At 38.4% G+C, this 72,089-nt stretch overlaps 2 protein-coding genes across 4 annotated transcripts in view; both read left to right on the top strand.

Moving 5' to 3' along the window:
• Positions 1 to 17,407, top strand: part of dync1li1 (dynein, cytoplasmic 1, light intermediate chain 1) — a 41,998-nt gene extending 24,591 nt beyond the window's left edge. The window contains exons 9-13 of the mRNA XM_061882763.1: positions 29 to 88; positions 6,750 to 6,794; positions 6,865 to 6,952; positions 7,022 to 7,144; positions 16,273 to 17,407. Of these exons, the coding sequence (XP_061738747.1) occupies positions 29 to 88; positions 6,750 to 6,794; positions 6,865 to 6,952; positions 7,022 to 7,144; positions 16,273 to 16,391 (435 nt within the window). The 3' untranslated portion in view covers positions 16,392 to 17,407. The remainder of the gene's footprint in view (positions 1 to 28; positions 89 to 6,749; positions 6,795 to 6,864; positions 6,953 to 7,021; positions 7,145 to 16,272) is intronic.
• Positions 17,408 to 21,197: 3,790 nt separating this feature from the next.
• On the top strand, positions 21,198 to 49,448 carry LOC133540189 (catenin beta-1-like). 3 transcript variants are annotated; one of them, XM_061882760.1, is made up of 17 exons: positions 21,198 to 21,383; positions 29,169 to 29,218; positions 36,102 to 36,311; positions 36,374 to 36,624; positions 36,695 to 36,933; positions 39,078 to 39,279; positions 39,390 to 39,534; positions 39,667 to 39,770; positions 39,875 to 40,009; positions 40,094 to 40,297; positions 43,028 to 43,186; positions 43,262 to 43,381; positions 43,493 to 43,643; positions 44,933 to 45,054; positions 45,125 to 45,185; positions 48,470 to 48,665; positions 48,777 to 49,448. In XM_061882760.1, exons 2-16 carry the CDS (start codon positions 29,206 to 29,208, stop codon positions 48,658 to 48,660), a joined length of 2,307 nt encoding a protein of 768 aa, XP_061738744.1. In that variant the 5' UTR covers positions 21,198 to 21,383; positions 29,169 to 29,205; the 3' UTR covers positions 48,661 to 48,665; positions 48,777 to 49,448. The 3 variants fall into 3 exon arrangements, with proteins under 3 accessions (XP_061738744.1, XP_061738743.1, XP_061738745.1); XM_061882759.1 differs by having other exon boundaries at positions 21,202 to 21,383; positions 48,470 to 49,448; XM_061882761.1 differs by lacking the exon at positions 21,198 to 21,383 and adding an exon at positions 21,483 to 21,565 and having other exon boundaries at positions 48,470 to 49,448.
• Positions 49,449 to 72,089: the final 22,641 nt, after the last annotated feature.

The following is a 72,089-nucleotide window of genomic DNA, read 5'->3' as shown; positions in this document are numbered from 1 at the left end:
TGTAAACTGTTTTCTTTATTTCCACCAGATTGTACATGAAAAGGAAATTCAAGCTGAAGATGACCAAGTGTTTCTGGTAAAATTGCAGGTAAGCAGATGTTTTAATTAATCATTAAAGGGGACCAATGATGAATGTTGTCTTTTCTGGTTTATAAACGTTGTTACAACGTTGGATACTCCTGTTAAATTATGCCAACGTTTCAAATCATAAGGTTCATGCATTTTGGCTTTCCTTTCGCGGGTTTTTGCATTCTGGCTATATTGTGATGTGACTGTGATGTAAAATAACTTATTTAGACATTAGAGGGGAATTGCACTTTTTTTTTTTTTGCAATTTTGCCTATCGTTCACAATCATTTTGAAAAAAAAAGATGCATGATTTTTTTTTTTTGCATTATAAGAATGTCATAAATGCGTTCATAAGTCTGCTTACAATGGAGCTTATGGTGGCTGCGCAATTCCGCCTACAAAGTCCTTAAAAAAAACATACACACACCTCTATTGAGGTTTTATACACATGATGTAAATATAGATGAATTTTTCAGACTATAAGTCACAGTTTTTTTTTATAGTTTGGCCAGGGGTGCGACTTATACTCAGGAGCGACTTATGTGTGAAATTAACACTTTATTGTAAAATATCTAATATTATTTAGCTCATTCACAAAAAAGACTAGACATATAAGATTTCATGGGATTTATGGATTACAAGTGACAGTTTGGTAAAGGTATAGCATGTTCTATATGTTATAGTTATTTGAATGACTCTTACCATAATATGTTAGCTTAACATAGCAGTTGCTTATTTATGCCTCATATAACCTACACTTATTCAGCCTGTTGTTCACTATTCTTTATTTAGTTTAAATTGCCTTTCAAATGTCTATTCTTGCTGTTGGCTTTTATCAAATAAATTTCCCCCCAAAAAATGTAACTTATGCTCCAGTGTGACTTATGTTTTTTTCCTTCTTTATTATGCATTTTTGGCAAGTGCGACTTATACACCAGAGTGACTTATACTCCGAAAAATACGGTACTGTATGTAAGGTAGTAACAGGCACATTTATAATAACATTTAATATTTACGTAATTTGATCATTTTAAGCATATGCTGTGCTTTAATTTCAAAAACGCATTACATAACTAACACAACTATGAAGCAAGTTATACGATCCCTTGTATTGTCACATATTGACTACTCCCCAGCAATCTGGTCTAATGCATCTAAACAAGATCTAAATAAAATCCATCTTAACCAAAACAGAGCTGCCAGACTAGCTCTCCATTGCTCGTTTAGGACCGGCATTGAGATCATGCATCATGAATTGTCATGGATGAAAGTTGCTGAAAGACTAGCGTGTAGTTTGATTTTAAAAAACATCTATACATACCATAAACCTTTATAATCTGTATTCTCAGATGTTGCTTGCCAGTGACAGTCACAACTACGGTACCATGCTAGCCCTAAGAGGTGCTCTCACCCGTCTTAAACCCAAAAGTGATGTTTTGAAAAAGACTTTAATGTATCGGGCAATCACTTACTGGAATCGACTTCCACAATGTCTGCTATCAATCACCACATAGTGGGCTTTACGAATAGACTAAAAGGAGAGTTATTGCGTAAAGAGATTATTCTAGAATGTACCTAATGTCATGACTGTTTTTATTGACTATTGAGTATTTTATTGATTATGGGATAAGCAGCAGAAAATGGATGGATAATACTTTTTCGTCACTTATTGTTTGTCTTTGGTACACTAATGTGTATATTTTAGGCCATTGGTTCTTTGTTTTATTTTTGCAAAAATGTATACAGTATATCTATTTTTATATTGCTATTTTTATCTTTGGTATGAAAATTATTATGTAACAAAAGTTATTAGTATTTTTTGTTTTTTTGTTGCTATTTTTGTATTAGGACAATTTATTATTGGATCATGTTGTACTGCATTTTAATCGTTTGTTTTGTGGTTGTGTGATGTTTTTTACCTGGACCCCAGTAAGAATAGTCTCCACTGCGGTGTATACTAATGGGGATCCTTAATAAACTAATTATGACATTTACTTTCTTTTTTTTTTCTTCATCACTGAATATTACTACAGACTTTATGAGAGCCAACAAACATAATAAATCATCACTTACTGTACTATGTCTGCTGTCATTACGATACCGACTGGTAGGATTTTCAGATATTCCCGTGAAGAATGTTTCGTAATCCTCACAAAAACGGAGACCAAGGGTTTTTTTTTTTAAATCTTCCTTGCTAGTTTGGGGTCCTAAATGACTATCAAAGTAAATACCTACTCACACTTCTTCTGTCCAGGTAAGATGGATGATTTATGATATAGAATTAACTTGCGAGGAAGCAGCAGACCACTGGATGTAAACATAGGGACACACGGGTGTGGTCAGGGCGCCGCTTTACATAGATTGTCTGTGTTGGCGCTTATAATATTAATATCACTATTACTTGGTCATTATTCAAATCACAAAATATGAATGAAATATTGTTGGAGCTTTTTGAATGGTTATTTATCTGATTGTACGGGCGAAATACATCCATCTTGTATGTCATGATTGTGAACGGTAGGAAAAAAAAAAGTGCAGTTCCCCTTTAAGTCAAGCTCTCAGCCAGAGGGGGGGGTGTCTCCTCCCCCTCTGTGCTATGAGGAAAACACCAACAAAGGTCGAAGTATTATTTTCATATAATGGCATGTGTACAACACTGATGTGCTCCATGCGAAAACATTCAAAGTCTGAATCGATCAGCAAGTGTGCATGTGTACCTGCTGTTGTGACCGGGTGAATAATCTACCGTGGCTTGTAAAAACAATAGCGGAGATGACTTTAAGATATACTGTATATTTAAACAGTACACCAGGGGTTCCCATTACGTGGATCGGGAGCTACTGGTTGATGGTGGAGGGTGTGTCAGTCCATCGCCAGCCAGGCATGAAAAAAAATAGACCTAAAAATTAGCGATCATCGATCTTCACCAAGACGTCACTTTCGTCACTTGATTGACATTCACGGCATTCGAGGGTCTTGTGAGATGACGCTAGCTGCTGCCAGATCATTATTAAGAAAAAATGACCGACAGGAAGGCGAGAAACACTTTTTATTTCAACAAACTCTCGCGCTGCACCTGAAGTCAAAACTGTAAAGACCGACTGCAAAGTTCCTATCGTCACAATAAAAGCGCCGCGTCATCCTGCCTGCGCTAACAAAATAAGGGTCTCAGAAAGCTAGCGTGCATGAGCCAGCAAGCTACAGCGTTTGTTGCCAATGCATGTATTGTTAAGTGTATAAAAAGGAATATGGAAGCTGGACAAATAACATAGACTTGGACTTACACTTAGACAAAATTTAATGATCCACAAGGGAAATTGTTCCACACAGTAGCTCAGTTGCAATGATGGAAAATATGGAAAGGACAAACAGGTATAAAATAGACTAAAAGCAATATAACATATACATAATATTTACATAATATATGTACGGTATAAGATATATACTGATATATGTTTATATCAAACATACATTATATAACAACTACCATGTACAATATTACAGTATATGTAACAGCTGCAGCATAAAATAGAGAGTAAATCCAGCAGAAAATAGACATTATAAACATAGAGACATCAATTGCTGTATGGCGAGTGATTATACAGCTGGATGGAGTGGAATGAAGGAGTTCTTGCATCGAACACTGTGGGAACAAAGCTGAAGGAGCCTGTTTGAGTGTGAACTCTGCTGTCCCTCAATTATCTGGGCAGGATTGTCCATGATGGCCGGCAGTTTGTCCAGTGTCGTCCTGGCAAGATGCCAAAAACCAACCACTTTCATGTGGTATTGGACAGAAAGGAGGACTTTTTTCTCCTCCATTTGAAAATGTGGATGTTATCATCACTACTGTCTTATTCCAATCAATGCAAGTCATCAGAATCAGGTAACACACCAACTTATATTCTTGTCTTCATGAAAGAAAATAATCTATATGTATTAAACATGCTTGTATTATCATTAAACACATTTAACTTGCTAACTAAAATGTCTCTTTCATAAATAAATAAACACAAAATATATATACCATATTTTCCACACTATAAGGCGCACCGGATTATAAGGCGCACCTTCAATGAATGGCATATTTTAAAACTTTGTTGATATATAAGGTGCACCACATAAGGCGCATAGAATAGATGCTACAGTAGAGGCTGGGGTTACGTTATGCATCTTTTGAATCAGGGGTAGGGAACCTACGGCTCTAGAGCCAGATGTGGCTCTTTTGATGACTGCAACTGGCTCTCGGATAGATCTGAGCTGACTTTGCTTAACATGATAAGTAATGAATAATTCCACTTGTAATGACAGTGTTGAAAATAATGTTCAAAATATAAAACATTCTAATGCATTTTTAATCCATCCATCTGTTTTCTACCGCACCTGTTCAAGAAGTTGCGTTAATGGTAAGAAGTTATTTATTTATTATTGGTTAGTGTGGGACTTGCCCTCCTGGGGATTCTTCAGACCACCAAGCACCGACCTGAGAGCCTGTTTCAGGGTTACAATATTGTTTTATTTTTCAATAAGTCTCTCAGTTGCTTTCCAGCAATTGTCTTTTTCTCTGTCGTCCTTGCTCGTGCTCTGGCTCCAGCTCCAACCCCATCTCTCTTCCTGGCTGCTGCTTATAACAGAGCAACAGGTGATTAGATAACAAGGCCCAGGTGGGCCATCTACGCACCTATAGCTGATTTCGAGGCTGATCGTGGCAACACCCCGCTTCGCTGCAGGCCCGCCGACCACGCCCCCTCCACAGTTGGCTTCCAAATAACGCTGTTATTACAAAGAACAAGAGACCTATTATACTCTAGAAATGTTGGTCTTACTTAAAAATGCACGCGTTTATTTGTGTTCAGTGTTAAAAAAAAATATCATATGGCTCTTACGGAAATACATTTTGAAATATTTGGCTTCTCGGCTCTCTCAGCCAAAAAGGTTCCCGACCCATCCTTTAGATGGAGCTGCGCTAAAGGGAATGTCAACAAAACAGTCAGATAGGTCAGTCAAACTTTATTAATGGATTACAAACCAGCGTTCTGACAACTCTGTTCACTCCCAAAATGAATAAACAGCTGTTTTATTTTTTTTCCCGATTCAATAAACACATAAAAAACAGTCTGATACTGTTACGGTAAAATCAAATGTTAGTGCAATCACAATATAGTAACATAGTAACACTCAAAAGAGTAAATTATCGATTGAGCCGAAAATTTAATTTTCATTTCTTATGTGTTGTGTGCATGTTTTAAGAATTGACGATAAATAATCTTGAAATAGTGCAAAGCAATAATATATCAATAACTCAACATTGCTCAAAGGATAATGTCACACAACACAACACACAAAATAAACATGTAAAGATCACTTTATTTAAAGTTATTCCTCATCAACCAATCCCTCAAATTCTTCTTCTTGAGTGTTGGAATCAAACAGTTGGGCGAATACGGCATCCAACATGCCCGGCTCCGTCTCGTCCAATTCCTCATTAAAGGAGTCAGTGTCGCTGCTGTTAATGTTCAATTCTCTCACTGCTGCTCTATTCCCGTCTTCTACTGTGTGACTGATCGCCTTGACTTTAAACTCTGCGTCCTAAGTATGTCTCTTAATGGGAGCCATTTTGGCCTCTTTACATAAACACACAGAAAAGGCACGCCTCTAGCAGTCATATATGTGAAGTGAAGTGAATTATATTTATATAGCGCTTTTCTCTAGTGACTCAAAGCGCTTTACATAGTGAAACCCAATATCTAAGTTACATTTAAAGCAGTGTGGGTGGCACTGGGAGCAAGTGGGTAAAGTGTCTTGCCCAAGGACACAACGGCAGTGACTAGGATGGCGGAAGCGGGAATCGAACCTGCAACCCTCAAGTTGCTGGCACGGCCACTCTACCAACCGAGCTATACCGCCCCACGATATCCCAGCATGCACCGCGCGCTTCTTCTACGGGGGAAAATGAAGTCGGGGGCTGCTTACCGTAGTTACGAGACTGGTTGTGGCTCAATATTGGTCCATTTATAAGGCGCCGGATGATAAGACGCACTGTCAGCATTTGAGAAAAATTGAGGTTTTTAGGTGCGCCTTATAGTGTGGAAAATACTGTATATGAATGAAGTGAATTGTGAAGTGAATTATATTTATATAGCGCTTTTCTCAAGTGACTCAAAGGGCTTTACATAGTGACACCCAATATCTAAGTTACATTTAAAGCAGTGTGGGTGGCACTGGGAGCAGGTGGGTCAAGTGTCTTGCCCAAGGACACGACGACAGTAACTAGGATGGCACAAGCGGGAATCGCACCTGCAACCCTCAAGTTGCTGGCACGGCCACTCTACCAACCGAGCTACCTGGTCAATTGAAAAGCAGCTCGACTGCAGAAAGTGTGGGGACGCCTGGTCTACACTTTCAAAAGATAATTGATGATACTTTTAGAGAGGGTGGAGGTGGTTCTGTTCACAATCTGGGAACATTTCCAGAATTGAACATCTTGTTGACAGACTCAAGTGGGTTATAAAAGTCACTGGAGCAAAATCTACCCCAAATTGACACCAAAACATATCTAATATATTTTATCTGGAACACAAGTGTTTAAAATTTACATTTCAAATCATCATAGGTCCCTTTTTAAGTTGAATGTTTAATATTGTACGGTTCTTCAAATTGTTTATTGGTCCCCTTTTTTGCAGTCGCTGCTCTCCAAACAGCCTGCTGTCACCGTAGGCCGACCAGTGGTAAGTGTCTGTCTCCCCCTCCACCTTGTGACTCACCACACATGTGACACTCTGTCCCTTGTCAATCAAGGACACAACCACCAGAGCCCCCAGCGGTTCCCCCAGGACCAGCAATCGTTCGGCAGCGGCCAACGTGGCCAACGCCATGCCTCAGTCGGGTACGCCGGGTCACAGCAGCAGGAGAGCATGTATGTGTGGTAATGTTTGAATCTGTCGGTGTGCCGCAGGTCAGACCAGTGAGGGTGTCTTGGCCAACTTCTTCAACAGCCTACTGACGAAGAAAGCGGGGACAGGAGGACCTGGGACGCCGGCTGGTGGGAACAACACGCCAGGGACTGTACGCAAGTCAGGTGAAGACTGTTCTAAATGATTCACACCTGCGTCTTTTTGATGTCACCCATCACATCCTTAATGCAACATTGCTCCACTTCTGTCCTCCTCATATCTTCAATGTGTCAACACAACAAATCCTGACATTGTCCCCTCATTTTCAACCACAATGTGTGTGTGTGTGTACCAGTCAGAGGATGCTGGCCACGATAAGGTGTGTGTTTATAGCCAGGCATTCTGCGTGTGTTGTCGCCCGTCTTTTTTGTTCTTGTGACTCCATCTCATCATCATCATCCAAGCATGAGTACTAGGATCAAACCTGCTATGCACCCATTTTACCAGCAACATTGCAGCTTTATGCCGGAATGTTCATAAAATATCAAAAAATCAATAGCTCTTACGCAGCTACTTTTCAATTGAGCAGGGCTTCTACCTCATTGATATATATCATTTATCAATCAATCTTTACTTATATAGCCCTAAATCACAAGTGTCTCAAAGGGCTGCTCGAGCCACAACGTCATCCTCGGCGCAGATCCCACATCTGGGCAAGGAAAAACTCAACCAAATGGGACAATGAGAAACCTTGGAGGGGACTGCAGATGTAGGCACCCCCCTGGGCGACCGGGGCAATGGACGTCGAGTGGATCTAGCACAATATTGTGAGAGTCCAGTCCATGGTGGATCTAACATAATAGTGAGAGTCCAGTCCATAGTGGATCTAACATAATAGTGAGAGTCCAGTCCATAGTGGATCTAACATAATAGTGAGAGTCCAGTCCATAGTGGATCTAACATAATAGTGAGAGTCCAGTCCATAGTGGATCTAACATAATAGTGAGAGTCCAGTCCATAGTGGATCTAACATAATAGTGAGAGTCCAGTCCATAGTGGATCTAACATAATAGTGAGAGTCCAGTCCATGGTGGATCTAACATAATAGTGAGAGTCCAGTCCATAGTGGATCTAACATAATAGTGTGAGAGTCCAGTCCATAGTGGATCTAACATAATAGTGTGAGAGTCCAGTCCATAGTGGATCTAACATAATAGTGAGACTCCAGTCCATAGTGGATCTAACATAATATTGTGAGAGTCCAGTCCATGGTGGATCTAACATAATAGTGTGAGAGTTCAGTCCATAGTGGATCTAGCATAATAGTGTGAGTCCAGTCCATAGTGGATCTAACATAATAGTGAAAGTCCAGTCCATAGTGGATCTAACATAATAGTGTGAGAGTCCAGTCCATAGTGGATCTAACATAATAGTGTGAGTCCAGTCCATAGTGGATCTAACATAATAGTGTGAGAGTCCAGTCCATTGTGGATCTAACATGATAGTGAGAGTCCAGTCCATAGTGGATCTATCATAATAGTGTGAGAGTCCAGTCCATAGTGGATCTAACATAATAGTGTGAGAGTCCAGTCCATAGTGGATCTAACATAATAGTGAGAGTCCAGTCCATAGTGGATCTAACATAATAGTGAGAGTCCAGTCCATAGTGGATCTAACATAATAGTGAGAGTCCAGTCCATAGTGGATCTAACATAATAGTGTGAGAGTCCAGTCCATAGTGGATCTAACATAATAGTGAAAGTCCAGTCCATAGTGGATCTAACATAATAGTGTGAGAGTCCAGTCCATAGTGGATCTAACATAATAGTGAAAGTCCAGTCCATAGTGGATCTAACATAATAGTGTGAGAGTCCAGTCCATAGTGGATCTAACATAATAGTGAGAGTCCAGTCCATAGTGGATCTAACATAATAGTGTGAGAGTCCAGTCCATAGTAGATCTAACATAATAGTGTGAGAGTCCAGTCCATAGTGGATCTAACATAATAGTGTGAGAGTCCAGTCCATAGTGGATCTAACATAATAGTGTGAGAGTCCAGTCCATAGTGGATCTAACATAATAGTGAGAGTCCAGTCCATAATGGATCTAACATAATAGTGTGAGAGTCCAGTCCATAGTGGATCTAACATAATAGTGTGAGAGTCCAGTCCATAGTGGATCTAACATAATAGTGTGAGAGTCCAGTCCATAGTGGATCTAACATAATAGTGAGAGTCCAGTCCATAGTGGATCTAACATAATAGTGTGAGTCCAGTCCATAGTGGATCTAACATAATAGTGAGAGTCCAGTCCATAGTGGATCTAACATAATAGTGTGAGAGTCCAGTCCATAGTGGATCTAACATAATAGTGAGAGTCCAGTCCATAGTGGATCTAACATAATAGTGAGAGTCCAGTCCATAGTGGATTTAACATAATAGTGAGAGTCCAGTCCATGGTGGATCTAACATAATAGTGTGAGTCCAGTCCATAGTGGATCTAACATAATAGTGAGAGTCCAGTCCATAGTGGATCTAACATAATAGTGAGAGTCCAGTCCATAGTGGATCTAACGTAATAGTGAGAGAGTCCAGTCCATAGTGGATCTAACATAATAGTGAGAGTCCAGTCCATAGTGGATCTAACATAATAGTGTGAGAGTCCAGTCCATAGTGGATCTAACATAATAGTGTGAGAGTCCAGTCCATAGTGGATCTAACATAATAGGGTGAGAGTCCAGTCCATAGTGGATCTAACATAATAGTGTGAGAGTCCAGTCCATAGTGGATCTAACATAATAGTGAGAGTCCAGTCCATAGTGGATCTAACATAATAGTGTGAGAGTCCAGTCCATAGTGGATCTAACATAATAGTGTGAGAGTCCAGTCCATAGTGGATCTAACATAATAGTGAGAGTCCAGTCCTCAGTGGATCTAACATAATAGTGAGAGTCCAGTCCATAGTGGATCTAACATAATAGTGAGAGTCCAGTCCTCAGTGGATCTAACATGATCAAGTTAAAGTAGCAATGATTGTCACACACACACCAGGTGTGGTGAAATGTGTCCTCTACATTTGACCCATCTCCCTGTTTTCTTTTTAAGAATGACATTTGTTCCCCACATCTTTATTATTTCTCACCAGGAATCCATCGAGCTCCTTCCCTGTTTTTCAGGCATGCTGCATTGCACCTGTTTTAACTTCCATTTGCCACACATGTTGCACATGGTTCCAATCATGGCTGGCTACAAACACTTAGTGCTGCTTATGATTTTCTGCAGTACTTCTGAACAGGCTGGAAAGATAATCCCAGATTCTAGGATTCACAATATTTATTTTAAACCTGCTTCTCAAGACCCATACCTATAAAATATTTATATTCAATTGTTCTATTTGATTGAACTAGTGTGTGCACACCTGAAGGTAAGAAAGACTCAAAGGTGGATTCGACAACGTTTACATTAGATTCGTCCTGACAAAATCTAGTACCTTTATCGATGGTAAAGAGCACCTCATTCATTTTTGCGATTTGATTGATTGATACTTTTATTAGTAGATTGCACAGTACAGTACATATTCCCTACAATCGACCACTAAATGGTAACACCCCAATATGTTTTTCAACTTGTTTAAGTCGGGGTTCACGTTCATCAATTCATGGTAATGATGTTATCAAAGATTTATTTGTAACTTTATGCACTTTTCAAAAGCCGCAGCCATATGAACAAGTTCACTGGTTTGAAGTGTAATTTCTCTCCTTGCATAATGTTTGCTCAACATTTGGAGTAAATTGCACGCAAAAAGTCTTCCTCTGAAACAGCGATCGACGCCATGTTTAATTACAATAAGATCGGGGGAGAAAAGGAGCGCTTGATTTAGTCACCCTAACCCACCCACAACATAGTATTATAAAGCAGGGGTCAGCAACCTTTTTGAAAGCAAGAGCTACTTCTTGGGTACTGATTAATGCCAAGGGCTACCAGTTTGATACACACTTAAATAAATTGACAAAAATAGCCGATTTGCTCAATTTACCTTTAACTCTATTATTATTAATAATTAATGATATTTATCTTTGTGGAAACACTGATCATGTTAAGGATTTCTCACAATAAATATATATTTTTGATGACATGTTTTAAATAGGTTCAAATCCAATCTGCACTTTGTTAGAATATATAACAAATTGGACCAAGCTATATTTCTAACAAAGACAAATCATTATTTCTTCTACATTTTCCAGAACAACATTTTTTAAAGAAATTCAAAAGACTTTGAAATAAGATTTAAATTTGATTCTACAGATTTTCTAGATTTTCCAGAATAATTTTTTTGAATTTTAATCATAAGTTTTAAGAAATATTTCTCAAATATTCTTCGTCGAAAAAACAGAAGCTAAAATTAAGAATTAAATTAAAATATATTTATTCTTTACAATAAAAAAAAAATACTTGAACATTGATTTAAATTGTCAGGAAAGAAGAGGAAGGAATTTAAAAATCCTAAAATAATTTTTAAGGTTGTATTTTTTCTCTAAAATTGTCTTTCTGAAAGTTATAGGAAGCAAAGTAAAAAAATAAATGAATTGAATTAAACAAGCCCGAAAAGGGAATAAGCGGTAGAAAGTGGATGGATGGAAGAGAAGACCAAGTCTTTAAAATATTTTCTTGTATTTTCAAATTCTATTTGAGTTTTGTCTCTCTTAGAATTAAAAATGTCCAGCAAAGCGAGACCAGCTTGCTAGTAAATTAATACAATTTTTAAAATAGAGGCAGCTCACTGGTAAGTGCTGCTTTTTGAGCTATTTTTAGAACAGGCCAGCGGGCGACTCATCTGGTCCTTACAGGCAGTGCGTTGGTGACCCCTGGTATGAGTGATACTGCCTCATTGGAGCGAGTTTTTAAAGTTAAAGTACCAATGATTGTCACACACACACACTAGGTGTGGCCAAATTATTCTCTGCATTTGACCCATCAGCCTTGATCACCCCCTGGGAGGTGAGGGGAGCAGTGAGCAGCAGTGGGGGCCACGCCCGGGAATCATTTTTGGTGATTTAACCCCCAATTCCAACCCTTAATGCTGAGTGCCAAGCAGGGAGGTAATGGCTCCCATTTTTATAGTTGAATTATGTAACTGGATTCATGGGTTTCTCTTAATTCCTCATATTTATACTTAATGACCAAAAACATTGTTTTTATTTGCACATCTTGCTGTCTGTGGCTTTAGCTGCTGTCAATGGCCTCACCTGTTCATTCCTCTTGTATTACTGTCCAAATTGATCTTGTTAGCTACACATTCACTATTGATTAAATCTTGCAATGGTGTATAAAGTAGAACATGCAAATGATAGAATCGCATTCAACACAACACAAGCTTACATGGTCATAAAGTACAGTACAGGACACACCTTCTCATTCAATGTTTTCTTTATTTTCATGACTATTTACATTGTAAATTGTCACATCAAAACTATGAATGAACATATGTGGAGTTGTGTACTTAACAAAAAAAAGTGAAATAACTGAAAACATATTTTATATTCTAGTTACTTCAAAATAGCCACCTTTTGCCCTGATTACTGCTTTGCACACTCGTGGCATTCTCTTGATGAGCTTAAAGCACACCTGTGAAGTGAAAACCATTTCAGGTGACTACCTCTTGAAGCTCATGGAGAGAATCTGAAAAATTAATCAGAGCAACGAGAAGAAACTATTTTGAAGAAACTAGAATATAAAACATGTTTTCAATTATTTCCCCTTTTTTTGTGAAGTACATAACTCCACACGTGTTCATTCATAGTTTTGATGTGACTATCTTTAGATTAGATTAGATTAGATAGTACTTTATTTATTTCGTCAGGAGAGTTCCTTCAGGAAAATTACAATTTTCAGCACAATCCCATTCAAGATCAGACAAACATTACAGGGAGACAGAACAGGATCGCTGACGGGTCTGCCGGCTTCCAGCGCCCCTTACAAAAAAGATGAGATACAGGTAAACAAGGGGGGGGGGGGGGATGGGAGAAAATAATAGAAAATTAAAATAAAATTAAAAAAATCGGTCTACAATGTAAATAGTCATGAAAATGAAGAAAAACACATTGATTGAAACTTTTATTAGTAGATTGCACAGTACAGTACATATTCCCTACAATTGACCACTAAATGGTAACACCCCAATAAGTTTTTCTACTTGGGGTCCACGTTAATCAGTTCATGGTAAATTGAATGAGGAGAAAGGGTGTCCAAACTTTTGGCCTGTACTGTGAAGTGAATTATATTTATATAGCGCTTTTCTCAAGTGACTCAAAGCGCTTTACATAGTGAAAGCCAATATCTTAAATTACATTTAAAGCAGTGTGGGTGGCACTGGGAGCAGGTGGGTAAAGTGTCTTGCCCAAGGACACAACGGCAGTGACTAGGATGGCGGAAGTGGGAATCGAACCTGCAACCCTCAAGTTGCTGTCACATCCACTCTACCAAGCGAGCTATACCGCCTACTGTGTGTTATTAAAGATTACTGCCGTCAGGACTACAATCTACATGTGGTTATTCTAATGATGTAATCTTGGAACTTGCGTAATAGGCCAGATGCATACACAACAATTGAGTGCGTGAAAAGCAAAACAAATTTATAAAGTATTTTCTTGTCGCTTCTTTTGTCCCTAGCTTTGAGACAAGCTCTAAATGCTTGTAGGTGGAAGCAACAGGTGCTCATTGAGAAGAGTGATTTGTGCTTTCATTTTAAGTCCACTCCATTTGTGGCTGTAGAAAAAGTATCTAGCACAGAAGTGGGTAGTAACGCGCTACATTTACTCCGTTACATCTACTTGAGTAACTTTTGGGATAAATTGTACTTCTAAGAGTAGTTTTTATGCAACATACTTTTACTTTTACTTGAGTATATTTATAGAGAAGAAACTCTACTTTTACTCCGCTCCATTTATCTGCAATCAGGTCGCTACTCGCTACTTTTTATTTATCGAACTGTTAATGCACACTTTGTTTTGATTTTGTCAGACACGCATTCAAAGTAGGAACTACACATGCCTGTTTCACCAATCACATGCAGTCACTGGTGACGTTGGACCAATCAAACAGAGCCAGGTGGTCACGTGACCGTCACACGTAGAACCCGACATGTTGAAAAACTTATTGGGGTGTTACCATTTAGTGGTCAATTGTACGGAATATGTACTGTACTGTGCAATCTACTAATACAAGTTTCAATCAATCAACCAATCAAAAGTGTAAAGGAAAAAAGACACTTTTTTATTTCAACCGTACTTCCTGTCAAAAGCCTAAAGACTGATTGCGCAGTTCCTGTCTTCACAATAAAAGCGCTGCTCCAACTTATATTCTTGTCTTCATGAAAGATAGGAATCTATGTGTTAAACATGCATGTATATTCATTAAAACACCTTTAACATGTCAACAAAAACGGCAAAATAAATATAAATGATATACTGTATATATAAAGGTATGTATATATATATATGTGTATGTATATATATATATATATATATATATAATACATATATAAATGATATGTGTATGTATGTATATATGAGGTAGATCAGCTCGACTTGGTCATTTATTAAGTAATTGATTAACGTTGAAAAACCTATTGGGGTGTTACCATTTAGTGGTCAATTGTACAGAATATGTACTGTACTGTGCAATCTACTAATACAAGTTTCAATCAATCGATCAATGAATGCCTACTGAGCCTATGGTGCTGATAAGTTATTGTGGCTCAATTTGCCTTAATTTTTTATTTTTATTTCAATGTATTATTATTTAGGGCTTCACGGTGGCAGAGGGGTTAGTGCGTTTGCCTCACAATACGAAGTTCCTGCAGTCCTGGGTTCAAATCCAGGCTCGGGATCTTTCTGTGTGGAGTTTGCATGTTCTCCCCGTGAATGCGTGGGTTCCCTCCGGGTACTCCGGCTTCCTCCCACCTCCAAAGACATGCACCTGGGGATAGGCCCCTTCCACCTCCAAAGACATGCACCTGGGGATAGGCCCCTTCCACCTCCAAAGACATGCACCTGGGGATAGGACCCTCCCACCTCCAAAGACATGCACCTGGGGATAGGACCCTCCCACCTCCAAAGACATGCACCTGGGGATAGGCCCCTTCCACCTCCAAAGACATGCACCTGGGGATAGGCCCCTTCCACCTCCAAAGACATGCACCTGGGGATAGGCCCCTTCCACCTCCAAAGACATGCACCTGGGGATAGGCCCCTTCCACCTCCAAAGACATGCACCTGGGGATAGGCCCCTTCCACCTCCAAAGACATGCACCTGGTGATAGGCCCCTCCCACCTCCAAAGACATGCACCTGGGGATAGGCCCCTCCCACCTCCAAAGACATGCACCTGGTGATAGGCCCCTCCCACCTCCAAAGACATGCACCTGGGGATAGGCCCCTCCCACCTCCAAAGACATGCACCTGGGGATAGGCCCCTCCCACCTCCAAAGACATGCACCTGGTGATAGGCCCCTCCCACCTCCAAAGACATGCACCTGGGGATAGGTTGATTGGCAACACTAAATGGTCCCTAGTGTGTGAATGTTGTCTATCTGTGTGGCGACGTGTCCAGGGTGTACCCTGCCTTCTGCCCGATTGTAGCTGAGATAGGCGCCAGCGCCCCCCGCGACTCCGAAAGGGAATAAGCGGTAGAAAATGGATGGATGGGATGGATGTATTATTATTTAATATATAATATTGTTTTAGTTGCTCAAGAGATATTTCTGGCCCTGAATTTGTTCATTGCTATTTTTATGTTTTTGTTCATTATTTGTTGCCGTAATCATTAAACAAACAGGTTACTCATCAGTTACTCAGTACTTGAGTAGTTTATTCACAACATACTTTTACTCAAGTAAATATTTGGGTGACTACTCCTTACTTTTACTCGAGTAATAAATCTCTAAAGTAACAGTACTCTTACTTGAGTACAATTTCTGGCTACTCTGCCCACCTCTGATCTTAAGGAATCAGATTTCTCACCAAGTTGGCAACACTGATCCTTGTTGCTCTGTCTCCTTATTCTCTGGCAGACCAGCTGTCCTGCCATATGGATGTCCGTCACAAATAAAGAAATGAATGTATGTGAAACTTGAGAAATAGGCCTACTTTAATGAATTCTACAAGTAAAAGTATTGTTCCCTTTCACACCCAGCCCTGATTTCAAACATGTGTAAATGTGCTCATTGCAATCTTAAGGACTGGGAAATGTGAGTGAGCCTGCACCCCAGTAGGAAGAGGTTACTGATTAGTGTGTGTGTCCCTGTGATGGCTGCAGGCTCCAAGCTGGGCCTGAGTGATGTACAAGCAGAGCTGGACCGCATAGCCAACCGGGAGACGGACTTGGACTTGCCCAACGCCAACGAGACCCCTGCCACCGAGGGCCAAGACACATGAAGACCAACCCGCTTCAATCCCCCCCGCTCTTCCTTCCTTCCCTCCTCCACCTCTTTTGCCCTCCCTCTCTCTGCTTTGTCTCACAGATATATGCAAGGGAACCAGGGGAGTAGGGGAAAAGGACCAAAATGGACACCTAGTTTTCTCTCCCTGATATCTTTCATCTTCCACAAGGAGAGTTCTCCTCCATCCAAACAGTACCCTCACCCTTCCCATCCCACCCACCGTTTTCTTTCCTGGTTCTTACACTGAGGATGTGTCACAAGATGGGGAGGAGGGACCAGTGCGGGAGATGTAGGCTCCATTGATGTTTGGGAATGTCCGCATTTGCTCGCCTGGAAGTGAAGGTGTTTTATCCATCCATTAATTGTGATGGTTCATGTTTTTTTTTGTTGTTTTTTATGCTAGAACCTGCTGAAGGACACGAGTTGAAGAAACTGCACTTAGATACTAGGGATGTTCGGCCAGTGGTTATGTGGAGGAGGAGATTCAGAACAAAAAATGGATGTCTGGAACATTTTTTTTTAAGAAGGGACAAACGTGTGTGTGTTTGTGTATGTATGTATGTATGTATGTATGTGTGTGTGTGTGTGTGTGTGTGTGTGTGAAAATGAAGGACATGAGTGCAACATATGTGGGAAGGATTTCTGCCTATTTACAAACCAAAAAGCAAAACAAAAAACAAAACTATGCTTTTGACACTACACTCTCTGAAAGACACTATTCCCACAATGTAAACATGACAAATATCACTGCATGGTGCACACATTTGACTTTGGACCCAAGTCCCCTGGTGATAGACAGGCGGTGCACCGCATCAGGCGGCGTGAGCTTTATTCCCGCCGCTGGTTCCATACTCGCCGCAGGCAGGGAGGAGGGGGTTAGATGACGATGGGGTCATGTCAAGAATGTACAGCCATGGTCTCGCTGATTGGTCTCCTTATTTCAGAGCTCTGTGTTGGCGTTTGTATTATCAGATCTGTCAATCAGTCAAATAAAAGGTGTATTTATTCGGATTCATTGGTCGGGCCTCTAATTAACACGACCTCCTCACACCGTCAACATGTTGCAGTTGTCATGATTGGGTGGGAAATTTAAAATTAAATGATGTACCGTATTTCCTTGAATTGCCGCAGGATATACAGTATGCACCTGCCTTGAATTACTGCCGGGTCAAACTCGCTTCCCAAAATAATTAGCGCATGCTTAGTATTACCGCCTGGTCAAACTCGATCGAGTGACACTTCCCCTGTCATCATTTTCAAAATGGGGGTGGCTGATTTCAACACCTGTAATTGGAAATCGCATAAAGGGAAGAAGATAAAAGCTATTCAGTAGGATTTAAGGTCCAAGCTTACATCACACTCAAATTTTTACTGCATACCTTTGGTAAGTGCCGGAGTGAGAAGAGGTTTTAAAATAATTAGCGCATGCTTACTTTTACCGCATGCCTTTGGTAAGCACAGGAGTGAGGAGAGGTTTTAAATTAATTAGCGCCCCGGTGGCAATTCAAGGAAATACGGTATATTACAAAGTATTGAGTTGAATTTTTGTTATTGACCAAATACTTATTTTCCACCATAATTTACAAATAGATTCTTAAAAATTCTACAATGTTTTTCACATTCTGTCTCTCACAGTTGAAGTGTACTTATGATAAAAATTACAGACCTCTGTCATCATTTAAGTGGGAGAACTTGCACAATCGCTGGCTGACTAAATACTTTTTTGCCCCACTATATATATATACATATATATATATAGCTAGAATTCACTGAAAGTCAAGTATATATATATATATATATATATATATATATATAGCTAGAATTCGCTGAAAGTCAAGTATTTCTTATATATATATATATATATATATATATATCAATCAAGGTTTATTTATCCATCCATCCATCCATCATCTTCCGCTTATCCGAGGTCGGGTCGCGGGGGCAGCAGCCTAAGCAGGGAAGCCCAGACTTCCCTATCTCCAGCCACTTCGTCTAGCTCTTCCCGGGGGATCCCGAGGCGTTCCCAGGCCAGCCGGGAGACATAGTCTTTCCAACGTGTCCTGGGTCTTCCCCGTGGCCTCCTACCAGCTGGACGTGCCCTAAACACATCCCTAGGGAGGCGTTCGGGTGGCATCCTGACCAGATGCCCGAACCACCTCATCTGGCTCCTCTCGATGTGGAGGAGCAGCGGCTTTACGTTGAGCTCCTCCCGGATGGCAGAGCTTCTCACCCTATCTCTAAGGGAGAGCCCCGCCACCCGGCGGAGGAAACTCATTTCGGCCGCTTGTACCCGAGATCTTATCCTTTCGGTCATGACCCAAAGCTCATGACCATAGGTGAGGATGGGAACGTAGATCGACCAAGGTTTATTTATATATCCCTAAATCACAAATGTCTCAAACCACAACACAAACCACTACAACATCCTACGGAAGAACCCACATAAGGGCAAGGAAAAACTCACACCCGGTGGGACGTCGGTGACAATGCTGACTATGAGAACCTTGGAGAGGACCACATATGTGGGCAACCCCCCCTCCCTAAGGGACGGAAAGCAATGGATGTGGAGCGGGTCTAACATGATACTGTGAAAGTTCAATCCATAGTGGATCCAACACAGCCGCGAGAGTTCAGTTCAAAGCGGATCCAAGACAGCAGCGAGAATCTCGTCCACAGGAAACCATCCCAAGCGGAGGCGGATCAGCAGCGTAGAGATGTCCCCAACCAATACACAGGCGAGCGGTCCAGACTCTGGACAGCTAGTACTTCATCCATGGCCATCGGACCAGATCCCCTCCACAAGGGAGGGGGGGACAGAGGAGAAAAAGAAAAGGAGAGGCAGATCAACTGGTCTAAAAATGAGGTCTATTTAAAGGCTAGAGTATACAAATGAGTTTTAAGGTGAGACTTAAATGCTTCTACTGAGGTAGCAGCTCCAACTGTTACCGGAAGGGCATTCCAGAGTACTGGAGCCCGAACAGAAAACGCTCTATAGCCCGCAGACTTTTTGGGGCTTTAGGAATCACTAATAAGCCGGAGTCCTTTGAAAGCAGATTTCTTGCCGGGACATATGGTACAATACAATCGTGGAGCTAGACCGTGTAGTATTTTATACGTAAGTAGTAAAACCTTAAAGTCACATCTTAAGTGCACAGGAAGCCAGTGCAGGTGAGCCAGTATAGGTATATATGTATGTATATATGTATATAAAGGTATATACAGTATAGGTATATATGTATGTATATAAAGGTATATACAGTATAGGTATATATATATGTATATATGTATATAAAGGTATATACAGTATAGGTATATATGTATGTATATATGTATATAAAGGTATATACAGTATATATGTATGTATATATGTATATAAAGGTATATACAGTATATATGTATGTATATATGTATATAAAGGTATATACAGTACAGGCGTAATATGATCAAACTTTCTTGTTCTTGTCAAAAGTCTAGCAGCCGCATTTTGTACCAACTGTAATCTTTTAATGCTAGACATGGGGGGACCCCAAAATAATACGTTACATTAATCAAGACGAGACGTAACAAACGCATGGATAATGATCTCAGCGTCTTTAGTGGACAAAATGGAGCGAATTCTAGCGATATTACGGAGATGAAAGAAGGCCGTTTTAGTAACGCTTTTAATGTGTGCCTCAAAGGAGAGAGTTGGGTCGAAGATAATACCCAGATTCTTTACCGTGTCGCCTTGTTTAATTGTTTGGTTGTCAAATGTTAAAGTTGTATTATTAAATAGAGGTCGGTGTCTAGCAGGACCGATAATCAGCATTTCCGTTTTTTGGGCGTTGAGTTGCAAAAAGGTAGCGGACATCCATTGTTTAATTTCATTAAGACACGCCTCCAGCTGACTACAATCCGGCATGTTGGTCAGCTTTAGGGGCATGTAGAGTTGGGTGTCATCAGCATAACAGTGAAAGCTAACACCGTATTTGCGTATGATGTCACCTAGCGGCAGCATGTAGATGCTGAAGAGTGCAGGGCCAAGGACCGAACCCTGGGGAACTCCACACGTGTACCTTAACGTAGTCCGAGGTCATACTGTTATGGGAGACACACTGCATCCTATCAGTAAGATAAGAGGTAAACCAAGACAGGGCTAAGTCTGACATACCAATTCGTGTTTTGATACGTTCTAATAAAATATTATGATCGACGGTATCGAAAGCAGCGCTAAGATCGAGGAGCAGCAACATAGATGACGCATCGGAATATATATAGGTTGATTGGCAACACTAAATGGTCCCTAGTGTTTGAATGTGAGTGTTGTCTATCTGTGTTGGCCCTGTGATGAGGTAGCGACTTGTCCAGGGTGTACCCCGCCTTCCGCCCCATTGTAGCTGAGATAGGCACCAGCGACCCCAAAGGGAATAAGCGGTAGGAAATGTGTGTGTGTGTGTGTGTATATATATATATATATATATATATATATATATATATATATATATATATATATATATATATATGTATGAAATACTTGACCCTTAACCACGCCCCCAACCACGCCCCCCACCCTAAATCGGAGGTCTGAAGGTCAGCAGGTAAGATTCTGTTAGTAATCATGTTTGTTAACTATTCAAATGGGACTTTTTAATGAATCACATTCCACTCTAATTGGCGTACCCCGCCCTCTCCACCGCCGCAACACCTGCAAAACCACATATTTCATCGGGCACGATTGCCTGTTAAATATCAGTAAAATAATACATGTGAATGTGATCTTTTTCAAAGGCGGTAACTTTAACGCCGCACTATTTTCCCCGAGCGCGGCAGAATACTCCATTTCTCCTCTTCTCGCCATCTTGTTTGCTGGATCGTGCGTGCGGAGGGAGAGCGGGTGTGGTTCGGACTAGTTACACGGCTCAATCCCTTCAATTTCTTTTTTTTACTCCCCGCTAAAGGAGATCTTTTCCCTTCCAACAGCAACAACGGAGGCGCCACTGGATTCCTGGTAAGGATGTGCTGAAACCCACTGCGTATTTACATGTCATCTTGCTCTTTAGTGGGGGAAAATCCTCTTTATCGAGGCGAAGGTCCGGTCAGTTTTATTTTCCTGATCTCGCAGGTTTTAGTATGGTGGCGCCCGGCCGGATCTACTTTCACAGCCGTCCTGGCGCTAAGCAGAGAGAATTGGTAAAAATTCCTCTTTTAAAAACCACCTTTGCAAACCGTCGACTGGTTTATTAGTAACAACACGCCGTGTTTGTTTTAGTGTTACTGCTGCCTTCCTGTTCTTGACACCTTGTTTGTTTATGTCCGCTAGTTAGCCTCCTGTTAGCATGTTAGCTCCGCGGGTCAACTAGCCGACCTGTTAGCGTAGCCGCCTTAAAGCCCATTAAATGTGTCGGCTAAGTATTGGACTAACTTTATTTGTTGGTGTTTGTAGTTAGTGCCGCCATAAGAGGAGTCAGGGCAGCATAAGAGGTAGTTTGTGGTAGAAAAGCTAGGCTGCTAGCTGGGAAGTTGGCCGTGCTAGCTGGGGGGGGGGGGGGGGGGGGGGGATATGCCTTTGAAGTGTTCCCGCCGCTTAAAGGCCTACTGAAATGAGATGTTCTTATTTAAACGGGGATAGCAGGTCCATTTTATGTGTCATACTTCATCATTTTGCGATATTGCCATATTTTTGCTGAAAGGATTTAGTAGAGAACATCCACGATAAAGTTCGCAACTTTTGTTCGCTAATAAAAAAGCCTTGCGTGTACCGGAAGTAGCAGACGATATGCGCGTGACGTCACGGGTTGTAGGGCTCCTCACATCTGAACATTGTTTATAATCATAGCCTCCAGCAGCAAGAGCTATTCGGACCGAGAAAGCGACAATTTCCCCGTTAATTTGAGTGAGGATGAAAGACTTGTGGATGAGGAAAGATGGATCCATCCATCCATTTTCTACCACTTATTCCCTTTTGGGGTCGCGGGGGGCACTGGCGCCAATCTCAGCTACAATCGGGTGGAAGGCGGGGTACACCCTGGACAAGTCGCCACCTCATAGCAGGGCCAACACAGATAGACAGACAACATTCACACTCACATTCACACACTAGGGCCAATTTAGTGTTGCCAATCAACCTATCCCCAGGTGCATGTTTTTGGAAGTGGGAGGAAGCCGGAGTACCCGTAGGGAACCCACGCATTCACGGGGCGAACATGCAAACTCCACACAGAAAGATCCCGAGCCTGGATTTGAACCCAGGACTGCAGGACCTTCGTATTGTGAGGCAGACGCACCAACCCCTCTTCCACCGTAAAGCCCCGGAAAGATAGAGTGAAGCAAAAAAAAAAAAAAAAAAAGGCGACTGCTCCAGGCGCCAGGAGTGGGACCGTTTCAATTGTAATTAGACACACTTACTAGGATAATACTGGAAGATCCCTTATCTGCTTATTGTCGTAATAGTGTTTTAGTGATATTCTAAATTCATACCTGAAAGTCGGATGGCTGCGGTGAACGCCAATGTCTCTGAGAAAAACAGAGGAGCCAAGATCTCAGCTGCCTTTTTTGAGCTGCAGGAGGAGGTCGCATAATCCACTGAAATCTCCGGTAAGAGCTCACTTAATATCACAATTTTCCCATCCAAAAACTTGCCGGTTGACGTGGAGAAACACGTTCGCTTGACCGCTCTGTGTTAAAGCTTCACAACAGACAAAGAAACACCAGCTGTGTTTCGGTGCTAAAGGCAGCTGCAATCCACGGCTTTCCACCAACAGCATTCTTCTTTGACGTCTCCATTATTAATTGAACGAATTGCAAAAGATTCAGCAACACAGATGTCCAAATTACTGTGTAATTATGCGATTAAAGCAGACGACTTTTAGCCGTGAGTGGTGCTGGGCTAACATGTCCGCTACAACCCAAGGCGTCACAAACACACGTCAAGAAACTCAGCGGGAAATTTAAAATTGTAATTTAGTAAACTAAAATGACCGTATTGGCCTGTGTTGCAATGTTAATATTTCATCATTGATATATAAACTATCAGACTGCGTGGTCGCTAGTAGTGGTTTTCAGTAGGCCTTGAATGGAGAATTGTGTGCCTGTGCCGCTTCAGGCCTGGAAATCCCCTCCGCTTTGCTCTCTCCCCCACTCGGCATTCCCCTCCTTTTTTTCTCCGCTACGTTAGCGAGCAATAGAGGCGTTTGAAAGTGGACGGACCTGACGTAGGTAAGCAGCTCAAAGGGCAGTGGTGTACAAACCCCGTTTCCATATGAGTTGCAAAATTGTGTTAGATTTAGAGGCCTACTGAAATCAGATTTTCTTTTTTAAACCTAGATAGCAGGTCCATTCTATGTCATACTTGATCATTTCTCCATATTGCCATATTTTTGCTGAAAGGATTTAGTAGAGAACATCCACGATAAAGTTTGCAACTTTTGGTCGCTAATAAAAAAGCCTTGCCTGTACCGGAAGTAGCAGACGATGTGCGCGTGACGTCACGGGTTGTGGAGCTCCTCACATCTGAACATTGTTTACAATCATGGCCACCAGCAGCTTGAGCTATTCGGACCGAGAAAGCAACAATTTCCCCATTAATTTTAGCGAGGATGAAAGATTTGTGGATGAGAAAATTTTAAAAGTGACGGACTAGAAAAAAAATGCTATTGCATTGGGAGCGATTCAGAGGAGTTCAAGTACCTAGGAGTCTTGTTCACGAGTGAGGGAAGAGTGGATGGTGAGATCCACAGGTGGATCGGTGCGGCGTCTTCAGTAATGCGGACGTTGTACCGATCCGTTGTGGTGAAGAAGGAGCTGAGCCGGAAGGCAAAGCTCTCAATTTACCGGTCGATCTACGTTCCCATCCTCACCTATGGTCATGAGCTTTGGGTCATGACCGAAAGGATAAGATCACGGGTACAAGCGGCCCAAATGAGTTTCCAGGTCTCTCCCTTAGAGATAGGGTGAGAAGCTCTGCCATCCGGGAGGAACTCAAAGTAAAGCCGCTGCTCCTCCACATGGAGAGGAGCCAGATGAGGTGGTTCGGGCATCTGGTCAGGATGCCACCCGAACGCCTCCCTAGGGAGGTGTTTAGGGCACGTCCAACCGGTAGGAGGCCACGGGGAAGACCCAGGACATGTTGGGAAGACTATGTCTCCCGGCTGGCCTGGGAACGCCTCGGGATCCCCCGGGAAGAGCTAGACAAAGTGGCTGGGGAGAGGGAAGTCTGGGTTTCCCTGCTTAGGTTGTTGCCCCCGCGACCCGACCTCGGATAAGCAGAAGAAGATGGATGGATGGATGGATTCTGGAAAATCCCTTATCTGCCCATTGTGTTGCTAGTGTTTTAGTGAGATTAAATAGTACCTGATAGTTGGAGGGGTGTGGCCACGGGTGTCTTGACGCCAGTCTCTGAGGGAATTAGTCACGCCAGCTGCAGCGCGACCGAAGCTCCGCTGATCTCCGGTAAGAGGCGACTTATTTCCACAATTTCTCACCGAAAACTGCCGGTCGACATGTAGTCGTGATCCATGTTGGCTTGACCACTCTGATCCATAGTAAAGCTTTACCTCCGGGAATTTTAAACAAGGAAACACTGTGTGTTTGTGTGGCTAAAGGCTAAAGCTTCCCAACTCCACGTTTCTACTTTGACTTCTCCATTATTAATTGAACAAATTGCAAAAGATTCAGCAACACAGATGTCCAGAATACTGTGTAATTATGCGATGAAAAGAGATGACTTTTAGCTGCAAGTGGTGCTGGGCTAATATGTCCCCTCCAACCAATGACGTCACGCGTCATCATTCCGTGACATTTTCAACAAGAAACTACGCGGGAAATTTAAAATTGTAATTTAGTAAACATAAGCGGCCGTATTGGCATGTGTTGCAATGTTAATATTTCATCATTGATACATAAACTATCAGACTGCGTGGTCGCTAGTAGTGGGTTTTAGTAGGCCTTTAGACTTAGACTTCCTTTTTATTGTCATTCAAATTTGAACTTTACAGTACAGATAAGAACAAAATATTGTTGCATTTGCTCTTGGTAGTGCAGGATAAAAAAAAACAATAAGGTGCCGATATAAATAAATAGATTACTGTACAGATAAATACTTTGCACTTTTTCATATGCATCCAGGTTTATGGATGTATATTATATTGTCTTTTTTTTATTCCAGCGAGTTAATCCATTTTGAGGGGAGTTGAAGGGATAATTTAATTATGATGCGTTCAAGAGTCTTACGGCCTGAGGGAAGAAGCTGTTACAGAACCTGAAGTTCTGCTACGGAGGCTGCAGAACCTCTTCTTAGAGTCCAGCCGTGAAAACAGTCCTTGGTGGGGGTGGGAGGAGTCTTTGCAGATTTTCTGAGCCCTGGTCAGGCAGCGGCTTTTTGCGATCTCCTGGATAAAGGGAGAGGAGTCCTGATAATCTTTTCCGCCGTCCTCACCACTCTCTGGAGAGACTTTCAGTCTGAGGCATTGCAGGCTCCAGTCCAGACAGAGATGCTGTTGGTCAGCAGGCTCTCTATATTGCCTCTGTAGAATGTGCTGAGAATAGGGGAAGGGAGCTGTGCTCTTTTCATCTGATGCAAAAAGTGCATGCTCTGCTGAGCTCTTTTTACAAGAGCTCCGGTGTGTAGGGACCAGGTTATATTGTCAGTGATCTGCACCCCCAGGAACTTGGTGCTGTTTACCATCTCCACCACTGTGCTGTTGATGAAGAGGGGAGGGTGGCTGGACTGGTGCTTCCTGAAGTCAACAATGATCTCTTTGGTCTTGTCGACGTTCAGGACCAGGTTGTTGGTTCTGCAATAGTCAACCAGATGTTTCACCTCCTCCCTGTAGTCCATGTCGTTGTTGTCACGTATGAGGCCCACTACTGTTGTGTCGTCCGCATACTCCACAATGTTAGATGTAAATATAAACGGAATACAATGATTTGCAAATAATTTTCAACCCATATTCAATTGAATGCACTACAAAGACAACATATTTGATGTTCAAACTGATAAACATTTTTTTTTTTTTTTGCAAATAATCATTAACTTTAGAATTTGATGCCAGCAATACATGACAAAGAAGTTGAGAAAGGTGGCAATAAATGCTGATAAAGTTGAGGAATGCTCATCAAACACTTATTTGGAACATCCCACAGGTGTGCAAGGCTAATTGGGAACTGGTGGGTGCCATGATTGGTTATAAAAACGACTTCCATGAAATGCTAAGTAATTCACAAACAAGGATGGGACGAGGGTCACCAATTTGTAATAAAATTGTCGAACAGTTTTAGAACAACATTTCTCAACGAACTATTGCAAGGAATTTAGGGATTTTACCATCTACGGTCCGTAAAATCAGCAAAAGGTTCAGAGAATCTGGAGAAATCACGCACGTAAGCAATGATATTTCGGACCGTTGATCCCTCAGGCGGTACTGCATCAAAAACCGACATCAGTGTGTACAGGATATCACCACATGGGCTCAGAAACACTTCATAAAACCACTGTCAGTAGCTACAGTTGGTCGCTACATCTGTAAGTGCAAGTTAAAACTCGACTATGCAAAGCGAAAGCCATTTATCAACAACACCCAGAAACGTTCGCCGGCTTCGCTGGGCCCAAGCTCATCTAAGATAGACTGAAGCAAAGTGGTAAAGTGTTCTGTGGTCTGACGAGTCTACATTTCAAATTATATTTGGAAACTGTGGACGTGGTGTCCTCCGGAACAAAGAGGAAAATAACCATCCGGATTGTTATAGGCGCAAAGTTGAAAAGCCAGCATGTGTGATGGTATGGGGGTGTATTAGTGCCCAAGGCATGGGTAACTTACACATCTGTGAAAGCACCAATAATGCTGAATGGTCCATACAGGTTTCGATCAACATATGTTGTCATCCAAGCAATGTTATCATGGACGCCCCTGCTTATTTTAGCAAAACAATGCCAAGCCACGTGTTACAACAGCGTGGCTTCGTAGTAAAAGAGTACTTTCCTGGCCCGCCTGCAGTCCAGACCTGTCTCCCGTCGAAAATGTGTGGCGCATTATGAAGCGTAAAATATGACAGCGGAGACCCCGGACTGTTGAAGGACTGAAGCTCTACATAAAACAAGAATGGGAAATAATTCCACGTTCAAAGCTTCAACAATTAGTTTCCTCAGTTCCCAAACGTTTGAGTTTTAAAAGAAAATGTGATGTAACATAGTGGTGAACATGCCCTTTCCCAACTACTTTGGCACGTGTTGCAGCCAGGAAATTCTAAGTTAATTATTTGAAAAAAAAAAAAACAACTTTATGAGTTTGAACATCAAATATGTAGTTTTTGTAGTGCATTTAATTGAATATGGGTGGAAAAGGATTTGCAAATCATTGTATTCCGTTTATATTTACATCTAACACAATTTCCCAACTCATATGGAAATTGGGTTTGTATATTAGTGATGTGTTGATGAGGCGTCATGTATTGTTCAGACACATTGCAAAACAGTATTGATACTGTGTCAATACTGTGTCACTAAATACTGACATCTGCTGGACATTACAAATCCATAAAGGCAACTTACATACCAACTCAACTGACACTGATTTTATGACCTACAGTGGTTCTCAAATGGGGGTACGCGTACTTCTGGGGGTACTTGAAGGTATGCCAAGGGGTACGTGAGATTTTTAAAAGAATATTCTGAAAATAGCAACAATCCTTTATAAATATATTTATTAAATAATACTTAAACAATATATGAATATGAGTTCATAAACTGTGAAAAGAAATGCAACAATGCAATATTCAGTGTTGATGGCTAGATTTGTTGTGGACATATTGATGTTAAAGATTTCTTTTTTTGTGAAGAAATGTTTAGAATTAAGTTCATGAATCCATTAGAGATCTATCAATCCCCAAAGAGGGCACTTTAAGTTGATGATTACTTCTATGTGTAGAAATATTTTTTTGTAATTGAATCACTTGTTTATTTTTTAGTTATTTTTATATATTTTTTTCCAAATAGTTCAAGAAAGACCACTACAAATGAGCAATATTTTGCACTGTTATACAATTTAATAAATCACAAACTGATGACATAGTGCTGTATTTTACTTCTTTTTATCTCTTTTTTTCAACCAAAAATGCTTTGCTTTGATTAGGGGGTACTTGAATTAATAAAATGTTCATGGGGGGTACATCACTGAAAAGAGGTTGAGAACCACTGCCCTAAGGAACTCAGCATGAGCATCTAAAGCCCTCCACTCTACCAACTGAGCTACCGAAACGGTTCAACACAAAAACACGTACCGTCACAGACCTACTAACGGATCAAGTAGAAACTTTGAGAGAACAGGGTGACACGACAAGGAAATGAACACACATACCTTTTTTTCCGATATATGATCCAAATATTCCCACACGGCGGAAATGATATCCAACGACGATAAATTACAAATGACCAACGACAGAAGTGCGGCTATTCTGTTGGCAGCAGCATCTCTTTGACAGATGCACTTCCTTATAAACACAGTTTGGCACGCAGTCGTCAGTGCGACACAGTTTGCGTATCGGTCACGTGACCGAAACAGCTCATGATCAGTCACGTGACTTTCGAAAAGCGGTACACGCACCGACAGGGTTTTGCTCTACGAGCTCGACGCATGCGCCGAAGCATCGGTGTTGCCAAACCCATCACTAGTGTATATATATATTTTTTTTGTTGTTGTTTTGTTTTTGTTTTTACAAGACAGACTTGAACGCTGCGACGGTATTAAACATCAGATATTAATCACACAATTGAGACTTGTTTTTTGTCTTCTTCTTACAGACATATCTGCTTTGCGGGCCGTGGGCAGGCGAGAACAATGGCTACCCAGTGTAAGTTTTCGGCAACAGACGAAAGTTTGTCGCTCTTTACTTAACTGTTTATTTCAACAACTCACAATTGAACTTTTCAGAACCAGCGTGCCTTGTCTTTATTATTACTTTTCTCACGGTTCCCGTCCTACATTTCCAACTTTCAGGCTAATACTGTATAGCAGAGGTGTCCAAAGTGCGGCATGGGGGCCATTTGCGACCCGCAGCTTATCGTTTACCGGGCCGCCACACATTCTGCAAAAATTGCAAAATTGTTAGTATTGCAAAAATTAAATAAAATATTTAAAAAAAATGGAATGAGGTGAAATCTAATGAGGAAAAATTGGCAATGTTGACACAAAGCTGCCATGCAGGCAGTTTTTTTTTCCTTTTGTCTTTTTCTTTTTTTTTTCCCATTCCTCAAAAAAAAGGACAAAAAGAATCTATGTTATAATGAATTATTACTGAAAAATTATCACTTTAAAATGTTTAATGTGGAAAAAATATTGCAGATGTGTGGTTGCCATATAAAAACATTAAAGTTTTGACAAAAGAGCATAAAACTAAATAATGGTTCAAACTTAAAATGGACAGATATATCGGAAGTTGATCTTGAAATTTAAGTGTTAAAAGTATAAAAAAACAACAATAAAAATGCATCACTTAATGAGTGGGGAACCTTTCGGATCTAAAATATATTTAGTAGGATTCTATTTAACTTTTCACTGTGATTACTCAAAAATATTAAATAATTAAAATCCTGAGATAGGTGCCAGCGCCCCCCGAAACTCCAAAGGAAATAAGCGGTAGAAAATGGATGGATGGATGGATGGAATGGTGTCCTGCATTATTGATCCTTGAGGGCTTTAATTGCTAAATAAAGGAACTCTCCTGAAGGAGTCAATAAAGTACTATCTATCTATCTAAATACTGCATATTTCAGTTTTACTATAAAGAACAAAGTTGTCTTTGACAGAAAAGGCATAAAACCTTATTTGTTTTACTTTATATCCACCTCAAGTTGATATAGAAAAATAATAATAATTTGACTTATTTTTAACATTTTAGTGACTGACTATGCTCCCCAGGAGCCCTAAGGATAAAAAAAAAAAATCCATATATTTTCTTATGGTTTGAAAATTAAAAATATCAAAATGGCCCCAGCATGCTTAAATTTTTCCATGAGCCCTCAGTGGAAAAAGTTTGGACACCCCTGCTGTATAGGTATGTGTGTACAATTATTTAAAAAATTATTGATTTACATCAGACTTGGGCAAATTAAGGCCTGGGGGGCCACGTCACGTGTTGTGGTTCTCCTCACATCTGAACATTGTTTACAATCATGGCCACAAGAAGCGAGAGCGATTCGGAACGAGAAAGCGACGATTTCCCCATTAATTTGAGCGAGGATGAAAGATTTGTGGATGAGGAAAGTGAGAGTGAAGGACCAAAAAAAAAAAAAAAATGACGAGGGCAGTGGGACTGATTCAGATGTTACTAGACACATTAACTAGGATAAATCTAGAAAATCCCTTATCTGCTTATTGTGTTACTAGTGTTTTACTGAGATTATATGGTCGTACCTGTACAACCTGAAGGTTGGCCCCGCATCTTTCTTCAGCACCAGTCGACGGGTGGTGGCGATGCCCATAGCTGCCCTTCGAAAGGGACCCTATTCGAAACACGATCTTTCAAAGTGATCGCTGCATAATACACTGTACTTTGTGTGTGTGGTCCAATCCAACCGTGTTCGCTTGACCGCTCTGTTCCATAGTAAAGCTTCACTGTCATCTTTCGGGAATGTAAACAATGAAACACCGGCTGTGTTTGTGTTGCTAAAGGCGGCCGCTATACACCGCTTCCCACCTACAGCTTTCTTCTTTAACGTCTCCATTATTCATTGAACAGATTGCAAAAGATTCAGCAACATAGATGTCCAATATACTGTGGAATTATGCGATAAAAAGAGACGACTTATAGCTGTGAACGGTGCGGGAACAAAATGTCCTCTACAACGCGTGACGTCACGCGCACGCGTCGTCATACCGCAACGTTTTAGCATGATACTTCCGCGCAAAATTTAAAATGGCAATTTAGTAAACTAAAGCGGCCGTATTGGCATGTGTTGCAATGTTAATATTTCATCATTGATATATAAACTATCAGACTGTGTGGTCGCTAGTAGTGGCTTTCAGTTGGCCTTTAAGAACTTAATTAATTGCTTCTGTGTTCTTAACTCAACACTTTATTGATTCAATGTCTCATTTAAATTCATTGAATCAATTTGGTGCTTGGGGGCTTCCAACCAAAAGCAACATTTTGACATATGATTGCTTTAAAATGTTATGTGGTGTGGCTCAGATGGTAGAACTGTTTTCTGAAAAAATGTGCAGATTTCTAAATAAAAATGCAACCACTTACGCAATCTGATAGTTAGCAATATCCAGGTTCTATAACAGCTTTTTCCCTGAGGCCATAAGACTCTTGAACGCATCATAATAATTCCCCCCAAAAACTGATTAACTCGCTGGAATATAAAGACAATATAACATACATCCATAAACGTGGATGCATATGAAAAATTGCAATATATTTTTCTGTACAGTAAACTTAATTATTTATATCTGCACCTTATTGCTGTTTTATCCTGCACTAGCATGAGCTAATGCAACACAATTTCATTCTTATCTGTACTGTAAAGTTCAAATTTGAATGACAATAAAATGTAAGTCTAAGTCTAATAAGTAATTGACGGATTTTAGAGATTTAACAATATCAGAGATAATGCGGTTTCAAAATCTTCACAGTAAAATTTTTTTTTTTTTTTTGAGCCAACATTTTTTGGGGTGTATACATTATTATTAAATAGTAAATTGTTTGTTAACTTTTCTGAAAAACTGCATTTTCCAAACGTATATAAAAACTTCCGCGGCAGAAGACACTGATTTTCAGAAAGGGAACATTGTCTTACACATAATGTTTCTATTGTCACTTTTTGGAGGACTTGCACTTATTTTTGAATTTTTCCCATCGTTAATTATCTGTTTAAAAGACATGATGAAGGATATATATACAGTTGTCATCAAAATTATTCAACCCCCACACAATTTTGGTGTTTTAGCAAGTTGGACATTTATTCCGTATTTTGTTTATAGTCATATCAAATAAAGATGTGTCAAATAGACAAATGCAACTTAAATTGTAATACTGTATTTTACAAAATACCAAGAAAGGACATTTTTCTTATTATCTCATTGCCAAAATGACTCAACCCCCTAGTTCCATGCATCTTTAGTACTTAGTAGAACACTCTTTGGCAGTAATGACATCCTTCAAAGGTGATACATAAGCGGACACAAGCTTCTTGCGACCATCTACAGGTAGTTTAGCCCATTCCTCTTGGGCAAAGGCCTCCAGTTCATTCATATTCTTGGGCTTGCGTGCTGCAACTGCCTTCTTCAAGTCCCACCACAGCTTTTCTAGAGGATTTAGGTCTGGCCACTGTGAAGGCCACTCCAGAGTCTTCCAGCCCTTCTTCTGCAACCACTCTGATGTTGATTTGGAGGTATGCTTGGGATCCTTGTCCTGTTGGAAGGTCCAACGTCTCCCAAGCCTCAGCTTCCTCACTGACTTCATGACATTTGCAGCTAATATATCCTGCTAGGAAATAGAATTCATAATGTCTTGAACGCGCTGGAGATTACCGGTACCTGAGGCAGAGAAACATCCCCAGAGCATGATTGACCCCCCACCATGCTTAACAGTAGGCAACGTGTTCTTCTCTTTGTAAGCTTCATTTTTTCTCCTCCATACATAACATTGATTCATAGGCCCAAAGAGTTCCACTTTTGTCTCATCACTCCATAGAACAGTTTCCCAAAACTTTTGGGTTTTGTCCAGATGATTTTTGGCATACTTGAGTCTATTTTTCTTGTGCCTGGTAGTCAGAAGTGGGGTGCGCCTGTGAGTTCTGGCATGGAGGCCTTCATCTCGTAGTGCGCGCCTTTTTGTCTGGGACGAAACCTGCGTTCCCCCCTCTGCAATGTCCTGTTGTAGTTCCTCAGCTGTTACCCGGGGGTTTTTCACCACTGTACGCTTCAAATACCGGACACTGTTGCACACAGCATCCTCTTTCTACCACGCCCAGGTAGTGTTTCCACTGTGCCTTTAGTTTAAACTTGCAAATTAGGCTCCCAACTGTGTCTCTTGGAATGTGTAATGTCTTTATTTTCTAATATCCATATCCTTTCTTATGAAGAGAAATTACCTCCTCTCTTGACTTCTTTGACCACTCCCTGGACTTCACCATGTTGCAAATACACCATTGACCATCTACAAGAAGCTGAGCGTCCCAGTCTTTTTCAATCAGTTTAATTGTTGCTCGTTATGGTTCTAATCACATCTACAGGTGTTTTCAACACCTGATTGAAAAAACCTTATTCAAATTATGTTCTTAAGAGTTATGATCTTCAAGGGGTTGAATAATTTTGTCAATGAGATATTAAGAGAATGACACTGTTTGGTATGTTACAAAATATTATGTTGTAATTCAAGTTGCATTTGTCTATTTAATGCATCTTTATTGGATATGACTATAAACAAAATACGGAATAAATGTCCAACTTGCTAAAACACCAAAATTGTGTGGGGGTTGAATAATTTTGATCACAACTGTGTGTGTGTGTGTGTGTGTGTGTGTGTGTGTGTGTGTGTGTGTGTGTGTGTGTGTGTGTGTGTGTGTGTGTGTGTGTGTGTGTATATGTATATGTGTGTGTGTGTGTATATGTATATATATATATATATATATATATATATATATATATATATATAAAATTCAATGCATTTTAACTCGTAAATAAATCAGCTTACAGCTAAGCCAATGGCAGGTCCTCCATTCCGCCCATAAAACCCAATAAAAAAACATCCCATAAGCACCAACAATACTTCATTTACATTTCGTGACTTGAATATTAACCAAGTATTTAATATTATTACAAGCGCTAATGCAGACAAACTATGGCAGTGCCACCATGATCATGATCTTGTGTGCCAAAGTTGACTTGATCAACTGATAAGCTGCTTCCTTGTTTCCATGCTTGTCAAACATTATTCTAGATAATAAATCATGACTCTCACCTGAATAGTAAAAAGACAAGGACATATTCCAAGAAGTTGGTACACATTGACAGCCAATTTAGACCCAGAAATGGTGATAACGACACAAAAAGACTCCTTAGTTCAACCCCTCTTGTCTTCGCAAGGATTATGAGTCATTCTTAATTTAAATGGAAATATATGAACATCTCAGCAGTTGACCTCTTAATGACAGCAGACATTGTACAGTTAGTGATGTTTTATTATGTTTATCTCTAATAAAGTCTGCAGGGAGTAGTAATCAGTGATAAAGTTAGAAAAAACTGAATGTTGTGATGTGTTTTTGAAATTTATGTGCAGTGTATGCTTAAAATTTGCAAAATACGTAAAATGAAATATGTGTGTACCATTTACTACATTACATATATACTTACATCATGAATATTAAAACTTAGTGGAGGTGCTTGGAGGTTTTTTAATGGATTTACAGGCAGAAGAGAGCGGCTCACATAGGCTCCATTGTAAGCAGACTTTTGATCTCATTTATTTACTATTTAGAATGCATTGAAAAAAAGAAAACATCCCTCATCATGTCTTTAATTATTGTGAACGGTAGGCAAAACTCTAAAAAAGTGCAGTTCCCTTTCAAAGACACTCAACAGAGATTATGATACCGTTACATCACTAACAGATATTAATGAAATGTCCGAAATAGGTTATGGAACGATTGTTTTTATTGTTTTTCATATATGAACTTGTCAAAATACTTATTGTCATGCATTTTGTCACCATAAAATATAGACAACCAGCCATGCATTTTAGGCGAATGAAGGTTTACACATTTTTCAATGTGTGTCTTTGTGTACGTGTGCGTTGGGGTGTGTGTGTCTGCGTGAGTGTGCGACGATGGCGAAAGTCATGGTTGTCACGACATAATATCCAATCAGCGTTGTGCTTCTTCCCTCAAACACAGCTGGAAGTGCAGCCCAGAAGAACAAAGTAAAGAAATATGACTAGCGTAGACACTAGCATTTAAGTTAAAACACACACTATTTAGAAGCAGCAGCAACTTCAGTGACAGGCTTTAGTCTCACTGACTGCTTGACTTCACATTGACCATGCCTTGAATGCCGACTCGCAGGCACTCACAGAAGTGTGTTTGTAACTGAATTACTACGTCCCCTACTCAGAAAATAAACACATAATGTAATCAGGAAAAAAATATTTTTTTATATGTAAATATTTTTGAATCAGACTTATTGTATGTTTTTTCTGATTCCATTCCTGATATAACACTAAAAAAATCTATTTTTGTTCAAATCATTTTTGACTTTGTGCGTATAAAGATTTTGTTCCTGAAATGATCATAAAGCATATTTTACGTGCTGGTACACATTATTTTATAATAATAATAATAATGCATTAGATTTATATCGCGGTTTTCTATTGTTAGATACTCAAAGCGCTCACAGTGAAGTGAGAACCCATCATTCATTCACATGATGGTGGTGGTAAGCTACATCTGTAGCCACAGCTGCCCTGGGGTAGACTGACGGAAGCGTGGCTGCCAGTTTGTGCCTATGGCCCCTCCGACCACCACCATTTTACAGTGCCTTTGATTCAAATTGCACATTTTTAGTGTATTTTTTAATAATTATAAGATACAGTATTTGAGATTTAAAAACAACGCCCAAACCTTTTGCTAAAGCCCTGGTGAGAAGCACTGATGTCTACAAGTAATCAAATAATTTACCATGTACAAGGCAGCAATAGTCATTGTTTTCAAATCTGTTGTTTCTGTTGTCTTCAGCTGATTTGATGGAGTTGGACATGGCGATGGGAGACAGCAAGGCTGCAGTGAGCCAGTGGCAGCAGCAGTCCTACTTGGATTCAGGCATTCAGTCTGGAGTCACCACCTCGGCGCCATCTTTGAGTGGCAAGGGAAACCCTGATGTTGAGGAGGATGATCCAAGTTTGTACGACTGGGAGTTCAGCCAGCCATTTACACCTGAGACTGCAGGTATTTATGACCGTCGGTTTTAAGTCAGTTGAACCATTGCCCACTGATTTCTTCTGCTGTAGACGTTGAAGGCTACGCCATGACTCGCGCCCAGCGGGTGCGTGCGGCCATGTTCCCTGAAACCTTGGAGGAAGGTATCCAGATTCCTCCGACCCAGCTTGACGCTGCGCACCCCACGGCGGTGCAGCGGCTGGCAGAACCCTCTCAGATGCTAAAGCATGCCGTGGTCAATCTCATCAATTACCAGGATGATGCTGAGCTGGCCACCCGTGCCATCCCTGAGCTTACAAAACTGCTCAACGACGAGGACCAGGTACACATCCCAGCTAAAGTAAAGCAGCCTGCAAGAAGAACTTTCCTTTCTCACATGGCCTCTCTTCCAGGTGGTGGTGAACAAGGCAGCTGTCATGGTGCACCAGTTGTCAAAGAAGGAGGCCTCTCGGCACGCGCTGATGCGCTCGCCTCAAATGGTTTCAGCAGTTGTCCGCGCCATGCAAAACACTGGTGACGTGGAAACTGCTCGCTGCTCTGCTGGAACCTTGCACAACCTTTCCCACCACCGGGAGGGGCTCCTTGCCATCTTTAAGTCTGGAGGAATCCCTGCCTTGGTCAAGATGCTTGGGTAAGCTACTAATGGATGTGCAATGCAGGAGAGATAGAGATAGATAGATAGTACTTTATTGATTCCTTCAGGAAAATTACAATTCCACAGCAGTGTACAGAATTGAGATCGAATTTAAAAAGTAAATAATGGGGGTATAAATGGAAACAAAGTAGAAATATATTACAATAACAATAAAAAGCAACATTGGGAATAAAAATATAACAGTAAAATAAGAACATAACAAGAGAAACTAAGCAGTAGTGACCATGTTATGAAAACGTATTGCACTGTTGTTGTTTAGCATCCCCTGTGATCCTTGTACCCCCCGCCTCCCTCCCCAGAGTGGAGATGTACAGTCTAATGGTGTGTCTATTAGTCCTGCACTTGGGATGAAGCAGTCTAGCACCGAACAGGCTCCTCTGGCTACTGATAACGCTATGCAGAGGGTGACTGGCATCATCCAGGATGCTCACTAGTTTTTCCACAGTCCTTTTCTCTGCCACCGTCACCAGTGAGTCCAGTTTTATTCCAATGTAGAACCGGCCCGCCTGATCAGTTTCTCCAGTCTGGAGCTGTCCTTCTTAGATGCACTGCCCCTCCAGCACACTACCGTGTAGAACAAAACACTGGCAACCACAGACTGGTAGTACATCCACAAGAGTTTTTTTTACAGAGGTAGAAATCTTTGGGCACCTCACGATTCGATTCAGGTTCTTGGATTGACGATTCTCGAAGTAATAATAATAATAATAATAATACATTTTATTTATAAGGCGCCTTTCTGGGCACTCAAGGTCACCGTACAAAATCAAAACAATAAAATCAAATTGGACAAAAACAACAATAATAACAACAAAGATAGATAAGATAGGACGATTACAAAGAATAAGCAGTCCGGTATAGGTGTGTTTTGAGTCTTGACTTGAAGATGGATAATGAGTCCAAGTTGTGAAGGTCTGGTGGTAATGAGTTCCAAAGATGTGGGAAATATGTTATCTGGTAATAAAACCTTTTCAAAACAGGTTACAGGTTGAAAAAGCTCCTTTTGTTGTTGGCCTAAAATATTTTACATTTTTATTTACAACACAATTACAGAATGTTAATCTAATATAATAAAATAAAGTAACTCCATCTCAATATCAGCTTTACAATATTTAGGATATACATTTACAAAGCAATTTAGAATACATACAAATACAATACTTACTATATACACTACAAACAAAAAGGAAAACCAAAAATGTATGAAAGCAACAGTATCAATAATAATATCAATAAATAATGGTTGTATGTTTTTAACCTAAATATAGATGGTGAAAAAAGAAATGGCAAAATAAGTTTGCAAAGCTCCCTTTGTGGGGAAAAAAAGTAGTGTGAGGACAATTGCTGAGCCTGACCTATAGTCAGTCCAGCTGGCAACTGTCGTACGAGAGGTCACAAAGTACACACACCCACTGACTGTAAGCAAACACCTCTTTAAGCAGAGTTCAACCAGGTGCAAGTGGCAGGTGAAAGGCTTCAAAGTGAAATAATGCTGAGGTGTATTTTCATTTCTTTCTGTAATAGATTCTGAAATTATGAATCTATTTAGAATTTGAATAAATAAGAAACTTAATTTATATAGGAATCGATTCTGTTTGTAAAATATATACAGTAAATACAATATTGCGCCCCTGCAGTGCAGCCACCAATCTTTCCTGTGGCAGTTCACACCAACCTACCTGCCACAGATGAATAATGACCATCCGTGGATATGTGCGGCCAACAATTTCACTTATGAGGGTTTTAAAAGTATACCGATATCCGTGTGTCTCCTACGCCATTAATAACAAGGTAATGCGGCATACCCTCTGGTACAGTTCTTTGGTCATATAGCTTCAACACTGGGTGAAACTCATCTAAATGGAAATGCAGTGAGAAGATAGCAGGCCATTATAGTTTTTCCTTCAAATGTGTTGGCCACTAACATGCTGTGCCTGAGAAATCTGTGTCTTGTCTGTCTGTATATATATTTTACTTTAATAACTTCTACTTAACCTTGCAGTCTTTGGTACAAATGATTATTGTAAGGGTTTCGTTGCTCAATATAACTGCCAAAAAAATGTCAAGTGAAAAAAAAACCCACATTGAATTTGTTTGTCCGCTGTCATTTTGTCCTTCAGCTCACCAGTCGACAGTGTGTTGTTCTACGCCATCACCACACTCCACAACCTGCTGTTGCACCAGGAAGGAGCCAAGATGGCAGTTCGCCTGGCTGGAGGACTGCAGAAGATGGTGGCTCTGTTGGCAAACACCAACGTCAAGTTCCTCGCTATCACTACTGACTGCCTGCAGATTCTTGCTTACGGCAACCAGGAAAGCAAGGTATTGCAAAACTCCTTGAGAGTTCTTCGCAATTAGTTCTTCATAAATTAGTCCCACCAAATGATTAGTGACTATTTGAATAAATGTTTACATCTGTTTTTTTTTTCCAGTTGATTATTTTGGCCAGTGGTGGTCCCCAAGCTCTGGTCAACATCATGAGGACCTTCACTTATGAGAAACTGTTATGGACCACAAGCAGAGTGCTCAAGGTCCTGTCTGTTTGCTCCAGCAACAAACCTGCAATAGTCGAAGCTGGTAAGTTCCACTTGTGGGGTGAGAAAAGAAAGAGCTAGATGCAGGCACTGCATGGTGTTGACGCTATCTCATACTGTATCTTCTGGTGTGCTACTATACATACCAACTTGTGTGTTTGCCTGTTTGTGGTAGGAGGCATGCAGGCCCTGGGACTCCATCTGACTGACCCCAGCCAGCGTCTGGTCCAGAACTGTCTCTGGACACTGAGGAACCTTTCAGATGCTGCCACTAAGCAGGTACAACATATTTTTGTCTTTTTTTTAGCATTGTTCTATAGAATGTCCATGTTGGGCAATACAAAGTGGCAAAGCACAAACAAAGCCACTCCACCACTTTCTAGGAGGGAATGGAGGGTCTGTTGGGGACCCTTGTCCAACTGCTGGGAAGTGATGACATCAATGTAGTGACCTGTGCTGCTGGGATCCTCTCAAACCTGACCTGCAACAACTACAGTAACAAACTCATGGTCTGCCAGGTATGAGCAATTGTGCTTTTGTGTCACACCCTGTGCACTTCTTTCTTAAATTAGCCATCACACAATTGTGTTGTCTTTTGTTAGGTGGGAGGCATTGAGGCCCTTGTGAGAACAGTACTTAGGGCGGGAGACCGAGAGGACATCACCGAGCCAGCCGTCTGTGCCCTGCGCCACCTTACCTCCCGCCACCAGGATGCAGAGATGGCCCAGAATGCTGTGCGCCTTCACTATGGCCTGCCTGTGGTGGTCAAACTTCTACACCCGCCATCTCACTGGCCACTCATCAAGGTATGTTGCAGTTTCCCTCACATCTACATTTACTTTTATCCATAGATTATATATACCCTATTTTTCGGATTATAAATCGCTCCGGAGTATAAGTCGCACTGGCCGAAAATGCATAATAAAGAAGGAAAAAAACATATATATATACGTCACACTGCAGTATAAGTTGCATTTTTGGGGGAAATGTATTTGATAAAAGCCAACAGCAAGAATAGACATTTGAAAGGCAATTCAAAATAAATAAAGAATAGTGAAGAACAGGCTGAATAAGTGTAGGTTATATGAGGCATAAATAAGCAACTGCTATGTTAACCTAACATATTATGGTAAGAGTCATTCAAATAACTATAACATATAGAACATGCTATACCAGGGTTCGGGAACCTTTTTGGCTCAGAGAGCCATGAGAGCCAAATATTTTTAAATGTATTTCCGTGAGAGCCATATACTTTTTTTTTAACACTGAATACAACTAAATGCGTGCATTTTAAAGTAAAAACAACATTTTTAGAGTATAATAAGTCTCTTATTCTTTTTAATAACATTTTTATTCTGAAGCTAACCATTAATAAATAACATACTTCTTACCATTATGCACTTGAACAAGTGTGGTAGAAAACGGATGGATGGATTAAAATGCATGAGAATGTCTTATATTTTGAACGTTATTTTTAGCACTGTGATTACCAGCGGAATTATTCATGATTATCATGTTAAGCGATGTCAGCTAAGATTTATCTGAGAGCCAGATGCAGTCATCAAAAGAGCCACATCTTGCTCGCGAGCCATAGGTTCCCTACCCCTCTGCTATACCTTTACCAAACTATCTCTCACTCCTAATCCATAAATCCCATGAAATCTTCTTCCTCGATGTCGCTTCTAAACAACTCTGCCAACTCCAAAGGTATGCGCCGCTTCCATTTGTCGTTTTCTGCTGCATATTTCACTACGTCCAGCTTGTAATCTGCACTACACAATTTCCTTTTCAACGCCATTTTTATTCAGCCCTTCTCAGTTTTATAAGTTACCACCAATGTTGAAATTATCCATTTTAATAGCTATGGCAGTAGCATATAGCAGTTAGCATCCCATGACCCACAATGCACTTCTGCCTTGACCCTTCCCCGCCAAATTCTTATTGATTGACGTGTGTGTGACGATTGCTGACATTTTCTTCGTCTCTTCCGCGAATGAGATCAACAATATTGTAACTCCCTCCACATAGCACTGACAGAATGGCTTTCTTTGACTGATTTATTGAAGGCTTTCTTTCCCTTCAATTCACCGTGAAAACTGTTAATAAAATGAAGCACATTACAAACGTAAAAATAACATGCACAGCATGTGGCTCAAACATTTTACCGAAGTAAAATACAAACAGAAATGACAAATACCTCGTTGGCCTGCATGCTTCTTTTAGGAGGAAATTGTGATCTTCTGGCTCTTGTGGCCCAAACGCTGAAAGTCCTTGTGACACTTTTTAGTCCTCGTTACCATCAGTCGCTCTCTTTATCCCTTCTCATTGCATCATGTTCACTCAATACCCGGAAGTAGCTTCCTTATATCCGTTCAGACCAATGGAGACACTTCAAAACAAACGCATGCCCACAAACATAACAAAAAGGCATGAAATTACATTTTTAACCATAGTAACTTAAATAAAGCCTTTTTATGAACTTTTATACATTTTGATTTAAATTCCCTTTTATGAACTTAACTTATTCTGTTTTTAGAGAAATAAAACAAATTATAATTATTAGTCACAACAGTTACAAATGTTATTTAATAATGTATGTTAATGTGTTAATAATTTCACACATAAGTAGCTCCAGAGTATATGTCGCACTCCAGGCCAAACTATGAAAAAAAACTGTGACTTATAATCCGAAAAATACGCTACATATCTCTATATCGTGCTATATGTTTGGTATGTGAATAATAGAAGCATATCATAACGGGTTACAAAGGTTTAAATGCTGACAATGCTGACCATGAATTGATGAAGGTGGACCCCGACTTAAACAAGTTGAAAAACTTAATTGGGGTGTTACCATTTAGTGGTCGATTGTACGGAATATGTACTGTACTGTGCAATCTACTAATAAAAGTTTCAATCGATCGATTAGACACTCATACTGCTGATTTTTATAATTATGTGATTAAATGATTGATTACAATTATAAGACAAAAACACAGGATGGCGGTATTATAATTTAATTTATTTCCTACAATTGGCTCTGATTCAAAGCTTCTGGTTTTTGCCCTTTTAAAGCCATCCTGTCCAGGTTAATAACAAAAATGAAAAAAAAAAAATGTAATCACTGTAGTATTATCCATACACTGATAAAATTGTTACTGTTATCTGTATCGATCTGCCCACTCCTATTTAGACTCAAGATGTCCATTTTCTGTGGTTGACATATCTCATATTTTCCTCCAGTGTGTAGTGTAGCAGGTTTAGTTAAACCTTATCTTCCAGTGATACTCATGTAAGAAATGATGTATTTGCTGCCATGGAGGCAAAGACTTACAAGTGGCTTTGCACTGTGGAGGGACGTTGACTGGTAGCAAGGACGCTACAAAGTGTTAAGGATGCGGCCATTCGCTTGTCTCTGTCAAATGTATCACCACCATGCTTCGTAGCGATGGTATTAAAAGCCCTATAGTCCGCCAACATTTATTTCACACAACCATAATTCAGACTAAACTTTTTTTCTTCTTCTCCACAACTAGGCTACTGTTGGTCTGATTCGAAACCTGGCCCTTTGCCCAGCCAATCACAGCGCTCTTCGGGAGCAGGGAGCCATCCCCCGACTGGTCCAGCTGCTTGTCAGGGCTCACCAGGACACTCAAAGGCGCACCAGCATGGGAGGCAACCAGCAGCAGTTTGTGGTGTGTAACCAAACCTGTAAAACATGTGATATTCCTTGTTAAAGTCAAGTAAGTAAACGCAGTCTGCGTTTACAGGAAGGTGTGCGTATGGAAGAGATAGTTGAAGGCTGCACAGGAGCTCTGCACATCCTGGCACGGGATGTCCATAACAGAATTGTCATCAGAGGACTTAACACCATTCCACTCTTTGTCCAGGTGAATTCTCCCCTCATGTGGCACACATTAGGGCCCCAAAGTCAGCTGGATAATTATTGGCTTGGATTTTTGCACATGTAATTAACTTCAAGTGAATTCTGCTTGGTCCAGTTGCTGTACTCCCCAGTGGAGAACATCCAGCGTGTGGCGGCTGGCGTGCTGTGTGAGTTAGCTCAGGACAAAGAGGCCGCAGAGGCCATCGAAGCCGAGGGAGCCACCGCACCGCTCACGGAGCTGCTTCACTCTCGCAACGAGGGTGTCGGTAAGCACATCAAGCACACTCAGAAGGATTCATCCGCAAGAACAATAGTAGATGCAGCACCTAATTATCTTTAAATTGATATTGATATGGGTTTGTAGAGTGGCTATGCCGTCAACTTAAAGGTTCCAGGTTTGATTCCCGCTACCGCCCATTCTAGTCACTGCCGTTGTGTCCTTGGGCAAGACACTATACCCACCTTGCTCCCAGTGCCACCCACACTGCTTTAACTGTAGCTCTAAGAAGTAGGCAATGGGTTTCAAGAAAAGGCATTATATAAATATTTACTTCACTTATTGGATGCTGCTGTTTACTTTCTTGTAAGCTCCTCACTCTCCAGGGTTTATACTCAGGGAGCAGAACCAGACTTACTAGAGAGGAGATGTAAAACTCAATTTTCATTTGAATAAAACCACCAGGCATAGTAAGTGATAATTAAGCTGGTGTTTGACATTAGCACGACGTACATGATCACTGCCATGTCGTCTTCATTGCTAACCTGATCAATCATGGATCATATTTAGAGCAGATATACATTTCAGGCGTTTTAAGTATGTCATTATATAACTTGTATATTATTATTTTTGATTTAATTGATTAAATTTCTCCTCACAAGACAGAATTACTATAGTTGTTTGTAAATATAAGCACCTAAATAGTTTAGCATATTACCTTTTAAATATTAGGCGTGGGTGGAATTGATCCAAATATTAATATATGATGCTTACTTGATTACATACATTTCCTTATTGTGTAGTTTGTTTACAAACTAATGGTATCACCAATACTGCCCTGTAACTACTTGGCATTGTATTAATATCCACACTTATAGTATTACATACTACTTTTAAATAAGGTAGGTTCATATTTAGACTTCTATTCCTTGTGGTAAAAAACAGCCAAAACATGATGCTAGTTTTTCAAACATAAGTAATGTTTGTTTGTTTGTTTCCTTAATGTAAATAATAGCATGCAGCCTAATACTGACAGTATGGGATAAGAAGTGATTTATAAAATTTAAATTGCACAGTATTGTTTTTTGTCTGTAAATCTGTACTTTTTACAGTACATCTTGCACTTGAAGTCTTAATATTTGACTGTGGTAATATATATTTTTCGTAGTAAATTAAAAATCCATTGGGTCCAAAGTCGTTTGTTTTGTTACAATTTATTATAATAGCTTTTGGAATAGTTTGATATCAAGTTGTAAACAGGAAATAAATAATGGCTAGTGTCAGCCCTCCTGAGAACAGTCTTTAAAGTATAGTTGTCTGGTAACCTCTCTCCTGTAGCCACCTACGCCGCAGCCGTATTGTTCCGCATGTCTGAAGACAAGCCCCAGGACTACAAGAAGCGTCTGTCTGTAGAACTCACCAGCTCTTTATTCAGAACTGAGCCGCTAGCCTGGAACGAGGTACACGCCAAATACAATCTGAAGCTTGTTGTAACGCATGCTAGGTCACCAATGAAATGTTTGTTTACAGACTGGAGATCTTGGACTGGATATGGGGGCTCAGGGAGACCCTCTGGCTTACAGGCCGGATGGTGAGTCATTTTTCTGTTTTTACAAGTCAGGCTAATAATAATAATGCTTATAGTGCACCACCCAGCCATACATCAATATCATATTAACAGACAATAATCAGTCAAATGTATTTTACTTAAGTGTTAGTCAATATCATGCAAGACAAAAAACACTGATTTTAAAAACAAAGTGTACCAACTTTTATTTAAAAAGTCAGCTTTTGCCAGCAGAGTCAGTCATCTCCAAAAATTAATTCACGAGGTTGGTGCTCCATTTCAGCTGTAAAAATATATATAAATGTCAGTGTTTATCTCAGAGCAAAACACAACACTTTAATGTTAGCATTCAGTCACTCGGGATGATGACACCACATGAAAGGTGTGCTGCTAACATGTAACAAAGTATTGGATTGACCTTAGTTCTACTTGTTAATTACTTTCTCTTTCACATTTGTCTTCTAACAAGGTTGTTGAGTCATAAGCAGCTTACCTTGCCACTTCAAAGTCCTCTTTTAATACATTTAAATGTCAACTTCTAACTTCCTGTAGAAAGATAAACTACATACTAAAGACTAAGATAGTTTCACCAATAAGTGTTATACAGCACACAGATGCCAAAAATGAATCAAAGTCATTTTCCATCTTTAATAGAAGACGAGTTAAACAAAAAAAAAAATGTTTTTCATACAAAATGTTTGTTTATTCCTGCAATTAGAGAGTCAAATTAATGACATACGATCATTACATGCAACTCAAGATAGTTCAAGCCTTATTTTGATAATTATGTCTGACAACAAACTCAAATTGGAAAATATAAAGGTTTGGCATGTAATAATTACTTTGAAATACTAAGTTTTAGAAACACCTCACCAAAGGAGTATTTTATTTAAAGTAGCAGTATAATGCAAAAACAACTTCACTTTGTGCAGTATGTTGTATTGAATGTAATCTTCACAATAATAAACTTATAACCTGCTGCTACTTGATTAGCTACCATCAACTGGAAAAGGTGAAGCTAGCAGAGCTCAACTTCAATTTGTGAGGTGTTTACGTTATTAAAAGTTAAAATGCTTGTTAACTTTTCTGAGGAACTGCATTTTCCTAACCTATCAAAAATGTCCACTGCAGAGCTTCTCAGAAAGTAAAAGTTATTTACATTTTCATGTAATGATTGCTTGTAACAGTACATATTCCTATATTCATAGTTGGTAGTAATAAATATGATTAAACCATTTTAGCATAATGTTAATTACAGTAAACTACAGCATTTTAAGTCTTTTTTGCATGTTGTACTGTGAGGTTTTCTTATCAGTACATCTCTATCGAATTGATTCATTGTATCCGATAAACTATATCCGCAAGGTATCAGACTCATTTTGTGATGTTTAGATGGTATTTGACATTTCAGACAGCCACCCTTACCAATGTTTTCAGCAAGTTGCATAGATTTGTGGTGGGAACTCAGTCTGACTCTGTGAGCAGATCAGTCATACTGGAAATATGTCATGTTTACTTAAGTAAGACTTTTTTATGCATTGGAAATCGTAAATTAAAAACAAATCTGCTAACCAAGCATTACATCTACAGAGCCCTCTAAATGACCATTTGGAAAACCCATAATCAATACTCTAATTTACATCTCATGACTTAAATATTAACCATATTATTACAGCACTAACACAAAATTTTTTTAGCAGCATTTTGATTACAGAAGTAACTAGATTGTGAGTTTTATTTCTAGATTATTAGTTATGCCTCTCACCTGTATAGTAAAATTTAGCCATAACTGGACATTCAACTTCTACCTGTAGATGGAGAGAACCTTGACAAGACCAAAGACCAGCGTTCTTTTTAACCCTTTGTGTGGATTAGGAGTTAATTCCTTCTCCACAAAATGTAAAATCTGGACATCCCATTAGTTGGCATTCTAGTAAGAGCAGACATTGTACAGAAAGTGATTGTTTAATTATCCTCATAGTTTAACACTTAGCAATATGCTACATGATGCTTGTGTTTCAATAAAGCTGGATCTCATTAGTGCACATTTTCTAAAACTTGCAGATCGTCCTCTTTATGTCCATGCTCAAAAATATAAGGTTCTGGATCATATTTTATCTGAAAGTAATTGTCGGATCTCACAAAGTCTGCATGATGAGCATTGTTGTTGGGAAAGGGGTCTGTGGCTCCTCCTCCTATGTCACAGAACTGGCTTTTTTCTTGTGCATTTTTGATCAATAGACAAACTTTAGCAACTAAAGCTTAGCTTGCCCATCATCTTAGAATAGTTCGGGAATCGCAAACTTTGTAAGTCTTTTAGTATTATGAATCAGAAATGATAATCACTTCAATATGAAGTCAACTTGTTGTAGCACTAGAATGGAAAAATAAGTTTCCTCTATATTAAAGCTGCTGTCACATCTGATTTATAACACCAAAAAACTTGAAGGTTTGGGAGTAAACGGATATGATCGAAATGGTATCAATCTCAGATTGTCAGGACATTTTGTGGGATAAAGAACATGATTGACATGCATGTGGGAATCACACATCCCTTCATGATGACAACAGACTACTTGGGGAGAAATGATCCACAACCTTATTTTAGAGCCTGAATTTAAGGAAAGTGAGCTACAAGTTTAGAAGTTGTGCTAAACTGATGTGAAAGTCTAAGTCCTGAATGGAGTTTACAAAGTCTGCTCTCACTGATGGGATGTTTAGTTCTTGCCATTTAAATGAAGACTTCATCATAATCCTTGCTGAGGGTTAAAAAGAAAGTTGTCTCTGGAGCCTCTTTTTGTGTCTTTCTTGCCATCTCTGTAATATAAGTTGGATGTTAAAGTTGATCACTACTAAGTTTATTATAAACTACATGCACTTACTTTCCAGGCCAGAGGCAGGATTTATAATCAGCTCACGATGTCAACTTACTCTGTGTTGGGATTATGATAATTGTTGGTATTCAGACAACCTGGAATATTGTTGGTTATTTAGAGGGTTTTGTGGATTATTTATGTTAATGTTCATTTACCATATTTAGAATGCATTAAAAAAAAAATTAAACATGTCTAATTTAAGGATTGTAAATAAACTGCACTGCTCCTTCCAGTGTTTGCATATTTCAAGTACCACTGCTGGGACTACTGGCAGAGTGCAGATCACTTCTCTAACCTACAGAAATTGTTGAAGACATGTGGAGTGGAATATCCAAGATGGTCGTCTGAAATGGCATTTTGTGGATGTCTATGATATTCTGCAGTTGAGAAACATAAAACTAGGTACTTACCAAGAGTTGCTTCTTTGTGCAGATGGATCCTACCGCACCTACCCGGGAGGCTACGGCCAAGACACCCTGCTGGACCCCATGATGGAGGCTGCAGACTACCACGGAGACCCCCTGCCCGACCTGGGCCACCACACCGATCCTCTGCCAGACCTCGGTCACAGCCAGGACCTGATGGACAGCAACCAGCTGGCCTGGTTTGACACCGACCTGTAGGATCGGTGAGAGCCACATCCTCTGAACACTTAACTCCTCTTTTTTTTATAGAACCCCCGATATATAAAATCTAAAACGGCAACACCGTTGAAACGTTGTCCTGTGCTCTTTTGCAGTTGTGTTCTGATAGTGAGCCTGCATTGTAAAGTTGTAGAATGGCATGAGGGGTCTGGGAAAGTGCCTGACACGAGAACACAAAGAGGCAGGTTGCCGTGGTAACGTGGGTTAGCATGTGGTAAAAGTGTGATGGTGCAGGGTACCTGAGAGGATGAGTACACATGACTTGGATCTTTCAAAGTTGCTAACATGTTTTTTAGCGTTGCCTGTATCCTTTTTTGTATTCCATTTTTTTTTTTTATTTCTTTTTGTATTTAGTCCTGATATTCTGTGATGGTACTGACCCAGCTTGCCTTCACAAAGCTAACCAGCGGCCACTTAAAGATATATTACATGTAGTGTTAAGTTCTGGTGATATTATATACCGTGTGTAGAACACTAATAATCAGTTGTACTCGGACTCCAAATATACTTTTTCTATCATCTCAAAAAAGGAGAATTCTACATTCTATGTGCTGCTTCTAGCACGTTCTGAAGAGGGATAATCTAGAGACGTCTTTTATATCCTGTCACTGGTAGCTTGCTTTTTTTCTACGCTGTCATGGATGTCTCACACTCGCACGTCCAAGCTGAGGAAGTCCTTCTAGTCCTGCTGTGCTCGTTAAGGATGATGATGATGATGATGATGATGAGCTTGTGACGCGGCTCAACAATAAAATCATTTTATTTCATCTGATTCTTTCTTTCCTCCACTTCCTTATTGCTCAACATTAGACCGACAAATTTTTATCCATAAGGGAAATTCTTCCAAAGTTAAAATTTAAGTTTTTACAGCCCTGATCGGATTATTAATGAAGAACAAACATCAGGTTACATTTATATTACACCAGGGTCACCAACGTGGTCGCCCGTAAGGACCAGATGAGTCGCCCGCTGGCCTGTTCTAAAAATAGCAGCACTTACCAGTGAGCTGCCTCTATTTTTTAAATTTTATTTATTTACTAGCAAGCTGGTTTAGATTTTTTATTCTAAGAGAGACAAAACTCAAATAGAATTTGAAAATCCAAGAAAATATTTTAAAGACTTGGTCTTCACTTGTTTAAATAAATTCATTTATTTTTTTTACTTTGCTTCTTATAACTTTCAGAAAGAGAAAAAATACAACCTTAAAAATGATTTTAGGATTTTTAAACACATTTATACCTTTTAACCTTTTAAATTCCTTCCTCTTCTTTCCTGACAATTTAAATCAATGTTCAAGCAATGTTTTTTTTTATTGTAAAGAATAAGAAATACATTTTAATTTAATTCATTTTAGCTTCTGTTTTTTCAAAAGAAGAATATTTGTGAAATATTTCTTCAAACTTATTTTGATTAAAATTCAAAAAAATTATTCTGGCAAATCTAGAAAATCTGTAGAATCAAATTTAAATCTTATTTCAAAGTCTTGAATTTCTTTTGAATTTTTTGTTCTGGAAAATCTAGAAGAAATAATGATTTGTCTTTATTAGAAATATAGCTTGGTCCAATTTGTTATATATTCTAACAAAGTGCAGATTGGATTTTAACCTATTTAAAACATGTCATCAAAATTCTAATATTACTATTAATCAGGAAAAATGACTAATGATGTTCCATAAATTCTTTTTTTAATTTTTTCAGAAATATTCGAATTAGCTAGTTTTTCCTCTTCTTTTTTCAGTTGAATTTTGAATTTTAAAGTGTCGAAATTGTAGATAAACTGTTTCAAAATTTTATTTTCACTTTTTTCCGTGTTTTCTCCTCTTTTAAACCCTTCAATTGAACGGTTCAATTTTTGTTCAAAAATGTTAGTGGCTAGTTAGTTAAAATGGGATATTGTGATTTCACAAGACTGTCTTAGAAGTGATCATTTGAAAATGTTCCATTTAGAGAAAATATTAAAAATAAAGTGTTGCATATTTATCTGTTTCTATTTATATTTATTGTGAGAAATCATTAAGATGATCAGCGTTTCCACAAAGATAAATATTAATTAATAATAATAGAGTTAAAGGTAACTTGAGCAAATTGGCTACTTCTGGCAATTTATTTAAGTGTGTATCAAACTGGTAGCCCTTGGCATTAATCAGTACCCAAGAAGTAGTTCTTGCTTTCAAAAAGGTTGCTGACCCCTGCTCTAGAATAGAAACATTTCTAGCAATCCTAAAGAAACTTGTGTAGTACCTTTTTCAGCCAGTTGGTGGCAGTCAGTAGCCATCAAGTGAAGGAAGATGACATTTGCAGCCCCTGCAGAGAGAGTGGATGACAACATGCTGCTTACTTCTTTAGTGAAGTGAATTGAAGTGAATTATATTTATATAGCGCTTTTCTCTAGTGACTCAAAGCGCTTTTACATAGTGAAACCCAATATCTAAGTTACATTTAAACCAGTGTGGGTGGCACTGGGAGCAGGTGGGTAAAGTGTCTTGCCCAAGGACACAACGGCAGTGACTAGAATGGCGGAAGCGGGAATCGAACCTGCAACCCTCAAGTTGCTGGCACGGCCACTCTACCAATCGAGCTATACTTCTGCTTTATCAATAAAGAACATGCAGATATCATCACTGCTGCATGATCATGTCAGAATACAACAACCACAATATAATCATGACAAAATGTCAAATGTTTAACTGCAGCTTCACAGTATCAACATAAAATATTGCAATATAATTCTATTTGATGTGTGGAGGGTCAAATGGGGGGAAAAATCATCTGGAATTACTTAAATGTCAATTATAACTGGAAAATGGCATTTTTCTAATGATCAAGGTGACACATTTGAAATGTCTTAGCTGACATGCTTGCAACATTTTGAGTTTTTGTGCATGTAAAAGTTGGTTGGAGGTGCTTATTAAATGAAAATAGATAACATGTAAGGGCCTCAAAAGCAGTGTAATAATAAAGTGCGATTTCAATAAAGCTCAGGCACTAATTAAATATGCAAAAATGAATTTAATTGTTTAATGATTAGATTGTGAAATCTAGTGCATTTAAAAAAGCTTTACTTTTTTTTAAAACTAATTTCATGAATTCATTGTTAAATTAATCATGACAATTACATTTTACATGAAGAAATGTATATATTAAAGCACTTTTGTAATTAATGATCATTAATGATTCAAAAGATGTATTTCATTGGGTGCCATTAGATCCTCCACAGCTGTGCACTGCTAAGTGTTGACCAAATTACAACCATTTCCAAATATATTCCATCAAAGTGTAAGAATATATCTCAAGAAACACATCATAAAGATGGAGTCTACTTCAATATGTTACAAGTCTTATTTCTACAAAACATGCTGATTTTGGAGAAATATTTTCAGTTTGAATCGTCAATAGCTTTATGAATATGACATATTCTGAAAACATGACACGGGTGGTGTTTAGTTGGGGCGGCAAAGCTCGGTAGGTAGAGTGGCCGTGCCAGCAACTTGAGGGTTGCAGGTTCGATTCCCACTTGTGCCATCTTAGTTACTGCCGTGGTGTCTTTGGGCAAGACACTTGAGCCACCTGCTCCCAGTGCCACCCACACTGCTTTAAATGGAACTTAGATATTGGCTTTCACTATGTAAAGCGCTTTGAGTCACTTGAGAAAAGCGCTATATAAATATAATTCACTTCACTTCACAACATCATGTATGTTCACTAACTATTGAGAAGTAAAAATGTCAATAAAGCAGCCACAATCCACAATTGTACATTCAGCAAGTTATTGAAAATGAAAACTGAAGATACTTGTAAAAAACAAATTTTTAGACTTACAGTAGTTGGTGACTTGTCCAGGGTGTACGCCGCCTTCCGCCTGAATGCAGTCGAGATGGGCTCCAGCACCCCTGTGACTCAAAAAGGGACAAACAGTAGAATGGATGGATAGTAGAAGCAAGTAGACGGCATATAAATGTCATGTTTTCTGGGTTAAAATGACGTTTGATCACAAAGCTATTGAACATTTTTATTTATTTCTGAAAAATGTCGATTTTTTTTTTGTTGCCAAAATAAAACTTTTATATCGAAGCAGACACCATCAATGTGGTCCGGGTTCTTTCTATCTCGAGTTCTGAAACGCAGATCAGAAAACAATTAGGTCCGTTTTTTGTAGTATAAAATATAGCAGATTTTAAAACAGACAATAAATGATTGATTTTCATTCTAGTATTGACATAAAATTGGTTGTTGTGCTGTTTTCCTTTCATGGGTTTTTATTTTTCCAGATAAACAAAAAAATCAAATATATGTTCTACCAAAATAAAATAAAAAAGCGTGTTTATCTGTGATGACAAATGGAACTGAAAGCAGTGTTTTAGCTTTTCCTTTAGCATGTTTTAGCATCAAGTTAAGATCTTTGTTCATCAGGAGTCTTTTTGTCTTTTAAAAAAGTCTCGTTAAATAAAATAATTTTTGTTTCAGAAATGAAAATTAAAAACAAAATTTGTTTTGATTTGCATTTAATAATTGGAAACAGAATGACCGGAAGCTACACAGACAGACATGTGCTTTTCAACTGCTAGAATTAAAAACTGAAAATATTTCTGCAAAAATCAGCAAAAAGAGTAGAAACAAGTAAAGGCCGTGCGTGTACCTTCTGTTCTTTCTATTTATTTAGAGTTCTTAAATGCAAATCAAAAATAAAATTTAGGGCCATATTTACTATTTTCATTTCTGAAACAAAAGTTATTTAATGAGATATTTTTAAAAGGACAACAGGACGCTGTCACACCAAATTTCTTCCCCCCTACAAAAACCTCCCCACCCCATTTACTTCCGGGGTCATGATTAAAACAGATGTTTTGTTAACGCTATGTTATAAAAAAATAAAAAACAATTTACAAACACAAGCTATGGGATGACGCATTTACTTTTGGGGTCACGTTTCCTCTTATGTCATCCCATAGCTTGTGTTTGTAAATTGTTTTTTATTTTTTTATAACATAGCGTTAACAAAACGTCTGTATTACTCATGACCCCGGAAGTAAATGAGGGGGGGGGTGACAACTCCTGAACAAAAATGTTAGCGTTATGCTAAGCTAAAATACTGCTTCCGGTTCAATTTGTCATCACACATAAGGACGCATTTTTTGTGAAAAATAAAAATCCATAAAAAGGCTCAAAAGCATAAAACAATTTTTTTATGAAAATCTACCTTTGTTTGTTTTAAAATCTGCTATATATATAAAAAATTGAAAAAACGGCCTCTATTTTGTTTTTTTTTAATTTACGTTTCAGAATTGGAATTAGAATGAACGGAAGGTACACGGACACTTCTGTTTTAGATTTTCAAAATAAAACCAACACTTAAAAAAACGAAATAACTTTTTTTCAAAATTTGTTTCCAAACCCAAAGTTTAAAACCGGATAAGGAATACATTTTTCAAAGATCTGATCATGGCCTTTTTGCAAATCCATTTAAGACAACCAAGTAGATATTCAGCTTGGACTTGTAGGTAAATATCAAATAAAAAATGTTGAAGTTCCGGGATATCTTAATTTGAAGGAAGCCAAACATTGAATATATAGTCTACTAAAAAAAGGATGGATGAGTCAGGATATTTGATTGGCTGCCAAAAGGGGTGGGGCTTGGCAGTAAAGGACCAATCACAAACATGGACTTCCTGCTTACGATTGAAAAACAATCTTATGAATAAAAAGTTAATAAACTTTTTGAAGAACTGAAGTCAGAAGAAAGAAGAAGAAGCAGACATCACTGAGGCTAACTCGAAGTATCTTATACTTAAATACGTGTATTCCTACTTTCCATTTTGTCGGACGATAGTATTTGTACTGCATGGAATTTCCTACATTTTAAGCTTTAATACTACAACATTGCAACAAATATATTATCATACTTTTAAAACATTTTGTGTTTAAAAAAACAACAACAATAATTACTGCTTGGCTAATGATTTCTAAGTAAGTTGGCCAACTTCCACCCATCCATTTTCTACCACTTGTACTTTTGGGGTCGCTAGGGGAGCCTATTTCAGCTGCATTCAGGCGGAAGGCGATGTACAACCTGGACAAGTCGCCACCCCATCACAGGTCCACTTGTGCACCATAAAAATGACAATTGAATGGACGATGGTTTTTTTTTTTTTTTTTTTACAGAATATTTAATAAACTCACTATTTTTATTGTCAAATTCTGGCAACAAAGCTTACGTTTTTTTAGTATGAAATCCACAGTTTTTACAGTCTCTTCCATAAATGCAAGCACAGCTTTTTTTTCTCTGTGACAAACTGGCAGCTCAGCAGAATTTAAAAAGTTCCATTTACAGTAATGTTGTAAAAAACACTATAAATTGTACAGTAAATTCTAAATTGCCAGTCTTTTACTGCAAAAAAGGCTAGCGGTTTTTCTATTTACTGTAAAATATTGTCCCCTATATAAATGTAACCCACATGTTTACATTATGACGCAACACTACTTTATTAGACAGGAGCGGAAAATGGAGATTTTCGAAAGAAAAGGCCAAACCGGAAGTAACAGTTATGAAGACTCGCATATTTCTGTACGCTGTTGATCAAATCCTTGGCTTTCACTTTCGTGTGACGTAAACGTGGAAATTTCTCTAGCTGTCAGTCCTCGTTGTGCCTTGTCTAAAATCATTCCCGTGTACTCTAAAAAACATTTAATCAGGTACACCCCTTTTACTTTGAAAACAACTTCCGGTGTCAGATTAGTATTATTAGCATGGTCTGTATTTGCGATTTTTTTTGTTGTATGAAATATAAAACTAAAAATTAAACCGTTTTTTACATGTACAAACAAATAAAAAAACGCTTTATCAATTATTTTGAAAATGACTCGCAACTTGTTGGCCTCGTAATCTCTTTCTAACGTTGTCATCTCACCAAGGTAACAATGTACTCCACACACAACAAAAATATGATAAAAATACGATTTACCTTAATTTGTTGTCCCAGTCGTCGTAATAATCCCGTGACTTTGTGGCCATGACAGTATAAAGAGATCAAAGAAGACTGCACACCTTGTGCTAGCGCGGCTAATTAGCCACGCACACCAGGCGTCTGACAGGTGATGCGTTCACGAGTGGGTTGACGGTGGGAATTTAGCATGATCTCCTCAGCCCGTAACAATAGTCTTCTAGGCCAGTAGTCCTCAACCTTTTTTCAGTGATGTACCCACTGGGAACATTTTCTTAATTCTAGCATTTTTGGTTGAAAAAAAGAGATAAAGAAGTAAAATACAGCACTATGTCATCAGTTTCTGATTTATTAAATTGTATAACAGTGCAAAATATTGCTCATTTGTAGTGGTCTTTCTTCAACTATTTGGAAAAAAAGATATAAAAATAAGTAAAAACTTGTTGAAAAATAAACAAGTGGTTTAATTGTAAATGCAGATTTCTCCACATAGAAGTAATCATCAACTTAAAGTGCCCTCTTTGGGGATTGTAATAGAGATCATGAACTTAATTCTAAACATTTCTTCACAAAAAAAGAAATCTTTAACATCAATATTTATGGAACATGTCCACAAAAACTCTAGTTGTCAACACTGAATATTGCATTGTTGCATTTCTTTTCACACTTTATCAACTTACATTCATATTTTGTTGAAGTATTATTCAATAAATATATTTATAAATTATTTTTGAATTGTTGCTATTTTTCAATAAATATATTTATAAAAGATTTATAAAAAATTTCAGGTACCCCTTGGCATACCTTCAAGTACCCCCATTTGAGAACCAATGATCTAGGCCAGTTTTTTTCAACCTTTTTTGAGCCAAAGTGCACTTTTTGCTTTGAAAAAATGCGGAGTCATATTGCCAGCAGAAATGATTTAAAAACAAAACTCTGTTGAGAGTAAAAAGTCGTTGTCGGATATGACTTTAAAGCATATTAAAGCATGCATGACTATAGCTCTTTTCTCAAAGTAGGTGTACTGTCACCACCTGTCACATCACACCCTGACTTATTTGGACTTTGTTGCTGTTTTCCTGTGTAGTGTTTTAGTTCTTGTCTTGCGCTCCTATTTTGGTGGCTTTTTCGGTTATTTTGGTATTTTTCTGTAGCAGTTTCATGTCTTCCTTTGAGCGATAATTCCCGCATTTACTTTGTTTTAGCAATCAAGAATATTTCAGTTTGTATAATCCTTTTTTGTGGGGCCATTTTTGATTGTCATGTCATGTTCGGATGTCTTTGCTCCACAGTAAGTCTTTGCTGTCGTCCAGCATTCTGTTTTTGTTTACTTTGTAGCCAGTTCAGTTTTAGTTTCGTTCTGCATAGCCTTCCCTGAGCTTCAATTACTTTTCCAAGGGGCACTGACCTTTTATTTATTTTTGCCTTACGCATTAGACACCTTTTACCTGCACGCTGCCTCCCGCTGTTTCCCACATCTACAAGTCAAATAGCTAGCGGCTGCCACCTACTGATATGGAAGAGTATTACAGGGTTACTCTGCCCAGCTCTAGACAGCACCGACATTCAACAACAACACATCATTTGCAGACTAGAATTACTGGTTTGCAAAAAGATATTTTTACCACAAATAAGTGAAATGAGCTCATCTCCCACAGCACACTGCTCTAGTGGGACAGGCTAAAGTTAAGTGCGAGAAAATGCAATCCTTTATAAATTATTTGATGTTTCTCTCCGGCCCGGTAGCAAATGCTTCACAGACAACTGATCTAGACTATATTCAAATATGAATTTTAAAAAGGGAGTTTTATTGTGCAGGTGTACCTAATAAAGTGACCCGGCCTGTAACTGGAAGTGATGAGCTCGTAAAGCAACAAGAAAGGAATTGTCTGTCAGAACTATTCAGAGGTGGGTGTCTTAGTGGACGTAAACATTCCTGCTGGGATTGAAAGTTCTCTTCCCCGCGAGTATGTCCCACAGCTGCCATGCCTGGACTACATTCTTGTTTCAGACCAGCAACAAATCCTGCTCTCTGTTTAGAGCACGAGCAGCTATGCCAGCGACCCACGGCAACATTCCTGCCTTGGTGGGACACACACAAGGAACACTGTAGTGTCTAAGTGTACTGCGTGTACACTTTGTGTGTACTGCGTGTACACTTTCTGTGTACTGCGTGCACACTTTGTGTGTACTGCGTGCACACTTTGTGTGTACTGCGTGTACACTTTGTGTGTACTTTCTGCACTTTTACTGGCCAACAAACATGGCCAACAACTGTTTGGACAGGAAGCGAGGGATATTAGTGTTTGGACCAGCAATACTCTCCATTCTTATGTGACCCACACAGGAACATGTTGTATGTTCTCTTTGGGGGAAATACTTTGAAAAAAAATAGTTAAATATATATAGTTTAATATATATAGATATATATATATATATATATTTTTAAAGTTGTATTCAAAAAATAAATAAATAAATAAATATATATATATATATATATATATATATAGAACACAATGGTTGTATTATATTATTGAAATATGTATTCAGGAAAAAAGTGGTACATCTTTTTTTTTTAAAAACAGTACCTTTTTGGAAAAACGGTTATATATTTTATAGATTTTTTTTCAAACTTTTGAATAATGATATATTTAAGGAAATAAATATACTTAGTTTTTCAGTAAAATATATTTAAAAATAACTTGTACGTTTTTAGAATACATATATATATGCACATACATATATAAACACACACACACACACACACACATATATATATATATATAAATACAACAAAATGGGTGTGTTTTTTTTTGAAAATATATATGTGTATATATTGTTAAAAAACATGTATTAAAGGGGGAAACGTGGTAAATCTACAAAAAAACCCAGTTAATTTTTGTGTACGTTTTTGGAAAAACAGTTCTAGATTTTTTTCAAGATTTTGAAAAATTAGATATTTAAGGAAAACATTCTTTTTGTTTTTCAGTAAAACTATACATAAAAAACAAAACTTATCCATTTTTAGAAGACACATATATATATATATATATATATATATATATATATATATATATATGTGTATATATATATATATATATATATATATATATATATACATACACACACACACATATATAAAAACACACAAAAATATAACAAAATAGGTGTATTTTTTTTTAGACAATATATGTGTGTATATATTATTCAAAATATGAATTGAAGGGGGAAACGTGTTGAATCTAAATAAAAAAAAACAGTTAATTTTGTATACATTTTTGGAAAAGCAGTTCTAGAGTTTTTAGATTTAAGGAAAAACATTTTTTGTTTTTCAGTAAAATTATATAGATTAAAAAAAATTACTTGTGCATTTTCAGAAGACATATATACATATGTATGCATATATATATATATATTTTTTTTTTTTATTATAGGCTATACATATATACAAATATATATTTAGAACACAATGGTTATATTGTATTATAAAAATACATATTTAGGAAAAAAGTGGTACATCGTTTTTAAAAAACAGTTTAAGTATTGTGTACCCTTTTAGAAAACCAATTAAATATTTTTTAGATTTTTTTTCAAACTTTGGAAAAATTATATATTCAAGGAAAAAAATATTTTTGTTTTTCAGTAAAACATATATTTTAAAAAATTAACTTGTACACATACATACACAAACATATATAAAACAACACTGGGGCCTTTTTTTTTTTTTAGAAAATATACAGAGTATATATTATCAAAAATATGTATTGAAGAGGGAAACATGGTAATTTTTTTTTATTTTATTATTTTTAAGAACATTTTTGTATACGTTTTTGGAAAAACAGTTCTCTATTTTTTCGATTTAAAAAAAAAGTTATAAATATTGAAACGTTATATATTTATTTAAGGAAAAAATGTTTTGTTTCTTAGTAGATCCGTATATATAAAAAAAATATATATATTAAAAAATATATATATATGTACACACACATATATATATATATATATATATATATATATATATATATATATATAACAAAATGGGTGTAATTGTTTTAGAAAATATGTGGATATATTATTAAAAAATATAACTAATCTATAAACACACAAATATATATACACACATATTCATATGTACATAATTATATATATATGTACATAAATATATATATATATATATATGTAAAACTCCCATTATATAAAAAAATGTGTATATATTATCACAGATATGTATTGAAGGAGGAAATGTGGTAAATCTTTTTCTTTAACTGTTTTTTGTATGTTTTGGGATAAAAAAGGTTCTATAGATTTTTTCAATATGGTTTTAATTTCTTAGAAAAATGTATTTTAAGAAAAAAATGCGTATATGTTTTCATAAAAAAAGTTGTAGAAATATATTTTGAAAAAATATATATACACGTATATAAACATCCACCCATCCATCCATTTTCTACCGCTTATTCTCTTTGGGGTCGCGGGTGCCTATTTCAGCTACAATTGGGCGGAAGGCGGGGTACAACCCGGACAAGTCGCCACCTCATCGCAGGGCCAACACAGATAGACAGACAGTATATAAACATATTCCAAATAAATTATATTTTTTTTAGGGAGAAAAATAGACATACTTTTTAAAAAAAGAGTACGTGAGACCAGTATTTTGTATTTAAAAAAACGTACAGTGAAATTATATTCTAGTAAACAAGTCATCTTTTTTATTTATATATGAACGTATATCATATTTATATTTTTCAAATGTGTATAACAATCTGTTCCGCCTTTAAGTTAAAGGAGCAAGTGCAATCAAAATGATAATTACTTAATGCAATATTTTTTGCTGATTAATCACATTGGGGAACTTCTTTTTTTGACGGCCCCTAAAATTATTTTCATGGTGTTGTGACAACATAATGTTAGCTACTGTAGGTCAGCAAAAAAGAAGTATCACCAAATTGTACACATTCTGATGTCTGCTGGAGACTTCTCTTCAAAACTGGAAATAAAACTAATAATCATCATTAATTCCAAGTTCTGCTTCTTCCTACTCCTTTTTGGATATGCTGACTTTGTTGTACTTGAAGACAACACGGTTGACTTAGTTAAGACATCTGGGAATAAACTAAAGCATCAACTTCAAGAGAACTTTCTCAACTTGGAGCCAAAACAAAAGTGCGTTTGTTCCCAAACTATGAATATTCTGATGCTGCTTGGGTGTTAAGTTGAGCCCGGCTGACCTCGCAACAGAACCTTCTTTGTCTGACAGCTGGACTCAAGTGAACCAACAGGACCAGAATCAGAACTTGGACTGGAAGTTTGTTTAAAACAGCCACGGAGGAAATGAATGCTCATGTTTTTACAGCAATATATTTTTACCTTTTATACTTGCAGTAAAAGGCCATAAGTACTTATCTAAAATAAAATGTCAAATTATTTTTGAATAACGATTATGCTAAATAATGTAGTATTATATTTAGTGAATATTAATGAGTTGTTTTGAGACTAAATATAGCACTGTAAAAAAAGTGAAAACTCCAATCAAGTTAAAGGAAATTAAATGCCAGTGAGACGTCATAATTGGTAATATAAAATAAAAAGAGTGCACATTAAAAATATGCACAATACAAAACATGTTATTTGCAGCGTATGATGTCAACAATAACTAATAATAATTTATTCATTTAACGCTTTGACGGAAACTGTCTTGTGGAGAGGGCGTGGCCAAAAGTTAGTGTAGTGGTTCACATAGTTGACTTTTGCGCACCTGTGGCATAGTTTATAGTCCAGGTAGGCGATGCTACACGTTTTTATATTATTCTGATACCAAATACAAATACAAACACCCAAAAGCAGTGAAGTTGTTGTGTTGTGTAAATGGTAAATAAAAACACAATTCAATGATTTGCAAATCCTTTTCAACTTATATTCAATTGAACAGACTCCAAAGACAAGATATTTCATGTTCAAACTGGTAAACGTTGTTATTTTTTGCAAAATATTAGCTCATTTGGAATTTGATGCCTGCAACATGTTTCAAAAAAGCTGGCACAAGTGGAAAAAAAGACTGAGAAAGTAGAGGAATGCTCATCAAACACTTATTTGGAACATCCCACAGGTGTGCAGGCTAATTAGGAACAGGTGGGTGCCATGATTGGCTATAAAAGCAGCTTCCAAGAAATTCACAAACAAGGAATAGGCGAGGGTCACCACTTTGTCAACAAATGCATGAGTAAATTGTCCAACATTTTAAGAACAACATTTCTCAACCAGCTATTGCAAGGAATTTAGGGATTTCACCATCTACGCTCCACAATATCATCAAAAGGTTCAGAGAATCTGGGGAAAGCACTGCACATAAGCAGCTAAGCCTGTGACCTTGGATCCTTCAGGCAGCACTGCATCAAAAAGGGACATCAGTGTTTAAAGGATATCACCACATGTGCTCAGGAACACTTCAGAAATCCACTGTCAGTAACTACAGTATGTTCAGTTCTACAGTTCAAGTTAAAACTCTACTATCAAAACCAAAACCATTTATCAACAACACCCAGGAACGCTGCTGGCTTTGCTGGGCCCGCACTCATCTAAAATGTCAAATTGCTTTTGGAAACTGTGGACTATGTGTCCTCCGGAACAAAGAGAAAATATCATCAAAAAGTTCGGAGAATCTGGAGAAATTGCTGCAGGTAAGCGATGATATTACGGACCTTCCATCCCTTAGGCGGTGCTGCATCAAAAGCGACATCAGTGTGTAAAGGATATCACCACACGGGCTCAGAAACACTTCAGAAAACCACTGCCGGTAACTACAGTTGGTCGCTACATCTGTAAGTGCAAGTTTAAACTCTACTATGCAAATCCAAAGCTATTTATCAACAACACCCAGAAACGCCGCCGACTTCGCTGGGCTCGAGCTTATCTAAGATGGACTGATGCAAAGTGGAAAAGTGTTCTGTGTTCTGACGAGTCCACATTTCAAATAGGTTTTTTTTTAAAGGGGAAAAGAACCATCCGGATTGTTCTAGGTGCAAAGTGTAAAAGCCAGCATGTGTGATGGTATGGGGGTGTATTAGTGCCCAAGGCATGGGTAACTTACACATCTGTGAAGGCACCATTAATGCTGAAAGGTACATACAGGTTTTGGAACAACATATGTTGCCGTCCAAGCAACGGTATCATGGGCGCCCCTGCTTATTTCAGCAAAACAATGCCAAGCCACGTGTTACAACAGCGTGGCTTCATAGTAAACTAGACTGGCCTGCCTGTAGTCCAGACCTGTCTCCCATTGAAAATGTGTGGTGCATTATGAAGACTAAAATACGACAGCAGAGACCCCGGACTGTTGGAACAACTTAAGCTGTACATCAAGCAAGAATGGGAAAGAATTCCACCTGAAAAGCTTCAAAAATGTGTCTCCTCAGTTCCTAAATGTTTACTGAGTGTTGTTAAAAGGAAAGGCCATGTAACACACTGGTAAAAATCCCCCTGTGACGACTTTTTTGCAATGTGTTGCAAAGTTAATGATAATTTAAAAAAATCCCATTTGGAACACTAAATATCTTGTCTTTGCAATTATTCAGCTGAATAGAAGTTGAAAAATATTTGCAAATCATTGTATTCTGTTTTTATTTACCATTTAGACACCGTGCCAACTTCACTGCTTTTGTACAAACAGGGCCGGTGATATTGCTACTTTTTTCAAGGTCGTTGAATGATTTTGTGATGTTTGCCTTCAATGAGTTGAGTTAAAAGGAGCTAAGGACAAACGAACAAGTACCTCACAGTCCAGAAGAGTGGACTGGGCCTCATAGACCGTCCTTGTTGACGGCAGGCAGATGGGAGAGGAACAATGGGCCGGCCCATAGGGTGGACGGCAGCGACTGACACAGCCACTCTTGCTGCAAAGAATGCTTGGGTCCGTGCCAGTAATGGACCTCACCACTCATGCCACCCCACCTGTCCCCTCCCCATGCCTCATGTCCCATGGTGCAGTGGGGCTCGTAGGGCGACACCTTCAAAGAGCAGCAAACAAGTCAGCGCGGTGGTGGTGGTGTTCTAAAGACGCTCGGAGAGGACTACTGGACTTGGAGACGTCCGAAGAAGTCTCGAAGGACCTCACCAGAGCTCAGAAATACTGCCATGGCGACGGCGAGCACCTCAGGGCAAGGGCGGAAGAAGAAGAGCCCGAGTCTCATGGATTCTTTTAGCAAGATCTTTGGAGGAGACAAGAAGAAAAGGAGCAAGGTGAGCAGCAAGATTATTTCTGATGTCAATGATATTTTATTCACATTTGTCACTTTACACTTTTATATGAAGACAAATTGCTAATTATTTCAACTAAATTCTGAAAAGTAGTATGTTTGGAAAAAACACTTTGTTTTCAAATTTATGAAAAAGTGGTATATTTTTAAGGAAAAACACTGGTGATTTTTGTGAATAAAGTGGTACATACTTGCAAAAAAATGTATATTTCGGTGAAAAAACATTGTAGGAGGCAAAAAGTAGTATATTTTGGAGGAAAGGTGTTATATTTTTGAAAAAAGTGTATATTTTACAGCAATTTTTAAATTATTTTTTAGGAAATACTGGTTATTTTTATGAATAAAGTGTTAAAAAATATATATATATATTTTTGTATATATATATATATATATATATTTTTTTTTTTTTTTTTAATATATATATATATTTTTGTATATATATATATATATTTTAAAATATATATATATATTTTTTTTTAAGGAAAAAACAGTTATTTTTGTGAATAAAGTGGTACATATTTGCAAAAAGGTATAATTTGGAGAAAAACATTGGTTATCCATCCATCCACCCATTTACTACCGCTTGTCCCGTTCGGGGTGGCGGGGGTTGCTGGAGCCTATCGCAACTGCACATGGGCAGAAGGCGGTGTACACCCAGGACAAGTTGCCAGCTCATCGCAGGGCTAACATTGGTTATTTTTTTGGAATAGAGTGGTACATATTTGCAAAAAATTTTTTATTTTGGAGCAAAAATATTAAAAAAAATTTTGTGAACAAAATGGTAAATATTGGTGAAAAAAGTTGTAAATTTTTGGAGGCATAAAATATTATATTTTGGAAGAAAGGTGTTATATTTTTGCAAAAAAAAAAAAAGTATATTTTACAGAAAAAGATGGTATTTTGTGGGGGAAAACACTAGTTATTTTTGTGAATAACGTGGTACGTATTTGCAAAAAAGGTGTATTTTAGAGAAAAACATTGGTTATTTTTTGTGATTAAAGTGGTACATATTTGCAAAAAATATATATATTTTGGAGAAAAAATATTATTATTTTTTTGTGAATAAAATGGTAAATTTTGGCGAAAAAAGTTGTATATTTTTGGAGGCAAAAAATACTATATTTTGGAAGAAAGGTGTTATATTTTTGAAAAAAAAAAAAGAGTACATTTTACAGAAAAAGCTGGTATTTTTGGTGGGGGAAACTGGTTATTTTTGTGAATAAAGTGGTACGTATTTGCAAAAAAGATATATTTTAGAGAAAGATATTGGTTATTTTTTGTGATTAAAGTGGTACATACTTGTAAAAAATGTATATTTTGGAAAAAAACATTAGGTTTTTTGTGAATAATATGGTAAATATTTGCAAAAAAAGTTGTATATTTCTGGGGGAAGAAGTGTTGTGTTTTTGAAAAAAAGTAGGAGGCAAAAAGCAGTATATTTTGGGAAAAAAAAGTGTCATATTTCTAAAAAAAGTAGGAGGCAAAAATTAGTAATTTTGGAGGAAAGTTTTATATTTAAAAAAAAGTGTATATTTCACAGGAAAAAAAAACTGTATTTTTTTTAAGGGAAAACACTGGTTATTTTTGTGGACAAAGTGGTACATTCTTGCAAAAAAAGTTGTTATTTCTGGGGGAAGAAGTGTTATGTTTTTGAAAAAAAGTAGGAGGCAAAAAGTAGTAATTTTGGAGGAAAGTTTCGTATTTTTGAAAAAAGTGTATATTTTACAGGAAAAAAAACTGTATTTTTTTAAGGAAAAACACTGGTTATTTTTGTGAATAAAGTGGTACATACTTGCAAAAAAACATTATATTTTGGAGAAAAAACATTGTTTTTTTTGTGAATAAAATTTCTGAAAGAAGAAATGTATAATCATGGGAAGAAATGTTTATCTTTTTCAAAAATAAGTTAAGGTATATGTTTGAAAAAAAAGGTCTTATATTTTTTACAAAATGTTTAAATATTGGGCAGCACGGCGATGGGAGGGTTAGTGTTCATGCCTCACAATAAGAAGATCCTGTGTTCGAATTCCGGGCTTGGGGTCTTTCTATGTGGAGTTTAAATGTTCCGCCCGAGTGCAGCTGCAATAGGCTCCAGCATCCCCTGTGACCTTTAGAGGGACAAGCAGTAGAAAATGGATGCATGGATTTAAATATTTTCATAAAATAATACTAAATCTATTACCACACTTCAATAAGTATACTATAGTACAGTACATACATACATACATACATACATACATACATACATATATATATATATATATATATATATATATTAGGGGTGTAACGATACACAACAATTTCGGTTCGGTACGTACCTCGGTTTAAAGGTCACGGTTCGGTTCAGTTTCGGAACAGTAAAAAAAAAAAATTGGGGGGTTATTTATTTACCAAATTTGTAAACAATGGCTTGATCCTTTTAACATTGGGAACACTATAATAATCTTACCCACGTTAATCCGCATTAAACTGCCTCAAGTTGTTGCTTTGATTAAATAAAATGACACAACTTTTCTTCTACATATAAAAAGTGCAACATTAAACAGTTTCAACTCAACTCATCATGCTTAATTTATTACAGCATTTGGGAAGCCTGTAGTTGGTTTTTTATTATGTAAATGTTATATTTTTATCAACATGTGATAGCAGGGACCCTGCCCTTCAAAACTAGGCTACTACATTACTAATGATTCATGTAACTGAAAAATAGTACGATAGCAATAGGAGTTCATGTAGGCTTAATGATGCACTTACGTTATTATATACACTATCAGAGACATAAACTTTTCATTTAACATAATGTCCTTTTTTGCTGCTTCAACACACCTCAATCAACACTGTCCGTAACACACACACACACACCGCAAAACGAGCTAACGCTACACTAAAAGCTAATTAGCCTTCACCTAAAGCCAGAACTGCGAGTGAGCTGAGCTGCAGTTAGTTTCTAGAAGGTCAACGGGCTCATAGTGATGTTTAGAAAGTAGTTGACTTGGAAGTGTTTAGTATAACTTGGGGAGAGTCCGTTGCTCCCCTGCTAAACACCTATATGCTCGACGCTGAAGCGATGACTAGATGCGCTCTCAATACGCACTGCTGATTGGCTTGTTAGCGCTACAGTTGTAACCAATCAGATGGTTGTGTGGGAGGGACAATGCAGGGTGCTGTGTAGGAGACAGAGGCAGAACAGAGCGGAGCAGCTTGTTAAGACTTTAGCATAGGCAGCTACTTCATATGTTCGTGTGGAACTTGTTCGGTACTCCTCCGCACCGAACCAAAACCCCCGTACCGAAACGGTTCAAAACAAATACACGTACCGTTACACCCCTAATATACAGTGTATATATATATATATACATATATATACATATACACACACATGTACAGTACATATGCAAACACAGTATACATAAATATACATATAGTATATGTATATATACATACTATATATAAACACATATATAGAGTATATACAGTATATATATATATGTATGTATGTATGTATATATATATATATATATATTGTGTATTATATATTTTTACAAATTTAACAAAATATTCAGATGTGTAAAAATGAAGGTAGGTGCTAAATACAGCACAATCTAAACCAAGTGTGTGTAAAAAGTAAAGAAAGGTGTAAAACTGCATTGCATCACTGAAATGTGTTTATTTTTATTGTATAATAGAGCTATAATATTGTTTTGGAGATTAATTTTTAAAGCTTTTGTTTTTACTCTCAAATGAATCATTATATATGCTATATATATATATATATATATATATATATATATATACTGTGTATATATAGATATATACATGATAATAAAGCAACCACAATGCTATTCTTGGGTGTAGTTGGACAATTTTATAAGTGCAACTTACATAGTATTATAAGTGAAACTTTTTTTTAACAGAAATTAATTTTTAAAAAATGTTTAAAACCAATACCATCCTAATCCTGCACTTCTTGTTCAGACGTTTAACAATTGCCTATTTATTTTATTTTATTAAGAATACACATTTGAAAATGATAAATACCTGCTATCAGTGGAGGTTTTAGATATGGAGCATATGTGTATTCTCATATATGAATTTAGTTTTCCATATGAATACTTGCTTTCTTCCTCATGTTGGTTGTTGGTCTTAGGGGTCATTCCGGGGTCACCTGGCCGCATCGCCCCAGCAGTCGTCCGCCCGCCGTCGGACCAATGAAAACGCTGTGGTCCAGTTCTTCCGCAACATTGTAAGTTCCTCAGCTAAAGGCTGAATTTACAATACAAATACTGCAAAATAAAAGGATTAAATGGTTAAATATTGACTTTTAAAGGGGACTTCTTATACAAACCTAACTTTTCTTACCTGTTTTTGTGTATCTGGGTTCTTCATAGGTCCGGGAAATGTGAAATTAAAGCAGGGTCTTCTATAAAACAATCTTGCTTTTCCTTCATACTTCGTTTGGAATTTGCCCAATTTGTGATGTTTTCCCCAATTGTGATGTCAGAGACTATCTCCAAATATGGTAGCGCTCTACCCCAAAAAATTTGAGTAAGTCTGCCAACGTAGTCAATAAGTTACTTCTTTTTCTTTGTCCTCTTGTTATGGGGCAGACTGTCTCGTACATGCACATGCATCCTGTGCTGTTACCATTTCTAATACAAAGTAGTAAAAAGTAATTCCAACTTATATTTGTCAGTAGATTCCATATGGAAGTGCTAAAAACTAGAACATATTAAGGAGACGCAGTAAATAAAACAATGTTTACGTGATAATATATCTTATTGTGGGTGTTTATTCAATTTTGCATTCGTAATTTTAAACTGTTTTTGACATTTTTGTTGTGTTTTGCTTGATTTTAAAAGCTACACAACTATGGAGGAGCTGGTCTGAGGAGTAAAAAATGTTCATATGTTGTTAATATTCAGTGTTTTATTGTTCATAGTTAACATTGTAAGTCCCACTTTCTTTATTTTCATGTACATTTTGGCTGTCCAATTCAGTATAAAACTGGAAAATTTCATTCTGTCCTTTTTGAGGTGGTCTGTCATAACTTTTTTAGAATTCCATCGGACATTGTAACTTTTGCTATTAGTGTTCCTGGAAAAAAAAGGGACCCAAACACATACTGTACAGCAGATTTTTACAGCTAAATGTGTACGTATGATTCATACACATACAGTTTGGCCCCCCAGACACATTTTTTTTCTCTCAAAATATTTGCCGAGCTCTGATCTATGCTAAAATTTGGACCAAAGAACCACCATTAAATGTGATGTAGACCACAATGAAGCATTTTAAATGTCTCCATCTCCATCTTCTTCCGCTTATCCGAGGTCGGGTTGCGGGGGCAGCAGCCTAAGCAGGGAAGCCCGGACTTTCCTCTCTCTAGCCACTTAGTCCAGTTCTTCCCAGAGGATCCCGAGGTGTTCCCAGGCCAGTCTTCCCAACGTGTCCTGGGTCTTCCGGTTGGACGAGCCCAAACGCCAGGCGTTGGAGCGGCATCCTGACCAGATGCCCGAACCACCTCATCTGGCTCCTCTCCATGTGGAGGAGCAGCGGCTTTACTTTGAGTTCCTCCCGGATGACAGAGTTTCTCACCCTATCTCTAAGGGAGAGACCCAAACTCATTTGGGCCGCTTGTACCCGTGATCTTGTCCTTTCGGTCATAACCCAAAGCTCATGACCATAGGTGAGGACGGGAACGTAGATCGACCGATAAATTAAGAGCTTTTCCTTCCGGCTCAGCTCCTTCTTCACCACAACGGATCGATACAGCGTCTGCATTACTGAAGACGCCGCACCGATCCGCCTGTCGATCTCACCATCCACTCTTCCCTCACTCGTGAACAAGACTCCGACGTACTTGAACTCCTCCACTTGGGGCAGGGTCTCCTCCCCAACCCGGAGATGGCACTCCACCCTTTTCCGGGCAAGAACCATTGAGTCGGACTTGGATGAGCTAATTCTCATCCTGGTCGCTTCACACTCGGCTGTGAACCGATCCAGTGAGAGCTGAAGATCCTGGCCAGATGAAGCCATCAGGACCACATCATCTGCAAAAAGCAGAGACCTAATCCTGCAGCCACCAAACCGGATCCCCTCAACGCCTAGAAATTCTGTCCATAAAGGTTCTGAACAGAATCGGTGCTAAAGGGTCCAACCCTCACTGGAAACGTGTCCGACTTACTGCCGGCAATGCGGACTTAGCTCTGGCACTGATCATACAGGGAGTGGACCGCCACAATCAGACAGTCCGATACCCCATACTCTCTGAGCACTCCCCACAGGACTTCCCGAGGGACACGGTCCAATGCCTTCTTCAAGTCCACAAAGCACATGTAGACTGGTTGGGCAAACTCCCCTGAACCCTCAAGAACCCTGCCCAGAGTATAGAACTGGTCCACAGTTCCACCACCAGGACGAAAACCACACTGTTCCTCCTGAATCCCAGGTTGGACTATCCGGCGTAGTCTCCTCTCCAGTACACCTGAATAAACTTTACCGGGAATGACTTGATTATTATCAAATCATAATATGACCTCTTTAAAGGGCAATTGAGAGAAGCACTTTTGGTCAATAAAAACATTTGTAAAATAAGCATCATCACAATGATTATTATTTGCTGACCATTTTTCATGCAAAATGGTCAGAATGTGGTGACGCATTAAAAGTGAGTACTGTATTTTTCAGATTAGAAATCGCTCCGGAGTATAAATTGCATTTTTGGGGGGAAATTTATTTGATAAAACCCAACAGCAAGAATAGACATTTGAAAGGCAATTTAAAATAAATAAAGAATAGTGAAGAACAGGCTGAATAAGTGTAGGTTATATGAGGCATAAATAAGCAACTGCTATGTTAACCTAACATATTATGGTAAGAGTCATTCAAATAACTAGAACATATAGAACATGCTATACCTTTACCAAACTATCTGTCACTCCTAATCCATAAATCCCATGAAATATTCTTCCTCTATGTCTCTTCTAAACAACTCTGCCAACTCCAAAGGTATGTAAAGCTTGTAATCTGCAGTACATGATTTCCTTTTCAGTGCCATTTTTGTTCAGCCCTTCTCAGTTTTTATAAATTACCGCCAACGTTGAAATGATCCATCTTAATAGCTACGGCAGTAGCAGTTAGCAGTTAGCATCCCATGACCCACAATGCACTTCTGCCATGACCTGCCCCCGCCAAATTCTTATTGGTTGACGTATGTGTGACAATTGCTGACATTTTCTTCGTCTCTTCCGCCAAACAGATATTTTACTATAATGTGTTAAATATTTCACACATAAGTCGCTCCAGAATATAAATCGCACCCCCGGCCAAATTATGAAAAAAACTGCGATTTATAATCCGAAAAATACTGTAGTCACTTATTCTTTCTGCTTTTTGTTCCTCAGGTCTCCTCACCTCGCCCTAAGTCAAAGGTAAGTTAAAGGCTTTAACATCCAATTTATTACAACTTGCAAAGAAGAATCCTAAATGGTTTGTTGCATCGACCGAATCAAAGTCACTTTCCTGTACCCTTTTTTCAATTTGGTGAACTTTTGGTTCAGTTTGACTTCTTCAGGACTCCACAGGGGGATGAAAAGTGCATGCAGGTCACTCATCTCATCAAATCATATCACTGTTTCTTTTTCATGTGCAGTGGAGAGAGGTCTTGGGCTTGGTAGGTCAACACAATGAAAGTTCCACTGCTGTGCGTGTGTTTATATTGCATGCCTTACCATCACCACCATGCTAACTCCTGTCCACTTCAAGCCGGGGTGTCAAACTCAAATACAGAGTGGGCCAACATTTAAAACTGAACTAAGCCGCGGGCCGAGGTTGAACAAATTAACCTTTTAATAGGGACCCCAAAAAGTTGTGCATTGAATATTAAACAATCAAGGCTTATTTAACTTTATAATCACATGCACAATCCAGTTTTCAAATTATAATAATGATTAAAAAATATCAATGGCATCCATCCATCCATTTTATACCGCTTGTTCCCCATAAAATGTAAATAAAAATGGGGGGGGGGGTTTGGTGGTAGCGGGTATGTATATTGTAGCGTCCCGGAAGAGTTAGTGCTGCAAGGGGTTCTGGGTATTTCTTCTGTTGTGTTTATGTTATGCTACGGTGCGGATGTCCTTCAAGGACACGCTCCCAATATGGAAATCGGGAGAAATTCGGAAGAATTGTTGCCCCGGGAGATTTTTGGGAGGGGTAC

This window comes from Nerophis ophidion, linkage group LG21 (genome assembly GCF_033978795.1).
Source record: "Nerophis ophidion isolate RoL-2023_Sa linkage group LG21, RoL_Noph_v1.0, whole genome shotgun sequence".
In the NCBI taxonomy this organism is placed as follows: domain Eukaryota; kingdom Metazoa; phylum Chordata; class Actinopteri; order Syngnathiformes; family Syngnathidae; genus Nerophis; species Nerophis ophidion.
Note: the sequence above shows the minus strand (reverse complement) of the source record. Positions and strands in the feature narration are given on the sequence as shown.

Coding starts and splice junctions, on each gene's coding strand:
- LOC133540189 (XM_061882760.1), top strand. Junction 39,535..39,666: donor ACCTGCAATAGTCGAAGCTG/GTAAGTTCCACT, acceptor TGTTTGTGGTAG/GAGGCATGCAGGCCCTGGGA. Junction 43,382..43,492: donor CCATTCCACTCTTTGTCCAG/GTGAATTCTCCC, acceptor TGCTTGGTCCAG/TTGCTGTACTCCCCAGTGGA.